The sequence below is a fragment of the Panthera leo genome, chromosome C1 (genome assembly GCF_018350215.1).
Source record: "Panthera leo isolate Ple1 chromosome C1, P.leo_Ple1_pat1.1, whole genome shotgun sequence".
In the NCBI taxonomy this organism is placed as follows: Eukaryota; Metazoa; Chordata; class Mammalia; order Carnivora; family Felidae; genus Panthera; species Panthera leo.
Genome location: NC_056686.1, coordinates 188638148 through 188710236, shown reverse-complemented (window position 1 = coordinate 188710236; position 72089 = coordinate 188638148). Strand labels below are relative to the sequence as shown.

Sequence of the window (72089 nt, the reverse complement as noted above, 5' to 3'; positions counted from 1 at the left end):
TGGGGGAAGCTATTTAATCGCACAGAAAATGAATCCACTTTGCTCTAGAAATTCTGGATCCATCTGTGATATAAACTAAATAACGGTCCCTCAAATCTATCCTAGTCTCCAGAACCTGTGAATATGTTACCTTAACACTACCAAAGGAACTTTGCAGATGTGACTAAAATAAGGATCTTGAACTAGGGAAATTATCTTGGACTATCCAGGTGGCTACTAAATGTAATCACAAGTCCTTCTAAAAGAGAGGCAGGAGAGTACGAGTCGGAGAGGTCCTGTGCTGTTGGAAACAGAGATTAGAGTAAGGCACTTTGAAGATGGAGAAAGGCACCACAAGCCAAGGAATACAAGTAACCACCAGAAATTGGAAAAAGCAAGGAAATGGATTCTCCCCTATAGTCTACAGAAGGAAGTGTGATTTTAGCTGAGTACAACTGGCTTCAGACTTCTGACTGCCATAAACCTGAGAGAATAAATTTATATTAAGCCACTAACTTTGTGGTAGTTTCCTCTTATTACTATAGCAAACAGTCTACCTCTCTGACCATGATACAGTTGAACACCTGTTAATAAAAATAATAGTAGCTGCTAATATTTATTAAGCCCAGTGCTTACTGTGAGTCAGGTTCTGTGCTAGCCACTTATTCTCCATTCTTACCTAATTTTTACAACAACCTTAAAAGGTTAGCTCCTCTACTATCTATTCATCAGGGTCAATACCATCCTACGGTGCTCCAGATCCATCTCTTTCCTTCTCTGCCCTAGGAGGCGGGTCCATACTGACTGCCTCAACTGGCTTCCTTGATCTCTTGCTTCTAGTTAAGTTTGGCCAGTTGGAGGCAAAAGCAGGAGATATGGAGGGTGGGTGGGCAGTGAAGTCTCCAGCTCTCTTTCTCCAAGGTTATTATAGTTAACTGCATCACTCTCCTAAGATCACCGATCAGGTCAGCTAACTTTTACATACAGCTTGCTTGCAGGGTCTTGCTCCTACTACTTCGAGGAATTTTCCCATTACTTGTTACATTTTCTGAATCCTGCCCATACTTCTGTGGATAACCTTTGACTAAACATTCCTTAAATCACTCAGTTCACATGTCCTGATTTCCTTCCAGGACCCTGCCCAATATTCTCCATTTTATGGCTAAAGAAACTGAGGTTCAGAGTGGTAAAGTAGTTTATACATTTCAGCCAAATATAACACAACCAAAACATCAGATGACTAGCAGAGGGTTCATCTGCTTTTGCTGTGGTAGGGAGCATTGCTGATGTCCTCCCAAGCTTCAAATGAAACAAAATCATTGTTAATGATGGGTCTGTGGATCACATGAACATTTAATCTGTCTGCATTTTTATCAGGCTATCTCCTTTAACTATTGTGTTCTCATTTTGTTGGTGCACCATTGGGTATTTTTTAATATATGTAAATTTTGTGAAAATGATTTTCTATCTTGTTTTGATCATCTTGACACCACATTTTCCTGTTACACAAACATTTTAGAGTGTGGTTTGTCCTCAAAGACCATGCCAACTGAGAGGAAATGTTTCTGTGAGTTTCTGTGAGTTATATGTAGCCATTTTTTTGATGAAGTCTGCAATTTTAACAGCTGTGTCCTAAATTAAGAAGAAGATGGGCATTTCTCCAGAGATGAACTAATTCATAAAGAACCCATCTTGCACATAACATAAAACTTTAATAATTCGGCCCTACTGAGGGGCTGGCCAATCTGAAACATGTTGTTTAAAGAAATGCAGTTTGATGGCTTTGAAATACAAACAAGAACTCGAACTAGGTAAATAGAATGTAGCCAAGCACAGTTCTTAGGAAATCTGCTTGAATGAATAGCTAAGAAAGATTTATAATTGGTGTATCAATTATTTCCATGGGAGTGGATGTTTTTATGATGCTTGACGGTACTTAAAAAGTTTGTTCTCATAAGTAATTTAAACATTCCTCTTGAAATACTGTTTGCACTGTTAATTTATTTAGCAAATTAATCACAGAATCATAACATTTTAGAGCTGGAAGAGGCTTCAGAGAAAATCCAGTGCAACTTCCCTTTTGCAAACAGTTTCTTGGATCATTCTTAGCTCCATGCTTATAGTACAAGGGCCAGACCTCTACACCCAGTCCCAGTCCAGCTCTGACTCCTGAGGCATTGGCCTAAAGCCAAGGTCCAGCATAACCAGCTGTTTCTTGCTTGCAAAGGGAGAACAAAACATGTCATAACTAAGGTTACACAAACATAGCCTTTGTTCTACTCTGGTCTTTGCTATCCTTTTTGCAAGTCGCATACCTTCCCAGTCATTTCCACTATGGAAGGCTGAGAGGAGGATCAACTTCTGTGTCTTGCTTTACTAATCTTCCAATCCCTCTCTAGCCCCCTGGAATCCCAACCTCCAAAATGGCTATTGTCAAGGTCATTAATAACAGAGCTCAAGACTCTGTGACTTGACCATTCTTTGGTAGCATTTGGAATGGTCAATGCCTCCTTTCTTGAAACTCTTTCTTCCTTTAGTTTCTATTATAGTTGCTCCCTCCTGATTCACCCCTACCATTCTGAACCTTCCTTCCTAGTACCTCATGTTGGAGTTTATCACCTTCTCTTCTTGTTCTATAGTTCTTCATGGGAAATCCTACCACTTTCTTGACTATCTCTGGGTTATTTACACTCAGATTTACGTCCCTGGCCCAGATATTTGACCCAAGCTCCTAATTTCCTACTGGAAACCTTCTGAATTTCCACAAGTTATCCAAATTCATCATATCCAAAACAGAGCTATTATTCCTCCCAAATGTGTTCCATATTTTGGTTTTCCTCTCTGTGCATAACAGTATTATTCATATAAGTGCCTAAGCCAGAAATATGGAAGTTACTAGATCAGCCCATCAATGTTTCCTGTTCCTAAGATAAAATTCAAACTTCTTAGTGTAACATGTAGGATGGCCGGTGAGATCTGGTCACTACTTGCTGCAACACCTTCATCTTTTATAAATCCCCATCAGTCCCCACATCTGCTCTAGATAGACTGCCCTTCTCATCACCCTCTGACAAATACTTACTCATAGTCCAAGACTCAGTTCAAGCATTATCTCCTCTATAAAGCTTTTTCTCACCAATTTCTCCGTCTCTGGAACACTCAATCATTCCCTGTGCACCCCTCTATGACACTTAGCTATGTGTAGTCCTAAAATAAGTTTCTGACCAAGGCTGTCATTGGGAATGCAAAGAAAGTTCCAAGTCACAGAGAAGAAGCAGTAGTGTTGAGGAGATTAAAATTGTCTCAAATAGGATACACTAAGTAACCAGTTTTAACGTTTATTTATTTTTGAGACAGAGAGAGACAGAGCATGAACGGGGGAGGGTCAGAGAGAGGGAGACACAGAATCTGAAACAGGCTCCAGGCTCTGAGCTGTCAGCACAGAGCCCGACGCGGGGCTTGAACTCACGGACTGCGATATCATGACCTGAGCCGAAGTCGGCCGCTTTTACCAACTGAGCCACCCAGGCGCCCCAAGTAACCAGTTTTAAAACTAGGAGATGTTTCAGAATTTTTCCTTCCCTGATAATTTTTTTTAAGAGAGAGAGAGTGTGGTGGGGGGTGGGAAGAGGAGCAGCGGGAGAGAGAGAGAGAGAGAGAGGGAGAGAATCTTAAACAGGCTCTACATTTAACACAGCCCAATGGGCTCGATCCCATGACCGTGGGATCATGACCTAAGCCAAAATCGAGAGTCAAACTCTCATCAGACTGCGCCACCCAGGCATAACCTCCTTCCTTGATACTTCTTTGTGCAAGATGCTTTCCTGAAAGTGAAATGGCTCTATGGCTCTGTTTACATAATTTTGTGGGTTGTGTTTTTCCTTTGGCTGCTGAATTCTGGAGACCTTTATCGTTGAGTGCTGGTAATCACTACTCTGTTAGTAGGGAAGCGAAAGGGGAAGAACGTAGATAGGTAAACCCGCCCTGAAAGTTTATTTTTCCTCTGTCTGATGTCTTTAATCTTTTAAAGCTAGACACAGAAGAAAAACCAAGCTGGATGACAGGAGAGCCAAGAAATCACAGGTAAAAAAAAATCTGGGGGATTTCACAGAATCCAGAGCCTAGTGAAAGATGAAGGCTGGTGTGGTAAGATGGGGGAAAACATTTGTCTCTGTTCATTTTAGAGATAGGATAGAGCTGTTTGCGACTCTTGTGACCATGCTGTCCAGCCAAATATCCATGAATCAATAAAATCTCCAAAGATTCTGCAAGTTACACCAGTCTTTGCTCGGTCTCTTTCAAATTCCCTCCAAGAGTTTTGGCAACAATAACAAATAAGTGTTCACATGTCAGTCCCCATACCCTACCATGTATATATATTTATTTTATATTCTATAATTGAGTGTTTAAATGTCATATGTTTTTATCTAACTTGTCTGAACTCGCATGTAAAAATTTATGAAAGCAGGTCTCTTGCACTTAAAGGTATTTAATTCATGGTTTCTGAGTTAGAAATGTAAATGTAAAATAATTCTGAAATCTAAACTTGAGAAGCAAAAGTCTTAACTACCATGTTTCCCAGATGAGGTCTTTTGTAGCTTTCTTCCACTAAGTGGCAGAATGAGTAATCTATAATACAATCAACAAAAATTGGTGGCTTTTTTGGGATTTTACTGAGGAAAAAGGAGAAGCCCTGCACATGATTATCTCTGTCTGATTGAGTTGAGAGTTTCTGAATGATTAAGAAACTAGAACTTGACTAAGTCAGAAACCATGTGGTCTATAACAGAACACCTTCTAAAGAAAAACAACATAAATTTCCAGATGAAGCAAACAGATGATTTCTGTAACTTCATAACCAGGACAAGCACTCCATTTGTCTTCTGTTCTGGGTAAAGTCCCCGAATTGCAGCCACACCAGGAAAAGGGGGCAAGTGATTTCTTGGAATCAGAAAAATTCTCTACTGAAACTGAGCCCTCTGATATATTTTAATAATGTCTCCATTTCAGATAGGTGAATGGAGGTGAGGGGAGTGAGTTTTGAATTGCCTGCTTTGCTAGTATAAATGGTTTCCACTTACTATATTTTTCTAAGGAAAAGAACACAATTCTCGCTAGTGGAAAGAGTGCTGGACACTCAATTTTATTGAGTTTGTCATGGGCTAGACACAGAGAGGTTCTTTTATATACCTTCTCACTTTTAGAAATAGTAACGATAATGATAGAATTCTATTGGCATAGCCACCACTGACTGAGAACTTCCCTGTGTCCATGAATGCTAAGTATTTTACACAGCTCACCTCATTTTCAAGGTTTTCAAGTTCACCCATGTTGTAGCTTATGTTAGTACGCTATCCCTTTTTGTATTATCTTAAGATAAAACTACTCAAACTTGTGAAAGGTAACTTTTGCGTCCATTGAACATCCTCTCCTATTGTAGTCTTATTAGCTCCTCTGTAGATAATGATTTCCACACAATCTCAGCAGCCCCCAAGTGAAGGCAACCAATATTGTATTTTTGAAGAGACACATAGAATTGTGCATCCCCCGTTGACTTTTTTTTTTTTTTTTTTTGAGTTCTCAGGCCAGTTGACTTAGGAATATACCACCCATTTATAAATCAAAGACAAAAGGACCCAAAGATCCCAGGCTTATCCCAGCTCATATGGGAATATAGAGCAGATGAGGACAAATTAGATTCTTTAAAGTCTGCTAGCCCTTGTATGTTTATTACCAAGCTAATTATCTGTTTCACTGCTCCAGGATTTGGGCTCTCCATGAATTCCCTCTTCTGATTCTTTTGTGCCTATTATCTGATCTTAATAGTACAAAGATATAGGTTCAGTGACCAGAACGGGATTGGACACACCATTTCTACCTAGCATTTGAATTTTCCCATTCCTCCGTTAGATAATATAATGAGAGAATCACAGTACTGGAAACAACCTTGGTCATCATCTTCTGTATAAGAGGCTTACCAAAATCATACGGCCCGTTGTTGGCAGAGCTGAGGTTAGAGCTCAAGGAGAACAAAATATAACATGGAGGTACTTCAAAAGATCTAGCTGTGAATCTCCACTCTGCCCCCTCTTAGCTGAAGGACCTTACAGAAGTTACTTATCCTCCCCAAGCCATTTCCTCACAGATGTGTAAACACTAAATGAGATAACATGTCAAGTACCAAACTTTGTATGTAGTCTGTTATTAATAAATGTCAATTGCCATCCTTTCCAGGTCAGGGCTCTTTGGTTTTAGGCTTTGAGAGGTCCTTCCCAGGTAGGTAAGCAAAGTTCATAGTTTTCAATGGTCTCTTTCACTTTCAGGGCAAGGAGACTGTTTGGTCATCTGGCTACCTAGGGCAGTGCCCTTTGGTGAGTGTCAGTGAACACAATGCCAGAGCAGAGTAGGGAACTACACCTTTGACAGGTAGAGGGCTTCCTTCAAGTCCAGAAGATGCTTTATTCAAGTCCTGCAGCCATTCATCATCCCCCTCTCTGTTTTGGCTCTCCTACCCTAAGAAGATCTGGTAGATTGCTAGGAAGTATTCTGGATAGAAAGAGAAAATTATTGTTCCAACTTTATAGTTTTCAAGGGTGAGCATGGACCCAGAATGTAGTCTGAACTCCCTGTTAGGCCCTAAAAACATTATACCATCAAATACAAACCATTAGTTATAACTGACTTTTGTTACTTAGTCGTAGTTTTCTCACTACAAAATAGTGTCTTAGTTTTAAGGAGAATCCTCACTCCTCCTCAAAATCTAACTGAAAACTTTCCATGCTACCCAAATGTTCTAACTAAACAAACATATAAGTTCTGTCTTGCAGTAATGCTTGTCCTAAACTTTCTCCTTTATCATGGATTATTGACCCAGTGTATTTTTACATTTTGCTACTTTGCCAGATATGGATCTGATTCTGAAACATATTTTTCTCATCTTGTAACTTTATACTTCTCACTGGCAGGCCTACTATTCTATTTCTAACTCCCCCTAAATCTCTTCAAGCCTTTTCTGGAGCCCACCCCAAAACAATGCACCTTCTCAACACTTGGGAAAAAAACAGGACATATTCCCTGACAATTACTCAACTCTGGGAGAGCCTACTATGTGTAAAAACGAAACATAATTCTGTCACTTTATAAGTGACCTGATGCAAACCACTCAACAATCAAAGCTTTGGTTTCCCCATCTGAAGAAGGGAGACAGTAATAGAATTCATCACACAGGGTGATTTTGGTAATAAGCGATAACGAATATAAAGGGCTTAGTGTAGTGTCGGGCGTATACAAGTAACCAACTAATGTTAGCTAGTGTTGTTATCATTAGACAATAGGGAACATAAAGATACGTAAGACCTATTCCCCACCCTCAAGGAGTTTACAAGCAACTTGGGATAACAAGACATAACGGTGTGACCACAGCATTAGAGATATCCTAATAAAGTATGCAATGCTACTATTTGTTAGATGAGTGAAGGGCAGAGTAGTGTGGGCTAGAATAAAACCTGGAAAGACTTCAGGTTGATGGAGGAATAATGATCTGGACCTTGATGGATGAAGTGCATTTAGGTGGGTAGTGAGGGCGGAATAGCATTCTAAGTAGGAGAAGCCCTACTAAGCAATACTCAAAATTAGGAACGTGCAGATGGTTAGAAGACCATGAACGACAACTTAAGTGGAGAATCATGCCAGTGTAGGTTGGAGCCAGATTAAGTTAAGCACTGAGTATAACCGTACACTATGGGCATTTGAGGTTTAAGGCACAAAGCTGTGGAAGCTTAATACGGTGGTGGTATATAGGGTGAGTTTGGGAAGGACATACAGCAACAGAAAGTGTACACGTTGCTAAAATCACCTAAGTTTGAAGTGCAGAGATGTGGGTGACTGTCTGGAGGTGGGAAGGGAAGCTAGATCTGAAAGACGCTTAGAGGAAAGAGCTGTTTTCTGACTTAATGCGCAAGGGAAGAGTAGAGTGGGGGGTGGGACACATGGAGGACTCTAAGGTTTTAATCGCAGGAGGCAGTAAGACTGGGGCATAGTATCATTAATAAAAGATGAAGGCCATTGACTCAGTCATGTGTGCAAAACTACGTATCCCTCACAGTCTACAGCAGACCCTGGGCCAGGTCATGGGGATCCAAAGATGAACACAGCAGTCCCCTGCCTTCCAGGAAGTCACAGTCTTGTCAGAAACGGAACCTAGCCTGGGGAAGAAAGACGAATATTTACTCGCAAGCTGGTAGATCTGAAAAAACTTAAATGTCATCTAGAGTACTCCTCACCTGAAACAAACTATAAAGAAAACTGAAGTCCAAAGAGAGTAAAACTCACACCTCTAGTTACTGTCAGACCTAGCCCAGAATGTGAGGCCAGAATTCTTTTGGTGGTTTTTTTTTTTTTTTTTTTTTTTTTTTTGAAGGGGAGGTAATTGGTGAAAGGAAGTGGGAAGGTGGAGGAATAATCTAGCAGGTGACCTTCATGCACATGTGATTCTGAAGGACAGCTGGGCTTCAGCTTGGACTTGAGATGGACCTGTGGAAGTGTCAAACTTTGAATGGAATATTTGGGGGTAAAAGGGGTGGAACATGGGATCCTTTTCGCCAGCTCCACTCTCCCAGAAACTTCCTCATAATAAGTCAGGCTCTGGAGAAAGGTGTTTGCAGACTTGTTGTGAGGCTTCCCCAGTGACTTCCTCTAACTTTCTCACCCTGAGCAGCTGTGAGAGCGAGGGGAGGGTTACAGACCATCTGAGGAATAAAGAGCCAGTTTAGATGCACCAGTAAGTAGTTGCAGAGTTTATCTGGAAAAGAGTAATGCAAATAGATGGCTGAGCCCAGAGGAATGAGAGATCTTAGCAGATTTGCCCCTATCACTCAGATGAGCCAGGACTAGGAATCTTTAACCCTCAGCCCAGAGTTAGAAACCTCCCCGCCAGTAAGAACACAGGCCTCTGCAGGCAGCTTTGAGGCTGCTAAAAGTATGCTTCAAAAGTGAAGCCAGGAAATGTAGAGTTTGGCCTTGGCTCTCCCACTCACCAGCAGAATGTGTGGGGACCACTGACTTTATCAGCTGGGCTTCAGCTTACCTTGTATAAAATGGCAACTCCAATGTTGGCCCCTTCCAGTAATTTTTTGAAAGACTTGGGAACCAGAGGGAGGTCTACAAGTCATTTGACTTGATCCTTATAGTTAGTGTGCTGGCATTCAGGCCTACAGAAGCAGGAAGGAATGGTAGGATTTCTTTCCTTTTTCTAGATGAATAATATGCTAGTGTATGTATTTATGTGTATGTGTCATTTATCAGTGGACATTTAAGACGTTTCCACATCTTGGCTATTGAAAATAATGCTGCAACAAACATAGGGGTGCAGAAATCTTTTCAAAATAAAGATATTGTTTCCTCCAGGTAAATACCCAGAAGTGGAATTGCTGGATCATCAGGTAGTTCTAATTTTAATTTTTTGTGGAACCTCCATGCTGTTTTTCATAGTAGCTGCCCCAATTTATATTCCTACCAGTAGTACACAAGGGTTCCCTTTTCTCTACATCCTCTCCAACACTTATTATTTCTTATCTTTTGATAATCACCATTTTAACAAATGTGAGGTGATTTCATTACGGTTTTGATTCTCCTGTTATTTCCCTAATGTTGAGTAGCTTGTCATGCACCTGTTGGCCATCTGTATGTCTTCTTGGAAAAAAATATCTGTTCAGACTCTCTGCCCCTCTGAATCAGATTTTCTTCTTTCTTTCTTTCTTTCTTTCTTTCTTTCTTTCTTTCTTTCTCTCTCTCTCTCTCTCTTTCTTTCTTTCTTTCTTTCTTTCTTTCTTTCTTTCTTTCTGCTACTGAGTTGTAGGAGTTCTTATTTTGGATATTAACCTCTTACCAGATACATGATTTGCAAATATTTTCTCCCATCCCATAGGCTGCCATTTCATTTTATTGATGGTTTTCTTTGTTGTACAGAATGTTTACAGTTTGAAGTGGTCCCACTTGTTTACTTTTGCTTTTTTGTTGGCTTTGTTTTTGGTGTCAAATACTAAAACTCATTGTCAAGACCAATGTCAAGGAGCTTATCCTCTATGCTTCCTTCAAGGAATTTTATGATTTCCAGTCTTACATTGGAGTCTTTAACCCATTTTGAGATGATTTTTGTGTATGGTGTAAGATAGTGGTCCATCCTTTTGTATATGGCTGTCCAATGTTTCCAATACCCTATACTGAAAAGATCTTTCCCCATTCTATGTTCTTGGCTACTTTGTCATAAATGAATTGACCATATACTGTGAGTTTATTTCTGGGCTAGCTATTCTGTTACACTCATCTATGTGGCGGTTTTTATGTCAATACCATACTGTAGTATTATTATTATTATTATCATTAAACTTTTTGTAATAGAGTTTGAAATCAGAAAGAGTGGTCCTCTTTCATTGTTCTTCTTTCTCAAGGTAGCTTTGGTTATCCAAGGTCTTTAGCAGTTCCATATAAATTTTAGGAGTCTTCTATTTTTGTTTTGTTTTGTTTTTTGTTTTTACTTAAATTCCAGTTAACATACAGTGTAGTATTAATTTCAGGTGCACAATTTAGTGATTCAATATTTACATACAACACCTGGTGCTCATCACAAGTGGCCTCCTTAATTGCCAACACCTATTTAACCCATTCCCCCACTCACCTACCCTTTCATAACCATCATCTTGTTCTTTAAAGCTAAGAGTCTGTTCCTTGATTTTTCTTTCTCTCTCTCTTTCTCACCTATGAATATTTTTTTCCTTAAATTCCACACATGAGTGCAATCATGGTATTTGTCTTTGACTGACCTATTTCTATGAAAAAATGTCTTTGAAAGTTTTACAGGCATTAAATTGTAGATTGCTCTGGGTAGGATGGACATTTTAACAATATTAATTCTTCCAGTCCATGAGCATGGAACATCTTTCCATTTATTTGTGTCTTCTTCAGTTTCTTTCATCAGTGTCTTACAGTTTTCAGTGCACAAGTCTTTCATCTCCTTGGTTAAATACATTCCTTAGCATTTTATTCTTTTTGATGCAATTATAAATGGGATTTTTAATGGGATTATTTCTTAATTTCTCTTTGATTATTAGTGTATAGAAATGCATCCCACTTCTATATATTGATGCTGTATCCTCCAACTTTACTGAATTAACTTATTTTACCAGATTTTTGGTGGAGTCTTTAGGGTTTTCTATATATAATATCATGTCATCTGCAAATAAAGACATTTTCTTTTCTTCCTTTCTGATGTGTATGCCTTTTATTTCTTGCTTAATTACTGGCTAGGACTTCTAGTACTGTGTCGAATAAAAGTGGTGAAAGTAGGCATTCTTATCATGTTCCTGATTTATAGGAAAAGTTTTCAGCTTTTAACCATTGATGTTTGCTATGAGCAAATGTGTCACATATGGCCTTGTTATGTTGAGGTATATTCCCCCTGTACTCACAAAAAGAGTTTTTATCATGAATGGATGTTGAATCTTGTCAAATTCTTTTTCTACATCTATTGAGATCATGTGATTTTTATTTTTCATTTTGTTAATGCAGTATATCACATTGATTTACTGGTGGATGTTGAACCATCCTTGCATCCCTGGATTAAATCCCACTTGATCATGATGTATGATCTTTTTCATGTGTTGTTGAATTTGGTTTACTAATATTTTGTTGAGGACTTTTGCTTCTGTGCTCATCAGGGACATTGGCCTATAATTTTCTTGTAGTGTCCTTGTCTGGTTTTGGTATCAGACTAATGCTTGCCTCATAAAATGAGTTCAGTAGTGTTCTCTCCTCTTTTTCTGGAAGAGTTGAGAAAGACTATTATTTATTCTTCTTTATATGTTGAGTAGAATTACCAGTGAAACCATTTGGTCCTGGGCTGTTTTATGTTCTGAAGTTTTCCATTACTAATTTAATCTTACTAGTAATCAGTCTGTTCAGATTTTCTATTTCTTCATGGCTCACTCTTGGAAGATTATGTTTCTACAAATTCATCCATTTTTCTAGGTTGTCCAATTTTTTTTCTTTGGTGTACATTTGTTTGTAGTAGTCTCATGATCCTCTATTTCTATAGAAATATCGGTTGTAACATCATTTCTGATTTTCTTTGAGTCCTTTTTTTTTCTTGGTGAGTCTAGCTAAAGTTTTGTCTATTTTGTTTTTCAAAGTTCAGCTCTTAGCTTCCTTGATCTTTCCTATTGTCTTTTTAGTTTCTATTTCATTTATTTCACTCTGATCTTTGTTATTTCCTTCCTTTCATTAACTTTGAGCTTAGGTTTTTTTCTAGTTTTTTTGAGGTGTATAGTTAGGTTATTTGTTTGAGATCTTTCTTGTTTCCTTCTGTCAGCATCTATCATTATGAAGTTTCCTCTTGAACTACTTTTGCTATATCCTGTAAGTTTGGGTATGTTATTTCCACTTTCATTTGTCTCGATGTATTTATTTCTTTTGATTTCTTCTTTGACCCATTGGTTGTTCAGTGGCATATTGTTCAAACACGTATTTGTGAATTTTCCCAGTTTTTTTTTTTTTTTGTAGTTGATTGTTTTAGTTTCATACCATTGGTGATCAGAAAAGATGTTTGATATTATTTCAATCTTCTTAAGGTGGTTAAAACTTGTTTTGTGGCATAACACATGATCTCTACTGGAGAATGTTTCATATGCATTTGAGAAGAATGTGTATTCTGCTTTTGGGTGGAATGTTCTGCAAATGTCTAAGTCCATCTGGTCTAACACGTCCTTTTAAGTCTAGGGTTTCCTTACTGATTTTCTGTCTGGATGATCTATACGATGATAAAAGTGAAGTATTGAAGTCCCTTACCTACTATTATCGTATTACTATCTATTTCTACATTTAGGTCTGTTAATATTTGCTTTACATATTTCAGTGCTTGCATGTTGGGTGAATAAATATTTGTAAATATTTGTCCTCATATTGGATAGCTCCGATTTCTTTGTCCTATCATGCCACCATTTCCCCACACATCTCCCTCACTGTTGAAACCATATTTTTGACACTCAATCATGCATTGCCTTGAGACCTTGTTCACAGGTTGTCAAACAAGGGAATGGAAGGCTATCACAAACTGCAAACTGTGAGAAAAGGCAAACTACTGCTAACTCACTTCTCATGTGTGGATGCATTCTTGTCCCCAAAAGATTCTAAGTTACTTCAGAGGACCATGTAATCATTGTCTGTGAGAATAAGGACATTATCTGCCATCCATGAAAACCTGCCTCTCCTCTCCCTCACTGGCTATACCCAAACATCCCTGAAGTCTTATCACTCTGTTCCTTCAATATTGCTCAAATTGGTCATTTCATTCATACCGCCCCTGCTATTGCTTTAGTCCAGGCCTTCACGTCAGTTATCTCTTAAGTTTTTGCCTCCCTCATTCCAACCCACCTTTTTTTACTCTGCCACCACAGAGCCAAGCATGTCCCTCTTCTCCTTTGAAACCATTTGTTTCTTCATTGTCTGTAAGATAAGAGCCAATCTCCTCAGTGTAACCAGTTCTTTTTCTTCCAGAAATTCCTTGCCATTTCTTTCCAGGTATTCTATGATCCCACAAAAACAACCACCCACCATTATCTGAACACCTCTTCTGAACACCTCAAGATTTTCATCTCCCCATGCTTTGGCATATACTGTATGCCTCTTCTCCTTCCTGCCACCTGAACTCCATCTTTCAATGCCCACCTCAAAAATCACCTTCCTTGAATACAGACCTCTATGAATTTTATTTATTTATAGCATACACCATGACATAAAATAAGATATAATGTCACATACAAAGAAACACACTATATAGAAAGTTAAAATAGATTCTAAAACTTAGCAAATGATAGAAAAGTAAGATAAAGATGGGAGTGATATTAGGCCATGAAGTGCTTCTCAAACAATTCTATACATTTTCTAGAGCTTCATAGTATTCATGTAAGTCTCTGAGGCTCCCTAAGTGTTTACATGTCTTACTCCTCCTCTAGAAGGAGTTGTTAATAACAAGAAACTCATCTTAATCATTTCTCTGCCACTAGTGTCTCAAATAATGTCTAGCATTTGCTAAAGACTTAATAAACAGTTACTGGATAAATGAGTAAATGAATGTTTCAATGGATATCATCGTCCTCTTTATACCCCTCTCCCAGTACTGAATAACTTACATGTAATGTATGAAGTGATGGACAGAAATTCAGAGAGAAATATCCAAATACTTGGAAATGTATTCATATTCTTTGGGGAAAACAGATTAATCTTTAGGAATACATTAAATATCAAGAAAGAAAACTTGGAAATAAAACAAATGGACAAAGGAGCCAGTGAAAGAGAATAAAGAGAGTGTTGGATGGAAAGGAATAGTGAGGAGGATGTAGGGAAAACAGGGAGAGTAGTGAGTCAATGTTAGGAACATTCAAGAGACACAAGTTCTTCTTGATATGATCTGTTTTCTATTCCCTATGCCCTTCATATAATAAGTGCTAAATAAAAATATTCATGTCAGAAGTTGGGCAGAAAAACTTTAAAGCTCCAAGTCAGGAGCACAGCAGGGTAAAGAACTTTCTTGTCTTCAGATTTAGTTTGGCCTCCAGGCAAACACCTCTTCATACTATTTGATATATTTATGTTTCTGTCGGCTTTAATTCATTTCTGGCCACCTGTTCCTCCAGACTCAAGAGCTCTCAGAAACAACTTTTTTAAAATCTACTTTTACCCACCCTGATTGTTCACTCTTTGGAGAATACACATTCCTTCCAGATCCCATTTGATTTCTGCATCTGCCTAGGCCTTCCTGACTTACTCATATCCCAGGATATCACCTGTGAGTCTGTCTATACAGTCCTAGGTAGCCTCACCTTGCTCTTCTAATGTGCTCTTCTAATTCCCTGGACAGTTAGATGGTTCAGAAATTCTCCCCTCTTTCCCTATTTCCAGCCCTGATCTCTTTGGCTCTGACAGAGTCAGAGATTAAAATGCACTTTGTTTCTTAAACTAAGTTTTAGAATTTTCTCAAAAGGAAGCCTATGTTGCTTTGGTTTTTCTTTTTTCTTTTTTTTTTTTTTCCCAGTGAGGCTTAACTTAAAATCACTAAAAATTCTCAAAAGACTGACAGCTGGTGACAAAAGACAGTGATTACATTGAAATACTCTTTATAAAATCTCTACTATGTTTTGTGAGAAATTTCATCCAAATGTTTCTGATTTTGAAACTGCTCACTTGTAATTGCTATTTAAGTCCAGGAAGCATTTTAACTATCATCTGTAACATTTTAAAAGATTCTTTTTCCTTTGAAATCACTTTTTCAAAGCTGGTATCACATATATTCTTACTCTATAAACCTAAGAATTAGGAGGTTGCTAATTCAAACATATTTCCCATGTAGGTTGGCCACAAATAATATTGCTTATTTAATTTGCAAAGTCCTTCCCTTCTATGTATTCTCTTCGGGATAACCCCCTTCTAGCCATCTAACTTTCAAGGCGGGGAGGGTCCCATAAAAGTCACAATATAAAAATACTAAAAATGGGAAAATGGGAACTTCCGGAATGAAGTAAAATCTGAACAGACTGCCTTTTTCCTAAGCAAGTCAACAAAGGGTAGAAGATGGAAGTAGAAAATATCTTATGATCTGGGTAATTTCCTCAGTGACTTTTTGGGAGCCTTAGGACTTTCCAGAAATTAAAGAAGTAAATTGTAAAAAGCCTGACTGTGCAACTTCAAGAAGTATAAAACCTTATAAAGAATATTTTTTAATTGGAATTCATCTTGCCAATGTAATTTGTGGTTCTTTTGCATACAAAGAGCTCCTTGGGAGGACAATTTTGTGGCCCTGAACTAAAACAACACAGATTGATACCCCCCAAAATGGTCACCAGGAAAGATTTTAAGAAATCCTGAAATTCAGGGTGCCTTGGTGGCTCACTTCGTTAAGCATCCAACTCTTGATTTCAGCTCAAGTCATGATCTCACGGTTCATGACATTGAGTCCCATGTCAGACTCTGCGCTAACAGTGTAGAGCCTGCTTGGGATTCCCTCTCTCTCTCTCTCTCTCTCTCTCTCTCAAATAAACAAATAAATAAAGACATAAACATTGAAATTCAAGTCCTGGGGATGGAGTTGAAGATTTTTAAATGCTAGAATAGTAAAATTGTAGAGATAGAAGAGATTTGAGAAACTATTTGGTAAATGAGGAAAATGAGCCCTCAACTGTATCTGATTTGCTGAGTGTGCACGAGCAAAAGGCAACATGCTTCAAATAATAGGAAAATGATGTGCAAAGGTTAGCACTAAAGGGGATTGTGTGTAATCCTATTTCTATGGGAGGCAATGGTCTCATCCACAAACACCTCAAGCTTCAGTCCAGGCTTCCCCATGGTACACTCCTGGCTTCCTCTCCCTAAGTAGAGAGAAGAAGATGACAGTGAAGGTGGTAATACGAAGAAACTTGAAAATTCACACCTAGTGACAACTTGGGGGAAATGAAGAGATGTAAGGTACAAAAGCCAAAAAGCTCATGATAATTATGAGAATAGAAAATTGACTAATTTTAGAAAAATTATTAGTGAAAATTGTATAACCACTTTATAAACTTTCTTTCAAGTATGTAATTTAAAATGTGTCTTAATCTATTTTTGTCATTTTTAATTCAAGTTTGTCATTTTTAAAGATTCATTTGTTACTTTGATCTACAGCAACACTAAGGAACACTTCTTTAGAAAAGCACATTATACAATGGAAAAGAATACGTAGCAAAAACTTCTGTTTTATTCCTTGTGGGGCGGCAGAGTTTCTAGATTATAGGCACCAGAACCCAGTCTCCTTATCTCTTTGAGTACTCTGTCCTACCTTTGCTATACCTCTATGTCAAAATGGCTACCAAGTGGCCCCATACCCAATTGTGATTCAAGGTGCTTTTCATGAGCACAGCAGGTTTGAGTTTGAGCTAAGCAGAGTGCTTGCACTGGTAATACTTAGTGCCTCTAGGTACCAGAGTTTGCTGTTGATAAAGAAGATAATAAAAGGAGGGGAAAACCCAAATGACTTCAAATAAGCCTAAACTTCAAAAGTTTCAAAACTCAGAGGCTGGTAATTTGAGTTAAGGATCTTTTGTGGGCTGAACTTGACTTAATGCCCCACCCCTGTCTTTATCAGTAATGTATTCAAAAAAAGAGAAATAGAAATGATCTTTTGGATATCAAGTAAAAGAAAAAACTAGGTCCATTTGGCCTAAAGAAGGGAACTGGAGAAGAGTTTTACACACCATCTTCAAGGATATATCATGGTATCACATAACAAGGATATAACAGGTATCCATGGTATCACGAGGGGGGTGGTAGACTTGACCTAGCAGGAATTCCATAATAGTGTGCATTATCTTCATTAGTGGCAGGAAGAAATTGGCTTAAATTTCAAAAAATAAGCACAGTCTCGTGATAGTTACTGAAAAACACCTATATAGGAAGATCCTTCTCTGAATACTTTTAGAGTGGAAGGCAAAAGAATAACGTTTTTCTATGTCATGTCCTATTTGAACACATCAAAGTTAATCTCACATAAAATCACTTTTGTGATATCTCTGGGATTATTTGAAAGAAAAATTATTGTATTTGCCTCTTTCCCAAATTCCTAATATATTGGATAGAAGGAAGAGAGAGAAACTTGTTCTGGCTATAAGCGTCTTTTGCTGAGCCCGCAAGCAGCATAGGATGGTGGAGGTGGGATGAGAAGCCCTTGAGAGATGAAAATGCTCAGAATCAGGGCCATCCCAAACCCAAGGGAAAACATGCCTACCGAGTCAAAGCAGATATCATGGACTCCACTTCCACTAGAGCCCAAATTGATCCATCAGAGGGATAAGAACTTCTAGGAACACCAATTCTAAAAGAAAGATGGTAACTATTGACTCTAACTGTCCTATTCCATGATATCTGAGCCTAAGTTTATAGAACTCCCACCATCTCTCCACCCCAAGAAGATCATTCTTCCTTGCAAAATCCCAAGTCAAGACAGAAAATGTGGGACTTTTTGATTGATTCTTTATTATATTAGGCAAAACATATTTTCCAAACTTTTCCTCTTTCCCTGAAGAAACCAGGCTTTCTAAAACTTGGGAATAATAATGACATCTGATGAAAATTTTCAGCTATCAGTTCTCCAGAAGACCTGGAAAAACCTGTTAATCAAACAAAGCTAAGCTTGTTAAACTTACTGAAATAAGGGAAGATATTACCTTGACTATCTCAAAATAGAAAACTGAAAGAAGTTATCTATGGAGTTTTAGGGCTCAGGCTGGATGACTTTAAGGTAAGGGTCCCAAGGCAGGAAACGGGTTGAGGCTGGGCAGAATTTATGACAAAATAACTTGATTTGATGGGTACAGTAGGGCATAGAAGTTAAAGCAAGTCCTGAAGTAAGCTGTTTGGCTGGCATTATGGGTTGGGTTTTCTGTGAAGCAGACTTTGGGGCATAGTTTAATATTCAGGATGGTTACTAGGGAGTATCCTTAAAATCAACACCTGTGCAGTAAAGGGAGAAGAAGCCAGATTGGCTAGGGGGAGAAGTCAAGTTTGTGATCTCTAGTCTCCATCAATCCCCATAGGAAGCTCTATGTGTTTAAAATGATGCATCAGAAATGTCCCCCATTGGGCCACATCACTGGTCATGGGCTACCTCTGGAAGGAAGTAATGGGCAAGGCAGCTTTCTGCAGCTGAGGCAAACTCTGAAGGGAATGACAGATAAAGGCTTTCTGGCAACAGCATTCCTCGGCAGCCAGAGCAGAGGGATCTGGACAGGGTGGTCCACAGTCTCCTCATCCATGAACACGTATTCCCTAAACAAGCAGCCTCGGTTATTGCTTGGTCTGGGCACTGTTTAGCATAGGAATAGGAAAATGTGTCTGGTCCCATTATTTAACACAGGAACAAGGAATTAGGACACTGTCCATTTTCAAAAACAAGTTCAGCTTCTTTCCTCCTGATAGGAAATGTATCTTAATGTCCGAGAAGGAGATTACTTATGTTTGGGCCAGATATATTTCCTATCAGTTAGGTTCTCTATGCCACTTATCCTCTCCCACCTTTCTCCATATATGTATCCCACGTATTTATTATTCCCTTATCCTATGCATATTCCACTACCTCTCATCACCAATAACGTCTCTACATAAAAACTTCAAGTTTTCCTAGTTTAATTACTCGATTGATTAGTCAATTAATTTTGATTTATTTAGGCTTGTAGATCTCTATATAATAGCCCATCTTCCTTTCATCATCGAATGTCTTCACTTAAAGTTCTTTCTATTCTAACTTTGCTGTTCTATTGAAACTACCCTTGGAAAGTCTCCAGTAATCTCCCTTGATATTTATATGATTTACCTCTATTTGCAACCTTTCTCTTAAAACTCACTCTTCGTGTCTTGTATTCCGGAGGTTTCTATTCTGCCTCCAGAGCAATTATTTATTTGTCATGTCCATTGTCTTTCCTTCGTCTCCATTTCTCTCAAAAATGAAGAGGTTTCCCATTTCTATCTTTTCCACTCTACCTATACTTTCCTAGTTGTCGATGTCACTCATAGAAACAGCACCTTCATATGAATAATACATCCATGTCTTTTTTCAATATCCAATTACCAGCTAGAAATTTAGAAGTGATTTACTTGTCAATACTTCAAGCTCATTGTTTCTATAAGTAGGCTCAACATATACCCCTTCAAGGCTACATCTCTCCTATTTCCTATGTCCCTATGTATATTCCTATGTTATACAGAATGTATTTCTGTATTGATCAGCATGCCATCAGAGTTATATAACCATACCAGTTATTCCAATAGAAAGGATTTAATGCAAGAAATAAGTTAAACAGGCATTGGGAAATTGCAAAGAGAAGGCAAAAGGCAATTCTCAGGTAACACAAAAATAGTAACTGTAGGAAGTATCTACCACTCATAGTGCTGGTGGGACAGAGGGAAGAGGTTAGGGTTGTTAGGACCTAGAATCTTGGATCTGGGGAGAGAGCTCTGCAAGGCCGGTACTGATGCCTTAGGAGCTCAGAAGAGGCACCTCATAATGCCAGACTCAAACTCCTGTGGAGGGGCTGCTGGGAGGCTGGTGCGGAGGCAGCTCTATTATAGTCTGGTTCTAGGAATATGGGAACAAACTGGAAATTAGAACCAACTGCAGCTGCCAAGGTGAAGAACCATTGTGGCGATGACCTGACAGGAAACAGCAAGCCAAACAGGAAGAGCGTATCCCTTCTCCCTGCTGCAGACTTCATAGGGAGCAGCTGGAAAAATAGAAATGTGCTCCGCAGAGTCCCCAGCCCCAGCATCCCAGGGCAGGGAACAGAGGGTGAGTTTAGAGCTCAAAGGTGATAGTTTGACAACCAGCACTGATGTTATATCCTTGTAAATCAGGGATCAGTAAACCAGGGCTTGTGGGCTGGAGGTTTTAGTAATAAAGTTTTATTGGAACATGGCCTTTCTCATTCATTTATGTATCGGCTATGCTTTCATGCAGCAGTGGCAGAGTTGAATGGTTGCCATGGAGACTGTGTGGTTCACAAAGCCTACAACATGTTTCTAGCCCTTTAAAGAAAAAGTTTGCCAACCCCTGCTCTGAACTTCCAAAGCTGAACAACTCCACTATTTTGACAACTGCACTCCCTTCACCCTCAACAGAGAGTTACCTGCCAAGTTACACCTCTATAAAACTACCATTCCTTCTTGTCTGTTTCCTCAGCCATAACCTCTCCTCTTGGTCATCTCCTTTCACCTGTCTTCAGTCTACTTACAAACTGCTACCAAATTAATCTTTGGAAAATACATTGCTGGAATATTTCTGCTCTGCTGGAATACCTTCAATGCTTCCCACATTTGCTTAAAAAAAAAGAAAAAGAAAAAGAAAAAATTAAACCCATTACCCACGTTTGGGCAGATATATTTCCTAACTATTTCCCACTACTGTCATGCAAACTCAGATCACTGACTTGTCTCTAGCAAACCCTACTCTTTACCATCTTTGCGATTTTGCACTGATGCTTCTAGTTTGAGAGAACCCAAAAAAATAACACCTCTACTCCCCACCTGCCTTGAAAACCAGTTGAGAAATAGACTCTCAGTTGCAGTCAGAAAAACTGGAGATCAAAATGTTAAACATTATTATGAAAGCTGGAGTGGAGTGTGTGGTTAATTTACATAATAGAAAAGTTGTACTGATACTCTCTACTACACTACCTCCAAATCATACCCCAGTTAGACCTTAAGAAAGCTCACCCAAGGGAAAAACTTGGATCTGCTAAAGAAAACACTGTCTAGGATCTCTGCCTCATACTGAGCCAGGTTGGGGAGAAAATAATATAACTTAGCAACCAGTTTTTGGAATTTTGTAATAAATCAGTTCTGTCAAATGGAGCAACATGGACTAACAGATGTCTCTTGCCATCAGAAGGGGTGGAATAAGAAATAAGATGGGTAAAAGACATGGATGTTAGTTAAAGACCCTCATATAAAAAAAAAAAAGATTGAGGAAGGAGGAGTTCCCCGCATCATTTTCTTTATTTTTTTTCTCTTAGTCTTTGAGATTCACCATGAATTATAACAACCAAGGGAGTGACAATCCTCTGAAAGAGAGGAGATCATCCATTCATCAAGGCAATCTTGTTTCCACCTTCATGGAAAAGGTGCTTCCTTAATACCACCTACTGTTCCTATGTTATCCTCCTGTGACTATTAGTGAGAAGCATAAAAATGCTCCCAACAGACAGTGCATTCATTAGATTAACTCCAAATCTACACTGAATCCAAGGCTGAGAATTTGCTCCCTCTTCTATTTCCCATCCCAAATTATACCCAACTACACTGCCCAATATAGCTCACCAGAGGTTAGACAATATGATTAAAATGGCAACACTAACATATTCCACTAATAAATTTACAGCAACCTAAAGGTGCCTGAAATTTGCATATAAACTCTCTCCCATTGTGAAATTCCCAGAAGAAATTGAAGTCCAAAGATTAAATTCTCTTGAAAATTAGAGTCCAAATAATTTAACTTGTGAAAAGATTAACATCCTTAATTCTTTCTCCTCAAGTCCTTATTTTACTTAGGCTCAGCAAAAGGACTTAGGCTCAGATATCTGGTAGAGTCTGGGTTATTTGAACCACTGCTGCCTCAGTTTTTAATCACTAAAATTAGCATACTTCTTGTGTTCCCTAACATTTAAAGAGCCAAAGACACACATAGATTATCACAGCAGCAGCACTACACTCATGAAATTTAAAATAAGACAAAACCCGGCCCCTAGAAAGCTCATCTCCGGTGAAACTGTCTTCTGAATACAACTTTAGTCTAGATCCACATTAATGTGTCCAAAGATCATGGCAGCAAATCAGTGGTACTGGAGAAATTCTCAGTTTTAGATTTTCCACGATGCCAGTCAGCTGACGTCAGTTATCTAAAATTCATAACTATAAATTTAAACCCAATTGGGAGATATTTCTCATAAGAGGTTAATTTCTCCCAAGAGGTTAATCTCCTATCTGAGGGGAAAATCTAAGAGCATCCAAGAGCTTTTCTCAGAGAGAGGTGTTGAAGACATCGTAGCCTTCTTAGAAAGTGTAGAAATTTACAGTGGTTACTGTACCTGTCACAAGATCTTACTTCCTTTTCCCCTTCAAGTCTTTTGTTTCTGGGGCTGTGGTGCCATACCTAGCATGGTATCTATTTAGACCATCATTTCCACACCCATTTCCGAGCAAGAATGTTCAGTCCTATGATATAATGGCTGCTACCCCTATCTCTTGAAGTAGAATTGCTTGAGCCTATGAAACCCATTTCCTAGAAAAGATATTACCCTACTCTCCACATTTTGTTTTGACTACCAGAGTCTTAGCCTCAGTAGACCTCTAAACTAAAGCTCCTATGAATGTTTCAGAATATTTTCTTCCTATGAATCTAATGAAAGCTTATTTCTCTGCCTTATGTCCTCAAAGACTACTGTCTTCGTTCAGCTTTTGGATGTTCCAGGCTTTGAGTAGAATTTCATTCTCCACTTTTTTTTTAAATTCAATCCTGGGGTGTGTCTAGAGGAGTTCATTTTTCTTTTCTGTAAATTCTTTCTGCAAGTCTCAGTTGAGATCCTAACAATTAAATCTAATGCCTAAATGGATTATTTCCTTATTTATCACAAGTGTAAAGGTACCATGATTTTTGGACCGGAATACCACCAGTTAATAGATATTTTGGTTGTTTTCAACTTTCACCTATTATGAATAAATGCTGCTATGAACACTTTCATACCGTTTTTTGTGAAGGCATGTATTTTCATTTCTTTGGGGAAGATTCCTACTACTGGAAGGTGGATCATACAGTAAGGGTATGCTTAACTTTATACAAAATTGACAAACTTTTTTAAAGTGGTTTTACCAGTTTGCACTCCCACTAGCCATGAATAAGAGTTCCAGTTGTTCCATATCTATCTCCATACTTTAATTTTAGCCATATCAAGCTGTGGGTAGTACTATCATATTTTTAATTTGCATTAGCCTGGTAAATGTGGTGCTGAACATCTTTTCAATCATTCTTATTATATGTATTCCATATATCCAAACCAGTGGCCGGCCCAGAGCCTGAAGGTTAGTAGTTAGGTAAGTGGATTACACAGGTGGGAGTTGGGGTACCAGAGTAAACTATAGATTCTGGTAAGGTTAGGGCTCCGAAAGTTTAATGACTGACAGGAACCACTTCCCTTACTCAGAATGCTCAGAGACCAAGGTTAGTGCTGGCAAGTTACTTCTTGCTGAAGTGAAGATGAAGTAATTGCATAACTCTCAAGTTTTAGCAAAGATGGTGAGCAGCAGAGATGCCAATAAACTGAAAGGATTTACCGGGGGATGAAAGGGATAGGGTCTGAGTCCCAGAAATTGGGGATCTAGCCCTCATCTTCACTGATCCTTTCATTCAAAACCAATTTTTGGCCGGAGCTTCTCGTGTGTGGTTAGAACTTGGATGAGGAAGGAGGTTACACCAGTGTCTCTTGTGTCAGGGACACAGTGGGGTGTTGGGAGAACACTGGCCCCGCAGGGCAGACGGGGCTTGGAGATGGCGACTAGTCTTGAAGAGGAAGAGGACTGAAAAGGAAACTGGAATTGACCCATCTTTCTTCACAGAGGCTTTCCTCCGTTTGCTGCCCACCCATCTTCCTTCTTTAACCTCTTCAGTCTTGTCTTGGTGGGTGACCGCAAACAGGAGCTAAGAGGGGAGAATGAATGTTTAGGGAAAGGAAAATGGGTATGGAAAGTTGAGTTAGGTGAGATAAAGCAAGTGGAAAATGAGATAAGCAATGTGTCAGAAATAAAATGTACAGTTTCTAGTCTGCTTCTGATACCCACTGAGAATGTGACCATGAGAAATCATTTTACTTCTTTGGACCATCTATGAAGTTGGACTGTGGATCCTTGGAAATTCTATCATTAGACTGCCTATGGAGATTCTGTGGTTGTTCCGCTGAGCTTTATAAATGCTTTTCCTTTGTGATCAGATTTGAAATCTGAGACCTTGCTTTCGCTCATATAAAACTGGTTTTTCTAGACATTTGGAAATGTAGGCAGTTGGATTTCTGTAACATTTGCATGAAATCCAGAATTTAACATACAGTAATTGTTTCTTTAAGGTAAGAGAGTGGGATTAGGCAGGGAAGAGAGGGATAGAGAAGCACTTTGATTATTTTAAGTCACTCCTTGGGCCCTCACATACCGATAGGATTTATTCTCAAAGCACTGTTTGAGAAATGTTAGACTGGATCCAAGCTTCAACTGGAAGTCTGACAATGGTTCCCAAATTTCTCATGTTCACTCACTTGGGCTTCTTTATATTACAAGAGGAGTGTTTCCCAGAAATAGCCATCTTTCTTGACTGTTGCTAGGAAATATATTCAAACCCCACAGCATTTAGTAGATACTATGGAATGGAGGCAAATAGAGGATCCCAATCCTGGTTTCCATTAGAGGGGAAACTCTGACCCAAAATAATTTCATTAAGTCTAGCCCATTTCCCACAATAATAAAGTGGACAGCCATTAAAAGCTAATTTCAATTTCTTTTAGGACTCTGGAAGGCCCTGCCCAATAAAGCAAAAAAAAAAATTTTTATTTTACAGTGATTTGGACCCAATGACATAAAGGATAAGGTGGGCTCTTGCTCACGTGGGACAATTGAGTCCTTTCTTAACATGGATTCAGACTGTAGTTTGTTCTTCAGGGATGTGCTTACTATAATGGACCAACTAGCAAAAAAAAAAACCAAAACAAACAAACAAACAAAAAAAACAATGGTTCTCAGCTCCTTTTGGTGGGTGTAATGGAAAGGAAACTAGAATTGACAAAGTTGAGCTTACCATTGGCTAAAGGACTAAAGTCCATACTGGCCAGTCCCCTCTCCATCCCAGTACTTACTCTCTTAAGAGTAGTGAGCATCAGCCATCCATTGGGTTGAAGTCTAAAACTAGTTACAACCACAGGACTCAGAGTTGGAACATGGCCCGCTGTATAAAGAGAGTCTAAAGGAAGTGATCTCTGGTGCTTTGACAAGGAAGGGTATGGAATTTCCAAAAGAGAATGTAGAGGAAGAATGGGGAGTCCTAAGTATAGAGACCCGCGTTGGGAGTGGAAAGAAAGGTTCATGGGGGATTCCCACCCCAAAAAACCCTGGTGGTTAGGGGACTTGAGTCAGCTAAATAAGTCTATGAAAGATATCCTAGTCCTAATCCCTGGAACCAGTGAATTACCTGATATGGCAAAAAGGACTTTGTAGATGGGATTAGTTAAGGATCTTGAGATGGAGAATTATCCCATATTATCTACGTGGGACCTAAATGCAATCACAAGTGTTCTTATAAGAGAGAGGCAGAGGGAGATACACAACAGAAATGGCAAGGTCGGTGTGACTACAGAAGCAGAGATTGGAGTGATGACAAGCCAAAAAATGCTGGCAGCCACAAGAAGCTTTGGAAAAGAAAAGGAAAAAAAAAAAAATTATCCCCTTGAGTCTCCAAAAGAACTAGTCCTGCCAACAGGTTGACTTTAGGCTGGTGAAACTGATTTTAGACGTCTGGCCTTCAGAACCATAAGAGAATAAATTTGTGTTGTTTTAAGCCGCTGAGTTTGTGGTACTTGGTTACAGCAGCCCTAGGAAACCTATACAAGGACAACGTGAATTAGAGCTATTTTATCAGGTGCTTTGAAAGGGACCATGTGGGGAGGGGATGGAAGAGTTGTATTGGTGGCTGGTGGAAGACTTCATTCAGGAGAAGAAAAGGAGGGAGGAGCTGCTTTAGGAGCTGCCTGCAGGCATGTAAGGGGCACTGAGAATGGGGAAAAGCGTTTTTGTTAATGAAGTTTTGCTGTGCTTTGAGAAGGACACTCTCAAATTTGAGAGAATTTTGGTATATTCTCAAAAGACTGAGAAGAGCTATGTTTTCAGTTAAAATTTATTTGTGGTGAAGTGTCCTTTCTTTCAGAGTAACCCTGAGTTGGCCCAGAGGTATCTTGCTTTTATACCAGGGGTTTCAGGGGAGCTTGCCTGATGTTTTAGATACAAGAAAAGGAGTATTTGGTGGCATTTTGAATTCAAGTTGAATTCAGCTTGAATTCAAGGAGAACATTTCATCATGACTTCCAAATTATTGGAATACTGATGGAAGAGTGCCATGTCCACGAGACAAGCTGCAGGCATTTTGAACTATCACCAGTAAGCCAGAAGAAAAGAGTAGAGAGAGACCATACCAAGGAGAAGTCACATGTAGAATTCAGTATTTTTGTCAAAGAACCATACTGAGATGCCATTATACTGTTCATTAACATGAAGACTAAAAACTCTGTGAAACCAGAGATTCATTTTTAATCCCACCTCAATGGGCGCCCTTTCTTTTTTTTCTCTTTTTTTAATTTTTTTATTTTGTAATTTACATCCAAGTTAGCACTAATGAAATAATGATTTCAGGAGTAGATTCCAGTGATTCATCCCCTATGTACAAAACCCTATGTACAAAAATCCTATGTACTCAGGGGTGCCTGGGTGGCTCAGTTGGGTAAGCGTCCAACTTTGTTCACGTCACGATCTCACAATTCGTGGGTTCAAGCCACACGTCCGGCTCTGTGCTGACAGCTCACAGCCTGGAGCCTGCTTCAGATTCTGTGTGTGTGCGCGCGCGCGTGCGTGCGTGTCTGCCCCTCCCCAGCTTGCTCTCTCAAAAAATAAATTAAAAACAAATTTAAAAAAAAACCCAGTACACACCCCAACAAGTGTCTTCCTTAATGCCTCTTATCCATTCAGCCTGTCCCCCCCCACAACCCCTCCAGCAACCCTCAGTTTGTTCTCTATATTTAAGAGGCTCTTAGGTTTTGATCCCCTCCCTGTTTTTATATTACTTTTGCTTCCCTTCCCTTATGTTCATTTGTTTTATATCTTAAATTCCATACATGAGTGAAGTCACATGATACTTGTCTTTCTCTGACTGACTTATTTTGCTTAGCGTTATACCTTCTAGTTCCAGTCATGTTGTTGCAAATGGCAAGATTTCATTCTTTTTGATTGCTGAGCAATACTCCATTGTATATATTCAGTGGATGCCTTTTCTTAAGGAGAGGGGTCAGTGGTGGATGCCCATAGTTTAGTTGGAGGCTTTTGTCTGACTCTACCTGCAGAGATCAGATTCCTGGTGAACCTGCCTAACCATCTCTATTAGCTTCTTGAAAATGGAAAAATTCATAAGCACTATGCTATGAAAACTAAGGGAGAAGTTATGATTTTTTTAGTGATGGTCAGAGCATGTCACTGAAATGACACAAGAATGGGTAGACTTGGAAGACCAAGAAAATAAGAATTTACAAGGGTTGGTATTAGGGATTAATTCTATATTTGAAGACAGGCTGTCTCGCTGCCTTAGATGGGTTATATGGCAAGGTGGAGAATAGCCAAGATTCATCTTTTGAATTCATAAACACTAATCAACAAGATAGAAAATAAAGTGGTATAGAGTGAAAGACATCCAAGGGGTAGCTTGCCTTCATGTAGGAGGGAGTTGGTGAATTCACCATCTTCATTTTACTGGAACACAGACCCTGGAGGAGGTTAAATGTTGAGACTGATGCATTCACTCTCCTGGAAACTTTCAAATTCCCCAGCTCCTCACTGCCATAAAACCAAGTCGACTAACAACTAGCCTGAGCACAACCTATCCCCCATGGCACCATAGGAAATCTTGCTCACCCAGTACAGAAGAAAAGCAAAATGGAATGTGTTGAAAGTAGGAAGAGGACTTGGATCACACCCAGAAAAAGTGGTCCCCTCTTGTGAATTTAATGAAGAAAAACATGTGACAAGGTGGAGAATTTTGTTCCTCAGAATTCAAACTGATATTCCTAAACAAGGAGGCCAGATCCTAGGAAAACTGTGTGTCCTTGGGCACTGGCCACAGACAGGGGATACAGCAGGAGGTGCAAGCCCTATTTGGGTGTGGTTCAGTCAGTCTCCACAGAACAGGTGATAACTTAAAGGTTAAAGGAAGAGAGCAATGAGTGGATTGTTTCCAAAAGGTTAGATGGAATCAATGAACAAATAAGGAAGGATGAAGCACCTGGGACTAGTGTCAGTGGAAAACCACTGTTTCCCCTAGGCGTGGAGGGGCAAAGAAGTGTCTGAGTTAGAATTCTCCCAGAAGCAGAGGCTGAGATAAGAATTCCAGAGGAAGCAGTTTATGTGAGAAGTAAAGGAAACACAAATAGGGATGTAAGGATGTAAGACAGGGAAGGAATTGATGCCGATAAAGATCAACCAGCAATCACTGCGGGTAATTGGAACTTAACATGATGGGTAAATTCTGCCAGCCAGGGTAAAACACAGGCCATTAGGGGAGTCACCCCAGTGCAAGGGAGCCACCATGGCCCCAGGCTGAGGTTGGAGGAATGACCCACTTTGGAATGGTAGAACCCAAAAAGGTAAGAAGGGCATCCATGAAGTGGGAAAACCCAGTTCAAGGAGTCAGAACCCAAGCTGGCTGATTCTAGGCTTGTGCAACCTGGAATGAGGAGTCAGAGTCCAGGCAGAGGGAGGAAGCTACTATGTTGGGCAGGGGGCACAGCCGAAATGGGAGATTAGTTTCATGCTGTGAGACTGAACAAATAAGTAAAATACTAAAAGATGATGAGAGTCAGGTTTCTCAGTGTACTAAGAGGGCCAAAAAATAGAAAAGAATAAATCTGGAATAAATGCTATACTGTTATATTGGAATTAAAGGCACGGGTATGAACCCATGTGTTTCAACATATATAGATTGTTAAAGAAATAAATATAGATATAAATGAGTATATGTATGTACAGATGTATATATACATACACTTCTTTCTATATATTATATGTATTGTATGTACAGTTACATCTATGTTTAAAATATATATTATAAAATACAGAGAACAACTGATGGCCGCCAGAGGGGAGTGGGGGGAGGGGGGAGGCAAAATGGGTGAAGGAGAATAGGAAATATAGGCTTCCAGCTATGGAATGAATAAGTCATGGGAATAAAAGGCACAGCATAAGGAGTACAGTCAATGATCTTGTAACTGCGATGTTTGGATACAGATTGTAGCTACACTTGTAGTGAGCATAGCATAATGTATAAACTTGTTGAATCACTATGTTGTACACCTGAGACTAACGTAACATTGTGTGTCAACTATACTCAAATAATAAATGTAAATATATACGCATACACATCTACATTTATATTTGCGTCTGTATCATGGTTCTGTCCACTGAAGGGCCTGGGAGCAGTGAAATCCCAATAGTCATGAGCATTTACTAATGCCTAGATCTTGGCTTCGAATAACCATTGCCTACTCAAAGAAACAAGGGCTCTTTGGAGAAACAGCTGATGCTAGCCCTGGGATGGGAAAACACTAGCTGGGCCTGGAGTATCTTGTCCTGCCCCAAAGCACAAAAGTGCTAAGAATGACGAGGATGTGGTAGAAAGACACAAGAGGCGTTTAAATAGGCTTTTTCTGGCCAAGAATGGGACGGTTTAAGCATCAAAATAAAATGATGGTAACAAATGTTTACCCATTGAATACAACAAGAAACCATACAGATAAAAAAAAAAAAATGAATGAATAAATAGAAAATTTGACAAGAAAAGGAAGATTTATAAGCTTTCAAAGCACCTCCCCATGAACTACTTATTAACTTATAAAGAGGAAAAGAGTATCTTACAGTCGAGACGCTTGACAGGCATCACCTTAATTAAGGGATCAAAATGAACATTATCAGTAATGTAACAAATCGATTGTAAGCCACCTGACCAGATGCAGTTAAAAGAAACACAGTAACTCTTTGGGGTTATTTTTTGCCAAAGGTCGATAATCCGATTTTAATTATCAAGAAACATGGGGGGCACCTGGGTGGCTCAGTCAGTTGGGTATCTAACTTTGGCTCAGGTCATGATCTCACAACTCGTGGGTTTGAGCCCCGCATAGGACTCTATGCTGACAGCACAGAGCCTGGAGCCTGCTTTGGATTCTGTGTCTCCCTTTTTCTCTCTGCCCCTCCCCCGTCATGCGCCCGCCCTCCCTCTCTCTCCCTCCCTCTCTATCTCTCAAAACTAAATAAACATTAAAAAATTTTTTTAATTAAAAAAAAAAAAGAAAGAAACATCAGACTGACCCAAAGCAAGGGGCATTCTATAAAATAACTGCTTGTGATATTCAAAAGAGCCAGGGCCATGAAAGTCTAGACTGAGAAACTGCCTAGACTGAAAGACACTGCAAAGACATGACAACCAAATACAAAAAGAGATTGTGAACATAATCTTTTGCTATAAAATACATTAGGAGGACCCCTGGACAAACCCGAATACAGCTTGAGGGTGAGATGGCCGCCATGTATCAGTGTTAATTTTCCGATGTTGATGGTTGCATTGTGGTTATGGATAAAAGAGTGTTCTTGTTTGTAGAAAATACTTATGTCCAGAGGTGATAGGGCATCAGGCTAGAAACTTAATGAGGAAAAGAAGAGTTCTTCTGCTGTACTTCCAACTTTTTTATGTAAGTTTGTGGTTGTTCCAATATTTAAAAAAAAAAAAAAAATGATGAGCGACTGTTCCAAGCCGTGTAACCACCTTCAAGGATAAAGTCAAATTTGCAAGTGCTAGCTACACCTAAGGGAACCGTTTCCTTCCCCCAAGAAAACACTCTGAGTATTTTCAGTTGCTGAATATCAAATGTTTATTCCTTAATTTCCTACTACTGCTAAAATCTATTTCATGAGTAGCTCCTCTTAAAACAAGTCTTTATTTCATAGAAATTGTATCATTTAATAATCCACTTCGAAATGTCCAGTGCTGAGGATGAGGATGCTTTAGAGCACAGTATGGAAACCAGGCCAGGTGGACCCCAATGAAGGCTGTACTCCCCACGCCAACCCCCCACCCCCAAAGCTGCAAACAACTCAGGGAACAGCTCTGCAGAGCCAACCAGGTTGTCCAAGGCAGCTGGAAAAACACCACCAAACTTGATTCAAATTACAAATGCAGTACTGTACTGTACGTATCCATCATTACGCACGCTTACAAGAATATAAGAATGCCTAATGACATATCTGGTCTCACTTTTAAAGTAAACTAGACACAGGCACCTACAAATTTTAAAACTACTGAATAGCCCAACTTTACCTAAGGTTAAAAATGTTGTTGCACATACATTGGCTGCTCCAGAAGCATTGGGCATGCAAACAGGAAGCAGAGAAAATATTCCAGCTAAGACCAATCACCTATTATATGTATTTAAGAATCTTTCCAGCCAAATTGCATTCAAAGGAAGACTATCTTGAAGGGCCAGGGCCAGTTTCTAGGAGAAGGAATCCTGCTGATGTTCCCTGGCACATCTGTGCCTCCTCCAAGACCGTGGAGGTACAAATGCAGGCAGATTCACCATGGTCCCCAGGGTGACGTCAGCTCCTGGGGGCAAGAGCAGCTGGTTGTCCTTGGCTCACAGGAGTCTCTCAAGCCTTGCAATTTCACCCAGGTCTGGATGGCTGCTCCAGGCCGATGGGGCCATTTCAGCCTGTCAAGCCAGGAGGTCATCTGGGTTATAGTCTGTCAGTGACCTCCAGGAACTACAGCTTTCCACTAAATGGATCATTGGCTCTACCCTCCGGGACAATGTTGGGCAGTGAAAGACGGTTTTGTGGGTTTGTTTGTTTGTTTGTTTGTTTGCTTGCAATTTTAAGATGACCTATAGAAACAGCCTCGCTTGGAATTAATAGCACCATGAAAACATAGACAATGATAGAAAACAGACTCATACAATAAAGTCACTTCTGATTCTAGGCAATGTTTTCTACCACTAATGTGGTAGAAACAAGTCAACAAAGTAAATCATTTTAACTGAATTTGGGAAAATAAGAGGTCTTTCTGGAAGAAAAATATTCTTGTAGGGAAAATATAGGCAAGTTATATTCATTGGGCTACAATTAAATATATATACTACGTGTTTTATTGAGCAGCAGAGGGGGAAAATGTAGATAAAGCTCCCTGCTCAAGAATGTCTGTCGGAGCACCTGGGTGGCTCAGTCAGTTAAGCGCCGACTTCGGCTCAGGTCATGATCTCACGGTCTGTGAGTTTCAGCCCTGTGTAGGGCTCTGTGCTGACAGCACAGAGCTTAGAGCCTGCTTCAGATTCTGTGTCTCCCTCTCTCTCTGCCCCTCCACGCTCATGCTCTTTCTCTCTCAAGAGTGAATAAACATTAAAAATAATTGTTTTTTAACAGAATGCCTGTCAAGTAGTCATGTAGAGTATTTTAAAAAGGCAAACTGAAGGCAGAAGAAGGCATCTAAACTCTTGGGAATACAGGACTGGGGTTCAGATGTTGGAAAAGAGTACTGTGTACTAACCTATTATAATAGTACAATTACATGTTGATACCTCAGAAATAAAATAGCTATAATTTTGAAGCACCTTCCCCTACTGTGTGGCTAAAAAGGAATGCTCAGCCCTAGAGGAAGAAGAGGTAGTCTATAGGTGAAGTGCAGAGAGATACTGGCTGTTGGCAGCCCATTTGCTTTGCAGATTCGGTACCCATGGCATCTTTTAAAAATATCTGGAGATGTGTTTGTTCTCCTGGCTGGTGCATTGCTAGAAGCAGATATGAAGATAGGAATTCCATCCCAGTGAGGTCTATTTGTTGAGCACACATGAGCTGGGCTTTCTGTAAAACTAGTTGCAAGAGGGTGTTTTTGATAACCCAACAGTACCGAAGCAGCCTTTTAAAACCCCTGTTGACCGATAGTCACTAGTCCAGATTGAACAGAACACCAGCAGAAGATGCATGTACTCAAATCAAGTCTGACTCTCTGTGGTCCAGGGGACGTGGGAATCTTGCGCTTCAAGTCAGAGGGGACCTGGCCCACGTGGTTCATGCCTGGGTGCCACAAAGTTCCAAATTATGAGTCACACCTATAACAAAATGTAGCACAACATTTTTAAAGGCACTCTGTTCCAATTCCCTTCAACAAGTTTGTCCCTTTCATCTGACTCTTGTACACACACACACACACACACACACACACACACACACACCCCATCCAAACTCGATGCTTCAAGACTCAGCACCAGCTCCATATTTGCCGTCAAGTTTTACCCAGCCTCCTCTTAACTCCTGTAATAAACATGACCTGAACTCTCGACTTCACAATTGAGGACTTTTGACACTATTGTATGAGTCTACCCTCTATGTAAACACATCAGCTCTCCCAATGACATTACAGACTGAAGACCAGGACTTGCTTGAGTCTCCCCTCTCTCTACCCAACACAGATCACGTGGCCTGGTACTACTTACATAATCATGCGATAAATACTTGACAGAGGTGCTGAGACATGCTCTGCTTGAACTTGTGTATGCATATTGCTTTCAGAATACAGAGGAGAGACCCACCTACCTTCAAGAAGCTTACACTATGGCCGTTTTCAGTGATTACAGTTCGTAGGTGGGATGTGAAATAGCCTGACTCTGATCCCAGCCACAGCTGGGGTAGACACTTCTGTACATGCTGTCCATTCTAGCACAAGAGTCCCACCATGCATTACTCTGCTCTCTGTCTCAGGGATTTCTCTGTAGACTTGGGAGCCAAGCATAGAGCATGGCTCCAGGATGGATGAGGGAAAGTTCGTGGACCCTACAGGCAACTCCAACCCAGTGGGGATGGGATCCACTGGATCAATACCCCACTTGCCATCCTTCAGAAGAACAATTCTTGGAGACACCTGTACACTTCTCAGAGGTTCTGTGGCCTCCAGCTGAGACCTCAGTAATGCAATCTCCATTTGCTTTTCCTTCTTGCCTGTCTTACTCTCCCTGCTCCCTCACCCGTTTTCCCTGGGGTCACCTTCTAAATAAACTACTTCTACCCAAGTCTCTGTCTCGGGGTCTGCTTTTTCAGGGATCCAAACTAAAACAGACACATTATAACAAGCACAGGGATTAAAAGAAAAGATTTTTTTAATAGGCAAGTAATGAAATGCATGCTCTTTGTTAGTGACAAAGCTATGGTGGGAAATCTCTAGGGAACCAAAAGAGTCACTGAACATCCTGGGCATCAACTTCTCTCATCCAAAAAATGAGGAGCTAGACTGAAGGAGCATTTAGATCCCTTCCCATGCTTTAATTCCATGATTACAGGTGCTGTTTGCATCCTTTTTATACAAGTCCTTTACCACTGAATGGTGGCAGAACTTCGGGGCCTTCTGTCTCATCACATATGTCCTCTCGTCGCAACCTCAAAGGCATAAGACTTACAAATTTTCCACAAGGGATGCTTCAAACTTTCTAGATGCTCCTCAGCTTGATGAACCTCAAACTGACAGTGTTCGCTCTGAATGGGAAAAGTCAAAGGTCGCACCTAACTGGCCTTGTGCAGCCATCCGGGCCCTCTCGCCCTCCACCTTCTTTTCACCGGAATAGCAAGAGCCTCACCGGCTCCTCCTCCTTCCCCTGGTAGCACCAGCCCAGATCTCTCTTCCAAATCTCTGTCCAAAACCCTTCATATACCTCTGCATCTCCCACAGCTCCTTACTCAGCCATTTGTACCTCACTGATCTCCAATAACTGCTTATCAGGTGAATTAGAGAACTTTTTACCAAGGAAGACTTAGAATCATGCTAGCTTTTGAAATACCAATTAGAAAACTGCGGTGATACAATAGTGGTTTTATGGATCCTTTGCTCGTTTATTTTTTAATAGTGGTTTACAAATACATTGTTTGCAGTGTACTGCAGAAAAGGATAAACCTGAAGTGAAAAATTCAAATTTTCACAGAAAAGACTAAAATGAGGCCAGAGAGACATTTGGCCTTCCTTTAAAATAAGAAATTAAGGGCACATGGGTGGCTCAGTCAGTTGAGCATCTGACTCTTGGATTTCAGCTCAGGTCATGATCTCATAGTTCTATGGGATGGAGCCCCGTGTCAGGCTCTGAGCCGACAGTGCAGAGCCTGCTTGGGATTCTCTCTGCCCCTCCCCTATTTGTGCTCATACACATGCTCACTTGCGCTCTCTCTCTGTCTCTGTCAAAATAAATAAACTTTAAAAATAAATAAAATAAAAAATTAAAATTCCAAGCATAATGTGAAGAACACTCTGCTCTACCCAAACCCCCAGATGGAACCATACCTGTGAGTCCAGGTTTCTTGGCTGTGTTCACTGCTGCCATAAACATGTATTCACTGTTAGGGTCATGCCCACTGGATCGATACTTCTGAAAGAGAAGTCAGAAACATGGTTTGTCGGCTGCTCTTCCTCATCTCCATCCCTGGTCTTTTTTCACTGTTTTCTATTCTTGGTTGAAGTGATATGTGACAAAAGCATTAGCATGTGGTGTAGGCTCCTGACTTCCAGCTAAGTAGGAGACCAATATGAAAAGGGCTTTAAATAAAAAGACCCTTCTGCTGAATTTCCTCCCTCATTTTTGTTTTTATTGTTCCCTTCTTTTGTAGATTTAGATAGCGAGCCCTATCTCACTCTATTCTTTATCTCTTTTTTATTCCATTCTGGCACAGATACACCCATGGTCTGCCAACTGATACCTGTGTAAAATGCAGAATGCTGTAAGTTCTCTCATTGAGAACCTATATTATGAAAGACTGGAAATAATACCCCCCAGCACAGAGAGATTGTTTTGTCATTGTTGAATTCTCTTCCCAGTTTTTCTATGGTCTTCTTCAAAAACAGTCCTAACAACTTAGCCATGGAAAGAAGTTGGCCATTTACTTCTCAGCTAAGACTGACACCTTGTAAGACTTTCTCACTGATTGTTTAACTGACAAGTTGAGTGAAACGAAACTGTTTCATCTTTGTCCTGACTCTGGAAACTTAGAATCAAATTTGCAGCCCATATTTAATGATTCTCAGAAGTCAGAAGCATCTATTTTTATGTTTCAATCTTCGTCCTGACTTTTTATGTTTTCTTGGCCCCAATTCCCTTATCTTTTTTGAATAATAATAATAACAGCTCTTTCCATAAGCCCTCAAACCCTTTTTTAGAATGAAGCAGCTATAGAATAAGCTTCTGTTCCAAGTTAGTAGTTAGTAGACCTATCTTATGGAAAAGAAAATGTCTGTTAATCAAATCACTCTGGCAAGAGCAGCAGGTGCTTTGAGTAAATAACTACTGATATTCTTCAGGAAAGCAGAGGCGAGAAAAATAGAGACATTGCTCACCTTTTTTGTAAGCCAACAAAGAAATACGCATCCAAAAATGTAGACTACAACAAAAGCTGAACACCCTATGGGTAACCAGAACTTCAGCTGGCAGCAAATCTGTGATTCTGGATTGGAAAGGAGACATGTTAAGGAAAAACTGTGAGAAACAAATCTCCTTTTTGGGTGCCGAATCACAAGTTCTTTTACCAAATTCAATAAAGTGATTTAATCAAATGCAGTTTGCCTTCATTACAATCATGGAATCCAATGCACAGTATATAACACCATCTCAGTATTATAGCAAGCGTTCAAAAACTAAAACCTGAAAGATTCTATGCACATAAATGATTACAAATGTGGTTACTAGGAAGGACTTTTTCTGTCTATATTTTTGTAGAAGAGTAAGTAGGAAAAGTAAGGGTATAAAACGATGGCTTTCAATCCCCTCACTTGATTCCACAAAACCGACACTAACCAAAACCTTAAGTTTTACATGACTAGAGCCAATGGCCATTAGGCCACAGATTTGGGTAATTGTCTTAAATTTTTTCCTGATTTTTAATGGCCTATGCGTTTTAAAGACAACATGACCTATTTTTTTTCTTTTCTTTTTTGTTTTTTTGGAGAGGGAGAAAGAGAGTGGGAGGAGGAGGGGCAGAAGAGGGAGAGAGAGAATCTCTAGAAGGTGGACTATGAGATCATGACCTGAGCTGAAATCAAGAGTCAAACACTTAACCAACTGAGCCATCCAGGCGCCCCAACGTAACCTATTTCTAACTCAATAATCTACGTGATCAAATTGCATATTACTGATTAATACTAATTATTAATAATAATAAATTATCCCTTGCATATTTTTATGATAAATTATTGCCATCAATTGCACCAAAATGAACTCCACAAATGGTACTTATTTGCTTAGGGGCACCTGAGTGGCTCAGTGGGTTAAACATCCAACTCTTGGTTTTGGCTCACTCAGGTCATGATCTCACAGTTCGTGAGTTCGAGCCCCATGTCAGGCTCTGCACTGACAGTGTGGAGCCTCCTTAGGATTCTCTCTTTCTCTCTCTCTCAAAATAAAATAAACAAATAAACTTTAAAAAATAGTCATTTGCTTAGTTGTTTTCATTAGTGAGAAAAGCTGTTAAATGGGAACGTACTCTTAAGTCTGAAAGATGAAAACAGTGTCTTACCATAAATATTCAAATATTCTCTGCTAATATTCTTCTTCTGAAAAGGAGGAGGATCAAAAATTGACAGTTCGCAGGTGTAATAGCTGGCATGAGAATTGTCCAAATTATACAGGAAAAAGGAGACACTGTCATTGAATAACTGAGTTTGACAGAATTTCAGATTCTTAATGGACACCGTGTTACCACTTTCTTTTGTCTTAGTGAGATCACAGAGTACTTCCGTCCCTTTTAGCAACTTCATTTTAAATTGCAAGGCTATCTCACTGAATTTGCATGAAATTTGTATGCCTCCATCGTGAAAGGTAAACATCTCGGACTTGGCAGAATCATTGATTTCTCCTGGATAAAAAGGAAGAAAACAAAGCAAAAGTGACATTTTATGAAGATACTACTCTATTAGTTGTATTTGAGCACAAAATTTATCTCTTCTCTTCATAAAGTCACCTCTATTGCACCAAAATGAAAGAATTTAACAACCAAAAGAAGAACAGGACAACAAATAAAACTCTGCCCTCGAAAATAACCTGACCAGAAATTTGCTTGTTACATATGAATATATAATATGTAATATATTAAATAATATATTTACACAGGGCAGGCACCATATTATCTGATTATGCTTTTATATTGGAGACAGATGATAAACAAATATGTAGTAAAACATCTGAATTAATGCTAGGAATGGAGTACTGTTCAAATAAAGGTGGGGGGTTGGGTTCTAATTTTGTTTATAGAATCAAATAATGCCCTTTTGATTTTTAAAATTGAGATTGAAGGAGGATTAGCACTTTGTCAAACAAAGGAAGATTTGGGATGAAATTTGGGGAAAGATGTAACTTACAAAAAAAATTTAAAAAGTGAAAAATAGCTTAAACTAAAAAATGAACAATTATATATAAATATATATTTACACTATACCCTCCAGTCAGAGAGTAAAACAACAGATGAATCATTTTCAAATGATAGAAATGTGTCTTCTCTGAACCTGATCCATTGAGAATTGAATCAAGGTCTGATGACAATGGTAAGGCACCAGATTTTTGTCAATTTCTTTTTTTTTTTCCCAATACATTTTAAGCTTTTTAGGAAGCCAAGGGTATTTTTGAAAGCTACACAGGGGTCACACAAGGAAGGAGCCAAAATGGTTTTAGTCTGGTTGCAGATTCTGAGTTACTGGGTTATAAGTAACTGTTCTCTTCTGTTTCTTTTTCCTTTTTTTTTTTTTATATATATGAAAGTTTCTCACTGAAATTGGGAAAATTATTAGCACGAAAGTTTTTTGCTTAAGTTTTGAAATCTGTCTTTATTCTTAAAGAGAATATAGCAAGTAAAAAAAGAATGTTGAAGGAAAAAAAGTTGTCCAGCCCTATTGTGAAATAGACATACTATCTGTGTATATTTCCCCTCTATCTTCCAGATATACACTTGTTTTGTAGACATATTTCTTTGTGTTCTGCTATTGTCACTTAATGATATATCATAAAAGTTCCATTTCTTACATAGTTGTCACAGTCGTCCTTTTTAATGACTGTATGTATATTAGGACATAATGTTAATATATAATTTGTTAAAGCATTCCAATGTTGAATATTAGGGTGATTTTTAGCACTTTGCTTTTATGACCTAGTCAAACTGTTTAAACATGTTATGGCACTACGTATTGCCATGTTGCTTTCTGAAAGAACTTTAATTTATGATATGACTAAACATGATGCGGGTAGATTCACCTGCCACAACTCTGCTTGCACTAATTGCCCTAATTTTATTTAAGATTTAGCACAGTTACTTATTTTTCTTAATATCTACAGGCTTTAATTTAGATCTCTTTAATTTAGATTCCATATTACAAGGGGATAGATTTTCAACTTGGAGATTTGACTGTGAAAATATGCATAAGTGTTGTAGTTTTTTGGTTATGACCGCCCAGCTTCCAACAAATTCCCACACCCAAACAACCAAAACTGCTGAACAAAAGGTCTAAAAAATATTATTAAAAGGCTTAACAAGGTTTAGCAAAGAGAAGAAATTGGTGGGTTAAATCTGAAGAACCAGAACTCAGAGAGATGAGCAGAGTTTAGAAGTTGCTTTTACTCTGAGAGTGTTTGCTGTTTACCCAGGTTCAAATTTTTGTTTTCATGCCTCAACTCCCAGAGTCTTCAAAGTAAGAAATCTAGAAGGCCATCCTCTTTCAGTAAGTTGGGATCTCAAACGGTTCCCTTCTTGGACTACAGTTAAAGCAGAAGGAAACCAGCTCACATCACTTCAATGGTCCAGAAAACCTAAATCCTTGAATTTTGTTCAGGGTCACTTTGGATCATTATTACCCTTAGGCTATTGAGAGTAAAAATGCAACTATTCTAGGAAAAAGATTTACATGGTAGGCCTCAAATCCTATCCACAAATAATATTTAAAAACAATGACAAGCACACCAAAAAAGTTAATCAGACATGCAAGGAAACAAAACAAACAATGGACTACAGAAACAAAGCCCCCTTAAAGTTCTATATTTGAATTGTCAGATCCCAAAACAAACAACGGGGCTTACTGCATTTAAGGCAGTAAAAGACAAACTTCTAATAACCTCTGCAAAGCAAAGGAAACTAAAAGAAACAAACAAAAAACCTAATTTGAAAAAGAATCAAATAAAACTGGCAAAATCCATACTATGATTAAAAATTCCATGGATATTTTCAAAGCATATTAGAGCTAAAGAGAGAATTGATGAACTAGAAACTTAGGTTAGAAAAATTATTTGAAGTGCAGTCATCATCCAGATTCAAGAATCCCAACAAATCACTAGCAGATTTTTTTTTTTTAATGTGCACGTCTAGATACATCATAATGGAAATCCTAAAAGCAGCCATAGAAAAGAGACGCTTTACCTTCAGAGAAGGAACTATTAGACTGGCAGGTGATGTCTCAACATCAACAATAAAAAACAAAGTGAAACAGTAAAGGTATGTATAATGAGAAACTTTGGTAAGTGAAGTATGCATGTTGTGATTTCTTGCCTAATGACTAAGAAAATAGAAACGGGGGGGCCAGGGTGGCTCAGTCAGTTAAGTGTCCAACTTCTGTTCAGGTCATAATCTTCTGGTTCGTGAGTTCGAGCCCCGTGTAGGGCTCTGTGCTGACAACTCAGAGCCTGGAGCCTGCTTCAGATTCTATGTCTCCCTCTCTCTCTGCCCCTCCCCTGCTCATGCTCTGTTTCCGTCTCTGTCTCTCTCTCTCAAAAATAAATAAACACTAAGAAAATTTTAAATACAAAATATAACCTAAATGGATGTCACAAAGTTCAGTCTAATGGTTTTACATAAAGGGAAGGAAATGTTGGATCAGGAAGCAAAACCCAGGGGGTAGAAAGGCTTCTGTGTGCTGACAGTGTTTTATTTCTTGAGATGTGGTGATTATGCAGGCAAGGTAGTATGCTTTATAATTATTTATTGTGCACTGATGTTCAGTCTTCTGTATATATGTCTTGTTCTAGAACAAAAATTTGTAACTATACAGAAGGAAAATAATGCTTGTCTTCATTTTAAAAATAGAGGAAACAATGTAAGCAAAAGGCAAAAGGAAATAACTGATAGCATGGATATATACGCAGTCTACATTAGATTAAAATGAAAGATATTTTCTTGGGGACTTATTTATGTGAAAATAAATTATGCTGCATGACTATTGTTCTGATGTTTAGGACTCTGTATTCTCCTGCAGAGAATAAAATCAGTGGGCTCGTTCTCAGTTTCTTTAGAAATGTCCAGGGCACCGGCGGGGGAAGGGGGAGGGGATGGCTCAGTTATTTAAGCATCCAACTTTGGCTCAGATCATGATCTCATGGTTTGCAAGTTTGAGCCCCATGTCGGGCTCTGTGCTGACAGCTCGGAGCCTGGAACCTACTTTGGATTCTGTGTCTCCCTCTCTCTGTCCCTCGCCTGCTCATTCATATTCTCTCTCTCTCTCTCTCTCTCCCTCCCTCCCTCCCTCCCTCCTTCCCACCCCTCTCCCTTCTCCCTTCTCCCCTCTCCCCTCTCCCCTCTCCCCTCTCCCCTCTCCCCTCTCCCTCTCTCTCTCAAAACTAAATATTTAAAAAATTTTTTAAAAATGTCCAGAGCAAATTTTCCCAGGACTTTAGAATGGCAGCAAGTAAATTACAGAGATCTTAGGGCCAAAGTGTCTGTGGCCACCATGTAAACACATAGACATAGGTGCCCTATCTTGTATTTCTGAAGATGTTTTGTCAGCAGCTTCTCTTCTCTGCCCCATGCCCACACTATGACCCACAACCCAACACAAGATGAAAGGTAATGATCAGCAGTGCAGAGTAGTGGAAGATGCAATGCAGTGATTCCCAAGGAAATGAGAGGAAAATTCTGGCCTTCCCATAGCAAGTCTGTGACTCTGGTACCCCTCTGACTTTGGTCTCTTCATCTGTGAAATAAGGAAGTACCAAAACATCTTCAAGTTCTTTCCAACACTTACTCACTAGGGATCCAGGATCAAAACCTATCCAAAGAAGACTGCAAGATAAGCTATTACTTTGTTGTTGTTCCAATAGTCTTCTCTGTTCCAGAATCTTACTGGGATATTCCAGGGGGGTCAGGAGAAATAAATTGAATGAGACTATCTTCCTTGCCTGTGAAAGTGTTTAGGTAGGGCTAAGAAGACTACCTAAGTTTTTCTTGAGTGATAATGCCAAGGATGTGTGCCATTGACATCAGAGGAGTAGCTGGGGATTCCAAAGTGTCATTTCTGCTGGGCACTCTGACTTGTTCACTTTATCATATTTAATCTAGGTGGGCTTTTTATTATTAAAGATAGTGATAAGAAGCCTGACTTCTGTTTCTACGTAACCAATGCTTAAGCTTTTCATCTGGAAAACCATTTGACAACTCTAAGTCTGCAATTTGAATGTTTTCAATTAAAAGAAGCAGGTATGACATTTAATCAAGTGCTTCATAATTACTTTGGCACTTGTAGAACAGATATGCTCCAGTACATGATTAAAAATGCTCCTTAGCCTTTGGAGACATGTGAAAAAACACTATCAAAAGGAGATCATTCCTATAACCATGGCTAAAGCATTTAGCGGGTAGGCAGATAATTTAAGGAAAATCAGAATGTATTGGTTTCTTATAACTGTAGAAACAACTAGAATCTTTTCTTCACCTTTCCTGGATATTCTCATCTCCAGATCTAATATTCAACTGGGAGTGCTGGTGTCATAACACCAATTTTTATAGCCAGTGTTCGTTTTGGTTGAGTGTCAGATCTGTTTGACCAGTTCCTCTGCTGTACCAGAAGTTAAAAATTGTGAGAGTTCCCCTCACCAATCTTTCTTCTGTTCTTTCTTCCTTTATCTCAGCTTACTTTTTTTTTTACATACCACTTCTTATAAAATCATCTTCCAAAATCTCCCTTCCCACAGTCTTTGATAAGTTCCTCACCTTCCTCCCTAACATATCTCCATCTAAGTTCTCATAGACACTGTCTGTCTGTGTTTCAGACTCCCCAAAACACCTTCTCCTTCACATTTGTGTTTCTTGTAACATGGTTCAACCCCCACTCAGCATCATAAACAATTAGACCTGGTAAACTTAGAAATTATACAAGTCCAATTCTTTCTGAAGACCCGGACAGGTTAGATTATTTGTCCACAGGGAATACAACTTCTTGGGTGCAGAAAAGATTCTGGGTTTAATCTACGGTTGAAGTACCACTAGCAACAACCAAGGGACAGGCAATGGAAGCAGGCAACCACATGAAGCAAGACAGTGATCACTACAGACTGAGCTTACAGGATCATGTTAAAGTCTGTCTACGGGAAGAAGGCCTAACTTCCTGTACTTCTGTTTTATGTCTGGTTGAGTCTATCCACTGCTCCTGCATCTAAACTTCAACTGGGCCAAACCATATCATCTCTCTTTAGGACTGCAAGAGTCTCCTAACTTGCTGCTCTCACTTCTGCCCTTTTACCATCTATTCTCTTCAGGGAAGCCAGAATGATCTTCTAACATTCACAGATTGTGTCATTGCCCTGCTTATGAAACATAAATCTCATTTAGAATTAAATTCAACTCCTCAGCCTAGTTTCCATGACCTGCATGACCTATGTAGCTCTCCAACACCATTTTATACCAGACACTCACTACGCTGCAGTCATACTGCTCTTCTTTCTATTCCTCAAATATAAGAAGCTGGTCCCCTGGGCTTCAAATTTGTTGCTTTTTCATCTAGAATGTTCTCTGCAGTCTTCACAAAACTACTACTTCTTTAGCGACCACTGACCACTCAATCCAAAGTACACCCCCAAGTCATTTTCTGTCCTATTACCTGAGAGAAAATATTTATCATTGCCTGAAATAATCTGGTTTATTTATTTACTTATTTATTGTCTGGCTACCCCACTGTTACATCAGGTTTACCCCACTGTTTAAAATCAGGTACCTTGTTGATCTCCTTCACCAATCCATCCCAACTATCTACAATAGCATCTGTAGTATGTAGTAAGTCATAATAAATATTTATTAGACACAGAGATGAACTAATGAATATGTAGATTTCGGTGATGTTATAAATCTGGGGCGATGAATAGAATATACAATGTAAGAACCAAAAGGGCTCTCAGAAATGATCCAGTTAAGCCTTTCATTTTATATTTACATTTATCAAGCTAGACTTGGGGCAGAAAAGTGAGTATCTTGCCCAGGATTCCATAGCTCATTGCTGGAACATGATCTCATGATTAGCTATGCCATGTTGTCTTTCTTCTAGAAGCAAGCACATGCAAATGTATAATCAAGCATGAAGGGTATCTCCTGAAATGGAATGTCAGATTCTAAAGAAAACTCTCTCTGAGCTCTAAAGAAACAGATTCTTTCTCTTTAAATACCTACTAGGTTCATAAAGACTTGTTTAGATGATTGATGATTCTCTTTCTCTACAGAGGACAAGTTTAAACCTGGTTGATTATTTAGATCCTCCAGAGTGCACAGTCTTTAAAATTGCCCAATGTACGGCCAAGACGGGCCCCTGGACCAATGATTCTTCTAATACACTCAGATGTTTCATAACTACAGCATGTTAGTGACTTAGGATAAAACATCATGCTATATCTTTCAGCACTTAATACATTATTTAAAACACAATAGAAATATGTCCTCTTGACTCCGAGTAATGGGTCTTAAAATCTAAATATTAAGTATTAGTTTTTGTTTTGCTACCATATCTGTTTACTTGTTAGTACTCCTGGATTATAAGTACTCTGGAGAACAGGTATTGTGTCTTCTTAATCACATAGACTACCATGTCTAAAGGGTACAACCTTCCCAGTAGAGGTTCAAACCTGTTAACTGCTGCTAACTATGATTGTTATAACTTTACTCTTGACATCAGTGGACTAATGTTTCCAAGAGTAAAATCACGGTCTTTATATTAGGTGATTTCTTTAGGTTTTCAAATTATTTAAGGGATAAGAACATTGGTATCCCCTGAGCGTGTGAACTGTGGAGGTTGTTTAAAAAAAAAAAAATCAGAAGAAAAGATCATTCTCCTGAGAATTGTACTGTGGCTCAGAAGAGTTTATTTGTACGTTGTTTTTTTTTTTTTTTTTTAATATCTAAACCATTCCATTTCTATAGTATAAGATGGCCTTACTGGAACCCATCCTGCCAGGACTCCTTGTAAGCAGTTGTATTATCCCCTGTTGAAATCTTTTGGCAAAAACACTTTAGAAAACCCACACAACTGCAGGGGGTGTGAGACAAAACAGTAATTTTATTTCATTCTCCTTAACTCAGACTTCTAACCACAAACCTCCACAAAGGTCTCAGAGCGATAGAAAGATAAGATCTCCTGAGTATGCAATTATTGATAGTGCTTATTAAACATGTTTTCTGTAATCAAACAATAAACTTTAGCTTAGCAGGCACATGAGTGTGACATAAGAGGTGAAGTCCTAAAAACTGCAACGTTTATTTAGGGTTTGTTACATTTTATCTTTTACTAAGAAATGTTGGCATTTAAAAAAATGTGCATTTACCACTTTTTTTCACCTTTAATTAAAGTATTGTCATTTTTTATGAGTCTACTGGCTAAAACTTTTAGAATCCTGATTACATATTTTTACACACGCATCATTTCTATACTTACATTACTATTCAAAGGCATCCATACTCCAAAGAAGTGATTGAAGTGAGTAGGGAGGATAAACAAAATAAACCCAATCTGATCTAACTTCCTAACAAAGACAAAAGATGTGAAGAAGTGAGGAGAAAATCAAAAAGCCAAAAGAGCGTGTGCGTGTGTGTGTGTATGTGCGCGCGCGCGCACACACACACACACACACACACACACACACACACAAATATGTGTATTGTTTTTACTCTCCAAGGAAATTTGTTGGGGGGGTAAAACAACCCTCGGTCCTCTAAAGTGTGTATCCTATTACAGAATAAGAAAAATATGGAAAAATGATTTTCTTCTAGTAAAAACTTTCTTCATAAAAACAGAAGAATATCAAATATGCTATAAAGCTTTGTAGCAATATTCATGAAGTAACAGTTAAGTTGCAAACAAGTTACTTTCCTAGTTAATTCATTGTCAGTGATTTAAAATTGCCCCACCAGGGAAATTACATGAGATTAAATGAGCCCAAGTCTCTTACACAGAAGGGGAGGGAGAAAGAATTTTATTGGCACCCAAGAATATCCACATTACTTCCCATCCCTCCTTTGGGCGCATAGACAAGGCATTGGCTGGGTGAGCTTGTTACACTGAAGGCCCCAGCTCTCCTCTCTACTCTAGTAACACTCACCTTTATCTCAGCCACCCCTTCCCTTGGCTCCAGTCCTTTATCACCAGTTTCCTTTCAACATCTCTATCTGGTTTCCTCTGATAGATCAAGAATAACATTTCCAACCTGAACTCAATATTCACTCCCAAACCCAAACCTTGTCATTTAAGGGAGTCACTAGTCTGACCCCCTTCCTCATACCTCCCTCTCTCTGGTTCTCCTGATCCAATTGGCCACTAAGTCCCGTTGACTTTAGCTCAAGGATATCTCTTGAATTCAGTTGCTTTTCTCTATTTCTGTTGCCAATCCAAGGCATTTTTGTGTCTTCCCTCCTCTGTGGAAGCTTCTTGACTGGCCTCAGCAGCAGTCTCTCCGTTTCCAAATCCATCCTCCATGCTGCTTCCAAAATTGTGTTCCTAAAAAGCATTTAACTCCCCAGCCTAAAGTCTCTATTATATTGTTACTTATGAGGTAAAAAATCAATTTTCTTAGCATGACACCAGCTCTTTTCACAATCTGTGGACCATATATGGTCCACCTATACTAAATTTTTGGCCATTCTTCTCACATCCTTAAACTATTCCCATAAACTAGAATATCCCGGTACTTCTTTGTCTTCTTAGAAACCCCCATGCATTCTTTAAGAACCATTTTAAATTGGTCCCTGAGACCCCAGACAAAGACACCTATCTCTATGCTCTCAATAATACTTTGTTTACACCAACATATTTATAATGCATATCATCTTTGATCATAATTATTTTGTCTGTCTTCCTCATTTAACCATGAGCTTCACAAGGATGAGAACTGTAGTATGGTCACCTAAACCATCCAAGGAGCTAGAACATTTTATAAGCTCAATAAAATAAATGAATGCATAGAAAAACATGGAGGCTGAGCATGTTTGGCAAATGTCCTGCAATGGACTGAGGAGAAGAAGGAGAAAAGCAGAGCAAGAGATTCTGTTTACTGGAGAATACTTGTTTCCCAGTCCAAAGACAAAGACTCAAACTGAATGCTACCTGGCCAATTCTCTGAAGCCTAATAGGTCTGGAAGTTAAATAAATATTTCAGCTTTCAAAAGTTTCCAAATAATAATACAACAGCAATTTATAAGCATTGAGAGTTTCTCCTATGTTGAATACTGTTAAATGCATTACATGCAATACATAATTTGATGTTCATAACAGTCTTTTATGTTGGATTTTCTATTTTAAGGAAACTTTCGTATTTTGAGGAAACAGAGGCTTGAATCACAGGCCCAAAGTTATTGAGCCAGTATGTGGTGGAACCATAATATGAACCTAGACAATCTGAGACCAGAGACTGCATTCTTAAGGAGCCTCTTAGTCCAGTAATCTAGTCCAACCCGCTAATGCTACAGAACCTGAAGCCCAGAAGCTAAAGAGACTTGCTGAAAAAAAAAAAAAAAAAAGAAACAAAAAAAGAAGCTTTTAATATTAAACTTGATTGGGAAGTTATGTTTGGATATTTCTTTTCCTTCCAGACGTATTGGGTATATTATCCCAAGTACTTTAAGTACTATTTACATTGATGCCACATATGTATTCTGTGATTTAAAAAGTTATCATATACCAAAAATACATAAAATAATTTCTTAGATATAAAATTACTTTGTGCTGAACACATTTCTTTAGATATGCTCATTCAACAACCATGTGTTAAGCTATGAGCTACCCTGTGTATTTGAATCTGCAACAAAGTCTAGCTCTTTGCTCTGACAAAATTCTTTTATTCTGTAACTTCTCTGCCTGTAGACATGTAAAAACATGGATTCACATATACAAACTTTCATTATCATTCAACAGGTACAAACAGGAAATAATGGGAGATTTTTGTTTTAGACATAGTACAACATAAACACAACTTTTCTTGTGAACTGGAGGATTTGTTTGTTTGTTGCTGTTTTCCATGAATGGACATTTTGGTGATGAGTCCTAGGAAAATATAAACGTTGGCTGTAAAAAGTCTGATTTCTCAAATTCAAAACAGCTATATTAAAATGATCTCTAATTGCTTGTTGAAAGTGCCATGCCTATGTCAACACAGCTCCGACAAACAAAAGCTACTATCAGAACTAGTGGTTGACAGAACCAAAATTCGTGAGTCTGTCACTGTCCCTAGAGTCAACTCGATTTTTCTTAGCGTTGCCTCACGCAAAGTAGAAACAGGCATCAATACGTTATACGTGACCCAGAGGAGGACCATATCCCCAACATCTGACTGTCTTTAAACTTGGAAATCTTGGTCTGTTCTGATCAACCTTACAGGCTAAAGCAATGAAAAAAATCATGTTTTGACTAACAGTTTTCATTTGTGTTGTATACTTTCTAAATACTTAAGTTCTACTTTCCAAAATACAGTTTTGAATTTTTTTAAATTTTTTAATGTTCAGATTTTGAGAGAGAGAACAGGGGAGGGGCAGAGAGAGAGGGAGACAAAGAAGCAGGCTCCAGGCTCAGAGGGCTCTGAACTGGCAACACAGAACCCAATGTGGGGCTTGAACTCACGAACTGCAAGATCATGACCTGAGCCAAAGTCAGATGTTAACTGCCTGAGCCACCCAGGTGCCCCTAGTTTTGAATTTTCATAAGAAGTCTTCAAATACCAAAGGTCCTATTTTACTTAGGATGACCAAAAAGTGCCATTTGAAGGACTCAATTTATTAGAATAGCAATAGTACAGACGAGCCTTTAATGAGTAAATGTGGCCCTTTCCTTGGGTATTAAAAGGCTAGAGATGATTTTTATTTACAAAGTTTAATAAATCCTTTTGCATAGAAATTTCCTATCCTTAAGCTAGGAAGGTAGCATAAGTTGTGGGTTTTGCTCAGTTTACAACTGCAAATATTGAGGCCATTTTTTTTAAGTCAAACAAGTCTATACACCTTACAGTGAGCAAAACAAAAATGAGAATCAGGCCCTGTCTACACACCTACATTCTGTTTCTACCAAGAAATGGGAATATGCTGTTAGCAATTTAAAAACTATGCTATTCCACTTCATCTGAGTGGATTGCCAATAACAATGAGAAATTAGGAAAGCCACTGTGTTCACTATGGATGAAAAAACACGGCACTCACGATCATACATGAGAATAATAGATATTCCTAGAAAGAAGAGAAAAAGACAAAGAAAAAGATATGATTAAACTATGGGGAGAAAAATAGCCCTGAAAATTAAAACCAAAAAAACAAAACAAAACCCTCAAGTCTACAGATTGAAAAGGCTCACTCAGTCCCAAGCAATATTAATGAAAATACTCAGAGCTAGGCATGCCCTGGCAAAATTCCTGAATTCCAATATTGAAATAAATAGCATACAAGATCCTAGAGATTTTTTTAAAGTTACTTACAAATGAGCGAGAATCAGAGTAGCATGGAACTGTTCACCTGTAACCCTAGAAGCCAGCGGACAGTGGATGGGAATCCACAGAGAATTCAGAGAAAAGACTTCAGTCCAGGAATCCTATTCCCAGAAAAGATATTGGTCACCCATCAGAGTTAAAGACTTCTTTACCCGTGCTGGAATTCACAGAGTTTGAGGTATCTGCAGAAAATGATAGAAGTCTTCTAATCACTGTATCAAAACAGAGATCACAAGACAGGAGCAGATGGCAAGAGGGGTGCTGGCACTGAAAATAGGTGAAGGAAGTGTGAAGGAGAGATCCTTAAAACAGACAAGAAATACTGTAAGAGGAAACCTGGCAATGATCTGCAATTATTATTTCAAAGCCCAAGATTGGGGCGGGGTTGTGCTAACTGGACAGCGTAAGAGTGGGACGGGAAGAACCTTCAGGAGTTCTCAGATCAATGGGGAGTGTGGAGTCAGCACATCAGGCAAGGCCATTGTCATTATTTTAATCCAATAATAGGCACTCAAGATGCTCTAAACATAATGACTACTCAGTTAAGAACTGTAGCGAACCTTCTAAATTACAGAAGCAAAGAAGGAAGTTAAAAGAAACTTAGTTAAAAGGATACAACAGCAAAGGAAAAGAAATAGAAATAAACACGACAATGAAGGGATAAAATCAAGTGTATCAGATTTTCAGGCTCATCACACTGACTGGGAATGGCCTGAATTCATCAATGGGGGAAAAAAGTCAACAATCTGGGTTTTTAAAACTCCAACATGACTACTTGAGGGGATTGTGGGAGGGGCTGAAGGTCAGCTCGGATCAGCAGGCTTCTCTCTAATCTCAGGGGGGAGCCCGTCTGCAGGCAGTAACGGGCTGTTTTTCCTGAGGTGATGGAATTCAGGGGTCACAGATTGGATGCCTTGGAATCAACAGCAAGGCTCAACTTGCACCTGAGGGTTATCCTCCCAGGCACTTCCCAGAACACATCGTGAGACATGCACATTTATTAGGCACCGTCTCACGTCCATCATTCCCACTCAGGTACAGCATCCACGCTGCTTTCAGAGTGGTCTTTCTGAAATCAGAATTCATAAGGTCACCCACATGGTTCTCACTGCCCATAAGGTGTAGAAAGAGGGTCTTCCAAACCCAGGTAGAGGTTCACATTTTTTCCAGACCCTTTTACAACGAGGAGCTTCCTATTACTCCAGAGTCACAAGATGATGACTTTGTTAAATTTTACACTGAGATCAATGGTTAAGACTAGAAATCACTGGGGCACCTGGGTGGTTCCATCGGTGGAGCGTCCAACTTTGGCCCAGGTCATGATCTTGCGGTTCATGGGTTCGAGCCCCACGTCAGGCTCTGTGCTGACAGCTTGGAGCCTGGAGTCTGTTTGGAATTCTGTGTCTTCTCTTTCTGCCCCTCCCCGGCTCGTACTCTGTCTCTCTCTCTCTGTCTCTTTCTCTCTCTCTCAAAAATAAATATTAAAAAAAAATTTTTTTAAAGACTAGAAATCACCAAGGTTTCCAACCTATTAACTCATCAACCAAATGCAAACCTGAGAATTTCTCTCCTTTTACAATTTGTTATAGCTCTTGCTACTTCAAGACAATGAGGAAAGAATGTGAAATCTGGAGTCAGGTATATTTTGTGTTGTAATCTTGGTTCTGCCACTAATTACTATGTAACAAATCACTCAGCCTTTCCTGGTCTGAGATTCTTCAAACATCACCTGAAGATAAGAATACTCCCCTTTTTGTGGGTTGAGAGAGCCTACTTAGTTGGGAGGATTAAAAATATGCCAAAAGAAAAGACCTGCAAGGGCTTGGCATACTTCTTCTAGGCTCTTAAGAACCGTTGGGTGCTAGATATATGCATTGTGATGGTATTTTGAACATGGAGACTGTTAGCAACTTAGAATCTCCATTTAGTCATTCATGCCTGTTTTGCCGCCTGTCAAACCAAGAAATGGCTTGTCACATGGCATAGTGTTCTGTGTGGTAAGAGTGAATTCTGGTATTATTCCACTAGAGCTTAAGATGAACATCGTTCTAGAAGCACAATTTCTTTACCAGCTTAGTCTAACAACTCGAAATAACTCTACCTAGGTTGGATTCATCCTTCCATAGAAATAACACGATTATTAATTCAAGTATCAGACTGATAATAAGCACATTATCGACAACTCTAAGTGCCCAAGTGGGTTTAACATACTGGGGTTCATTTTGGCAGTACAAACCTTTCAATGACTTGAGCCAATGTTCTTGGAAAAAATCCAAAGTTCTTTAAATGGCCCATATAGTCTCAATGGTCTGCTCTCTGCTCTCCTTTCCAGCATCATCTTATACCTTCCCAAACCCCTCTCCTTCAGGCACATCTACCTTATTCCAGTTTCCTGACCTTAATTCATTTCCTCTTGCTACAGCTCCTTTGCACTTCTTCTTTTCCTGGTATGGAATCTTCTTCCTCACTCTCGTACGATCCTCCCCATTTATTCTTACTTATCCTTCCAATCTTAATTCAAGTGCCACGTCCACAGAAAAGACTTGAATATCGCTTCCAAACCCCACCTCCATATCTATTCCGTCTAGAGAGGATTCTTTGTGACATCCTCTGAATTCTGGCTATAGTGATCACTAATTCATGGGATTACTGGATTAATGTCTCAGTCATTCAGTTAGCCTCATGACAGCAGGGCTGATAAGGGTTTGCTCATCATTGTTCACACAGCAGCTTGCACAGTACCTCCTGCCTGGCAAGTGCTTGATGCTGCCTGAATGAATAGATAAGTGAATGAATGAATGGATAAATATCCATTCCAAAGCTATTCATTTGTTGTTCAATAAAAGATTTCACTGGGTTGTGGAAAAGGCCTTAAAAACAAGCAAGTAGTCCCAAGCTGGCTTTGGAACTTGTAAGTAGACTCTGTTCACTCCTCAGTCCTCGTTACTTAAGAGCATTTGGGCCACCTTGAACTACCACAGGATGAAACATTTGACCAATCCGCTTTTGCTTTAGTTTTTTGGAGAGAAAAGTAAAATCTATTTCTTTGTACAACTGCAAAATTTATGTCTAGCTAAATAAGATTATACCTACTAAATTTCTGCTTTCACTTTCAGTGTTAATAGAACTTTCCAACTTAATGTAATTTCACTTTGCTTTTGCCAACCTCAAGAACATGGATCAGAGTGAAGGATAAAAGTATTACAAAAATGTACCAAGTTAAAAGCAGCAGAAATCTGTTTATTAATTTAGTTGTAGGTAGCATTATTTAAATCGTTCAGTCTGACATATGCCATCTAAGAGAGAGAATTGAGGACTTTAGAATGGTTGCTTGTTTTTCCTTATTGTCTCCAGAGGCTAGGGAGTCTTTTTACATCATCCACTACTCCTTGGCCTTTTTGAGGGACCCTGACACTTAGCGTCAAATAAAACCTCTGTGGCAGCCTGTGGCATATCTGACACAAGATCACCCAGATAAGATGAAAATCAAAATCCTTTTTTTTTTTTTTCAAAGCCCTTCCATTTTATTTTCTCCTTCAAAAAGAATTCCCAGTCCAAATGCCAAGACTATTTTATTTTCATTCAGTTGACACAAGTCATTTTGCCTTTCATCTTTCTCTGAGAACAGTAAGCCACTCTTCGACTTGATCCACTCACAGGTAACTCCAAACAGGTAATTTAAAATTTTAATGGTCGGATGAAACCTTTTTCTTCATCTTAAAACACAATATCAAAGGAAGCGGTACAAACTCCACGCTCTCAGCAGCTGCACCGCCACAGACACCCTGAGCCCAAGTGCTTGGGGCTCTTCTGTAATTGTTGCTGCTTTCAAAACAAAAACAACACAACACAAAAATACAAAAAACAAACAGAAACCCCTTCTATTTGGCGCCTGACTTTTCCTACCTTTGGTTTCTTTTCATGTTCATTTGAATTATAACTTAGTGAGAAATATTAAATGGGCCACTTACCTGTTAGGACTTCAACTTGAAAGCAGAAGAGAAGGAAATAGCAGAGGTCTAACTTCATGTTTGCCAGAAACAGATACAATCCTCCCCAGTGTTCAAAGCTGACAGTGAATTCATGTTCTCAACTGTTTTCTATTTGCTGGAAAGGAAGTGGGTTTTGTGAGGGTTTATGTAGTGTCACACTTACCATCAAGGCAAGGAGGTGTCTCTCTCGATTGATGTCAATGGCTATTTGAGAGGCATTACTGCTTATGGGGTTCAGCTTAATCCATGGATTGCTGATAATTTTGAGAACAGACTTTACCCTCATCCTGGCTCCAATAAAACCAGAGACAGAGACCATGCTTATTCTCAGAACCACCCTACTCCACTGATCAATAGTTATTAGGCGGGGCGCCTGGGTGGCTCGGTTGGTTACGCGTCCGACTTCGGCTCAGGTCATGATCTCGCGGTCCGTGAGTTCGAGCCCCGTGTCGGGCTCTGTGCTGACTGCTAAGAGCCTGGAGCCTGTTTCAGATTCTGTGTCTCCCTCTCTCTCTGTCCCTCCCCTGTTCATGCTCTGTTTCTCTCTGTCTCAAAAATAAATAAACGTTAAAAAAATTTTTAAAAATAAAAAAAATAGTTATTAGGGATAACAGGATGTGAAAACAGCCACATGATAAATAGCCTATTTTTTGACAACTTTCTGTCTTGTGTTATTTGCTCCAGAGATAGAAAGCCTTTGAAACACGACAAACAATAAAGGAAATTATTACAGAAACTGAAATAGAAGATGTATCTGGAAGAGGAGCGACAGAAGGGTCTGACAAATACTTATATCACATTCACTGTAGATTGTAATTCCCCAAATGATGGATCACATGTTAATCCAACTTAAACCCTGCTCTGCATATTACAGCCGTCTGTAGAAACCAGAAATTCTGTATCGATAGCCCCAAATGAAAGCAAGAAAGTTGAAAAGCCCACCCGTAGTCTCTCCATCCCTGTGGGGGGATAGAACAGATAATAACAACAACAATAATTATTATTATATAAATAAGGAGAGTTTTATGTATGTAAGTGTTTATATGGAATTTATATGGAATACTCCTCTTAACACAAAACATGTACAAAACTAAATGTAAAATGATACAGATGTAATATGTATAAAACATAGAATATAGCTAACATTACATTAATCTGGATTATTTATGTATGTGTGTTTATATTATGTGTTTTTAATGTTTATTTATTTTGAGAGAGAGAGAAAGCACAAGCAGGGGGAAGGGGCAGAGGGAGAAAGAGAGTATCCCAACAGTGCAGAGCCTGATGCAGGGCTTGATTTCACGAACCATGAGATCAAGACCTGAGCTGAAATCAAGAGTTAGGTGCTTAACCTACTGAGCCACCCAGGCGCCCCTATATTATGTTTTATGCGTGTATTAGTTCATTTAATCCTCCTAATCATTCTGTGAGATGGGGACTACTAATCTGCCATTTTACAGATGAGAAAAACTGAGGCACAGAGTTATAAAGTATTGGCACAAGTCATATAGGAAGTGGCAGTGCTAGGATTCAGAGAGTCTGGCTCCAGACTCCTCACTCTTAACCAGTGCAAGTAGAGCCATCCAGGCCACAGCCTGCTGAACCATCCAGAAGTCTGAACCAGCTTCCAAGATGCTGGATCCAGGCTGGGTTTCTGGGGAGTAATGGGGCAGGATCTACTCTCAGCCTGCAGAGCTGACAGCCAGGTGAGAGGCTGAAGTCAGTAGGTCAGGGCAACCAAGATTTCAGTCCAATGTCCAGGCTTTGAAGCAGAACCCAGATTTGGTGCTACAGAGGAGCAACTAGGGATATCCGGTCAGACCCAAGGGATTCCAAGGGTAAGGTACAAGGCTGATCCTGCAATGACACACCTAAGTCTCTGATTTCCCGAGAGACTTTTTTCTAGGGCTCCTCAGCTTCAGTAGTGGGTGTGAAAGAAGCTATTTGAGGTGTTGAGCCAGCCTGAGCAGGAAACACTGGGCAACTGGGAACCTGTTACCCTGATTTCCTTCCTTTCCCTTCCACGTGCTCCCTGACGCATCAAGTGGAAATGCCTCCAGACCCGCCGTCATTGTACTGGAGTCCTTTTCCAGCAAAGAGGAGGCAGTGGAGAATAATTGACTTTTTCTAACCTTGTTGTGGCCTAGCTCTGGAACTGAGTTTGGAAAGCTCTTGCTTCATCTGATGAAAGCTATCACAAATTCTAGCACTCAGCTGCAGTTACGCAGAGGGAAACAGGGCAGAAATCTAATAATGAACCTTAACTGAGTACCTATCCATGTGCCAGACATTGCACTTCACATGAATGATCTCATTCAGTGCTCACAGCCTCTTTGTGACGTAGATCTCATTATTATTCCCATTTCTCAGATGAGGAAACTGAGGGTTAGAGAGTAAGTAATTAGTGCAGGCTCACACAGCCAGTAAGTAATGGAGTCCAATCAAACCCAGCCAACGAAACTGAATCCCACACTCTTAATTACCACACCCTAATCACATGCCAGTCTTCATTTATCTGCCCATAAATCACTGATAACATGATTTGGGGGTCTCATATTTTGGCGGGAGTAGGGTGCTTAGGTCCTAGATGATGTTCGAAAATATTTGAACGCAAAAGAGATTTCCTAAAAAAAAATCAGGTGCAATGTTTCTATAGCTCAAGGGGAGAAAAGTTAATACACATCATGGTGTGGCTCAGCTCATTTCAACTGGATATGCACACTTTTATTCTAAATCTGCTTTTTCCCAACCAACACAATCTCTGTTTGTAAGACACTTGGAGGTAACTGACGTTAAAGGTGAGCAGGCCTTGCCTCGATGTAAATGTCCCTTATGTCAGAGACCGCTGTGAGAGATCCTGTCCGTGCTGCCTCTTCTCAAAAATCTCAGTTAAGAATACAATTACTTGTGGTTTTAAATATACAGAACTACTTTTCATGTGCCTGGAAATAAACTGGGCAAAAATTTCCCTTCACCCCACAGGAAGCACTTTTTGTTTGCTTTTTTTTTTTTTTTTTTCATTTTTTATTCCATGACTTAAGACGGTTTTGATTTGTGTGTGCAGATGCCAGCAGTGAGGGTGGGGAGTGGAAAGTCTGTTGCATTAAAAGTGGAATGTTTATTATTACTCGACTTGTGGGCACCAAGGTTGGTAATGCTGTCTGTGTGCTTACTTTTTTGAAGTTCCACAGGTGAATGTCTTTCTTATGGTTTGCTTGAAACTTACTGAAGGCAATATTTGCATGTGCACAGGAGCCCACACACCAGAACCTTTGAGTTCAAACAACGGGGTTAAAAAGCACCTGCAAGGTTATCTGTGCTACACCTAAACTGGGCGTGCCAATCTAAAGTAGAAAAGCAGTGAAAGAGAAGTGTTGTCCCTAATCAAGATGGTTTCTCCTCCGAGTGGCACCACCATCCTGGCACTTAATTAGCCAGAAGCCTGTGTGTCAGCCCCCTCTGCTCCTCGTGAATTCACCAATGAGCCCCACGTTCTACTTCCTGGCTGTCTGCCGTTTTGTTTTTCTTCTTTTCTTGCCAGGGTCACTGCCTTAGGTCAGGCCTCCAGCATCTCTCTCTGCACCTTCCTGTCCCCACACTTGCCCCATATCAATCTGTCTCCACATTACAAGCACTAAATAATCTTTGTAAAATGTAAATCTAATTCATCTTGCTCCCCTGCTTGGCACTCTCCACTGGCTTCCTGTTAGTCTGAGATCTGGCCCAAACTCCTTACAAGACCCGTTGCAATAGGGCACCAGTTCAGCCTCCTCTCGTGCCATATTTGCTCTTTCTTCCTTCTGCATTGAACACTTCAGCCTTATTGAATAACATGGTGTTTCTCAAATTTCTCAAGCTACTCTTCCTTCAACTACCAGGAGCTCTTTTCACATCTCTACTTCCCCTCCCCACCACCCCAACCTCCCTTCTCCTGAAGAAATCATCCTACCATTCTTCAGGCCTTTGCTTACACACTCATCAGTTCATCAAAGAAGCCTTTCCTGATCCATTCGCTACCAACCACTTCCATAACTAGATTCCAAAGAAGATGCCTTCTTTGCATCCATATCTGCAATGTTGAACAGATTGCCTGGGGCATAGTAGAAGCTCCATTACTATTTGTTGAATGAATGAGTGAATAGTTCTGGACTTTTGAAGGGATAATATGACCTCAGAAAGAATCACCAATTAACACTTTGCTCTTTGAGTCATAATTTGAGGGCAGAAAAATATCAAGATGTTTGTATTTCACACTGAAATTGATTCAATACATATAATAATTATCCTGATATATCTCTCATCCAATCATTTGTCCATCTCTAACTAGCAAACAAAAGAACATTCCATTTTAACAGCCAAATAATTTCTCATTTAAGAGTTACTAATTCATGAAGCCCAGCAAACTAATTGCACATTTCCAGGAAGGGTGAAAACAGTCAGTGTGAGATGTGACTAGAAAGTGTCATTATTGATATTTTTAACAAAAATACCCTAACTTAGTCACCTTGGCAAACAAGGCCTTCATTCTAATTGCTCAAAACATCATAAAGCACCTCCCTGCATCTCCTTCCTTTCAGTCTTTCCAGGGTTCCAGTCCCCAGTCCCATCCTTTGCCCCTGGACCACCTTCCTATGGCTCCTATGGTTTATAAACATGCTAGGATCTCTTCATTCATGAATACAAACACATTTCCTCAGACCCTGTAACCTCTGCCATCTGTTACTCTCTTGCTTAGGAAGGAGATGTCCACACTCAGTCTCTACCCTTCACTACTTCCCAGATCTTCTTGAATCTACTGTAGATTGATTTCTGTCTTTATCATTCCATTGAAACTGTTTTTCCCACCTATGAGCTCCACAATGCCAACTCCAACCAACATGCTCTATCCTTCCCTTCTGTGACCTCTCTGAATCATTTGGTGCTACAGTATTTTATGTTGATATTATACATACGTTATCTTGAAACAGTACCACCCATTCCTGATTAAGTTATCGGAACCAAGGGCCATTATGTTCTTTTAGGCTACAACTTTGTATACCTTTACTCTGATCTATTCTGTCTTGAATAAAGTCTAACTCTCAGAAGGAAACATTTAGCCTCCTAATTCAAACATTTCATCAAGGCCCCTCTACGGTCCCCATATATGGTCAGAAACATTGCTATCTTCTTCTTAACACCCATCTCTCAGACCCCTTCCAGCTTGGGCTTCTTTGCCAGTTCTTCTCATGTCTCTCTCCTCCTGAATGTTGATGTGGATACTCCCCAGAATTGAAGCTTCAGTCTCCTGCTTCCCTCATTCTATACACTCTACTACCCAAATGATAAAGCAGATAATGCCCAGTCAATTAAAATATTATGTGGGTTGAAATACCCACCCCAATTTCTCTTATGTGACTCTTAACCTGATTGTGAAAGCTATCAAAACAAATGTTCGAAGCATAATAGCACTGCTGTAATGAGTACATAATCTTTCCCAAAAGACTGAAACTCAAAAGACTCTCAAGCTCATATGCATACAGGGGCCCGGCAGATGGAACAAATGAATGAAGCGGACCTGGTATAAGGCAATAGGGAGTCGTGGAAACTGGGACAAACTGGAGAGCACACAGGAGAAGCAGCTGACTAGATCCAGCTGTACAGTGCTACAATGGAATAGGAGTCCAATTGAACAATATCTTCTGAATTTCTCCAGATAGATTTAAAGCTCCATCTGGATGAAAAATATTCCAATTTTTAAATTTTTCAACTTATTTTAAAAACTTAAGTGTTTTCATCCTGTACTATAGGAGGCAGACAAAACACTTAAAGATCTAGTTTGGCCCAGGGGCTATCAATTTTTAACCTCTGCTTTAAAGGACAACTTTCACTTGGCAATAAATACATATAAATATCCATATAAAGTCAGAAGACTCTTGTTCTAGACCTCACTTCATTGTTTACCAGCTGTGTGGCCCTAAGCAAGATGTCTACCTTCTCTGAACAGAAGTTTACTTATAACCTCAGAGGATTTGTGTGAGGACCCAAATCTAATGGATACGAAAGCTCTTAAAAATCATTACATGTTGCCAAAAATTCTAGTAATTATGATGTTTAAATTTCATAACATTTTCCATAAATTTCTGATATTTTAAAAATAGTTCATTATATTTGACACATCTCAAATTTTACACACAGGATCAAGATCGGTGACCCTCTTTGAGAAAACATGACAATATCATTGACCGTTTTTGGGCAGCTACTCAGAGTAAGGTTTTAATCCCATCTCCCAGTAATTGATATATTTTTTAGGATGTAAAATAACTTCAAGCTTATGAAATTTATTCTATTTTAAAACTGTTCTTTCTTTCCTTCTTTCCTTTTCTGCAAGCACCCTAAGGGCAAAGGTAGCGTCTTCTCCAGTTTCTATTTAGAACCTAATGCCTTTCATGCAAAAGGCTCAGATAAACTAAAACACAACACTGGAATTTGCTAGAAATTATGGAGGTTAAGTCAGATTATATTAGGTTTCTTGGGTTGTGCTTTGTGTGAACGGATGACACCTACTGGCATAAAACAAAAATCTGCGTTTTGTTTTTAAGAAGAAAAATAAATGTTCATCTTTTAAGCCCCCCCCCCAAAAAAAAAAAAAAAAACACTTCTAGTAGAGCCTAGCGCTATCAAAGTGCAATTGCTAGAGGTACAAGTCAAAGATTCTATGGAATCATGAGAAAATGTTTAGGATATAATTAGTGCAAAAAGCAAGTTATATGTATTACACGCATATAAGATTAATGTTTAAATATTTATATAAAAATGTATAAGGGGCACCTGGGTGACTCAGTCAGTTAAGCACCCGACTTCAGGTCAGGTCATGATATCACGGTTGGTGGGTTTGAGCCCCTCATCGGGCTATGTGCTGACAGCTCAGAGCCTGGAGCCCACTTTGGATTCTCTCTCTCTCTCTCTCTCTCTCTCTCTCTCAAAAATAAATAAGCATAAAAAAATTTTTAATGTGTAAATAAAAAATATATAGAAACTTTGGGGCCACTGGGTGGCTCAGTTAAGTGCCCAACTCTTGATCTCCGCTCAGGTCATGATCTCACAGCTTGTGGGTTCAAGCCCTGCACTGGGCTCTGCGCTGACAAGTGCGGAGCCTGCTTGGGATTCTCTCTCCCCTATCTCTCTGTTCCTACCCCGATCACCCTCTCCCTCTCTTGAAATAAATAAATAAATAAATAAATAAATAAATAAATAAATAAAATATATATATTATATATACACTATATATATACACTATATATATAATATATATATATATATATAACTATATCTAAAAAATTAAAAGGATGCATTGTTTTTCCTTTGTCTTTTTCTGCACTTTTGAAGTCTCTTCCTATGACCATGTATCACTTTCCTCACTGGAATAACTAAATACTGTGTGTGTGTGTGTGTGTGTGTGTGTGTGTGTGTGTGTGTGTGCGCGCGTGTAAAATACATTTTTTCTTTAGCAAAGGTTTTATGAAATTATCTTATGCATGACGAAGCAAAATACCTAAAGCACGAAGGACAAAAGTGATTAAATAGTTTAATAATAAACTTGAAATTTTGGCCAGGCAAGGCTTCTGATTTGTTTTTCTTTTTAAAAAATATCCATTGGTACCTAATTGTTTTTCCAAATGAACCTGAGAATCATTGTCAAATTTTCACAAGTTCTTTCTGTTCAACATCCCCATGCCTCAAATTCCACTGGGATTTGGAGTCAATACAGTATTGAGTGCCCAGACCTCTGTTACTACTTCTAATCCCAGGAGCATTTGACAGCCTAGTAATTCATAGCTTTCATTAACCATTTTATTTTAAAAGTCCAGTGAAAGTTTAAGACATATAAAATTAATCTCATATTTTTTAATCAATGTCCATTTTTATTTCTTAATCACTATGTTGTATCCTGAGAAGACTTTAATGGCTATAGAAAATTTACATATAACAAGAGTTTTCCCCAGTCTTGAGTGCTGAACCACTTAAGAAAAGAAGGGCAATGATCTTGCAAAGGTTAGTGGTGTTCACCAGGAAATTAAATGAGTGATGATAACTAAGGCAAATGAGTGACTGTTTTAGATTCATGATAGGTCAAGAAAAATCAGAGATGGCTGAAAAGTTAGATGAAGAAGACAGAGCAGAAGGTCTTGATAACTAAGATAGGTAAAAGACAGAAAATGTGTTAATTCACATTTGTACGGCATGGTACAGGTTAGACGATGCCTATACCTACATGGTAGGTTGAAAACCAATGATTTGCCCAGAAGAGTTATCATTCCCATATTTTAGGGATGGAAACCTAAGTAAGTCCCAGAGAAGTGGAGTATTTTGTCCAAAGTAGCTATGCCAGAGTCAAAATCAGAACTCATATATGCTTCTAGGTTAGTGCTCTTATAAGTGTCTAGAAAGAAACAAACGAACAAAGGCTTGTAGAAAATTATCTTGGAGGCTTTGTTTTATGTCATTCTCTGAGAGTTTACATTTTCCTATGCCTAAAGATTGCAATTACAAAGAATCTTAGACCCAGCCTCTCCTCACATAATCTTTGATCATTTTCCGGATTATAGATGTGTTGAAGTGTCGAGACTTTTTTTTTTTTTTAAGGTTATTTATTTTGAGAGAGAGAGAGAACCAGCGGGAGAGGGGCAGAAAGAGAGGGGTGAACAGAGGATCCTAAGCAGGCTATTCGCTGACAGCACACAGCCCAATGTGAGGCTCGAACTCACAGAACTGCGAGAGCATGACCTGAACTGAAGTTGGACACTTAACCAACTGAGCCACCCAGGTGCCCCCATAACTCTTTGATGTTAGCTTTTCATAAGTTATTTGATATAAAAATATAAACAAAGTTTTGTTGGGTGCAGTTATAAAGTAATGAAAATTAATGCCCCCCAAAAAATTAAATTCCACTTTATTATCAAAATCTTCACCTTAAATCTTAGAATTATTTTGTAACCATTATAGTAGAGTTATCAAGAAACTGTGAGCCCAGCCCGGAACCTCAGACCAGAAGATGAGCAGTTTCTTCAAACGGCTTGTTGAATCAATATCCCCAAGGAACAGGGCTGAGGACTATGAGGAAATTGTCAGTGATACAAAAATTCATCCAGAAGAATAAATATTTTTTATACTAGGCCTGCCATATATTAAAACATAAGGTTAAAATAATTAAATCATTTTATACCAGTCCAAAGATAAAAAATTCAGTGGAAAGGAATATGTATCTAGAATGAGGCCCTGGGATATATAAAAATTTAATGTTTGATAAAATCAATATACTAGGTAGGGTTCAGCTGCAGATAACAGAAACCATTCTCTCTAGTTTGACCAGAAAATGATTTGTCACCAGATATTACAAAATCTTTAGAAGGGTTGGAGAAGCAGATTTTGACTTCTACAAACAATTCCCCGACCCTACCTTACACAGTTCCAATCATGATCATAAAAGCTTCCATGGACACTGTTGGAGGCTATCAGCTCAGGAATCTACTCACTTAAGACTATCCTGCCTCTGCCATAATTTGTGCTAGCAAAACAGATGTCTTTCTATTGATGCAATTCCACAAGTCCTGTGATGGCACATCTGAACCTTAGCTGCAAGAAAGCCCAGAAAGCCCAAGAAAGCCCAGATTTCCCACTTCTGCATTATAGGAAAGCACACTTGGAGGCTGGACTGGAATTTGAGCAAGCCAATCCTTAGTATTCACCAAAAACAGCATTTCATATCAGCTCAAAGGAAACAGTTATTTAATAAATGATGCCACCAAAATATTTAGATACCTAGTTGGAAAAAATCTGTTTAGATCTATAGCTTAGCATACATCAAAATAAACTGCATATAAATTGCAAAGTTATAAAATTTACATAAAAAACAAAAACTATGGAGAAGTATATTCTACGTATAAAAGCAACAAAAGAAATCGCATAAACACTAATAGATTGGATTCAAAAAGAGTTTTCCACATAGAAATTAAGGATTATAATTCAAACAGATTAGAAACAATATTTATAAGAAAGAGGCAAAGAATTAATATTTTTCATATGTAAAATGCTCATGCAAATTGGCAGGAAAACATTAAGCCGCCACAGATAGGTTAGGCAAAGCACTTGAATATAAAATTGACAAATGACGGAAAATGTAAAAAGATGTGTCTAAGTATGATAAACAGTAACAAATAAAAAATGGAGTCAAAATATCATCAAAGAAAAACTCAGGACAAAGAAGTTGTTTTATATTTATTAAAAAGTAAAATCACAATAAAGCTTTAGTACTCTTATACAAATATAAAGACTTATCATTGAAATATAGAAATGCCAGAAATATTTGGAAAATTAATAGAAACAGAATAGCTAAGAGATTATTCTTAGTCTTTGAGAGTTCAAGAGCAAAAAGTTTAAAGATAAAAGTTGAGTAACAAATTATAAAGGTTGTTTTATTATATATTAAACTTTTAATCTATTAGAGAATATATCTGCTTTTCCAACACATCTGGAATATTTACAAAAAATTATTGTTATTGATTCACTCAAAGAAACCCTCAATATAATTCAAAGGCAGAAGATGTACACTTTCTTTGATCACTATGAAATTAAAAATTAGTAAGAAAAGTTTAAGTGTTAAAACTATGTCTGCTTAAAAATTTCAAAAATCACTCTCTACAATAACTCTTTGGTCAAAGAGTAAATAGTAAAATGCAATTGTAGACAACCTAGGAAACATGACAAAACACAACTTACCAAAACATATTAGATATGACCAAAGCTATACCTGGCAAAAATATAATCATATAACTTTAGTATTTTATTAAGAGTGAAATAATACTAATGAGTTAATCATTTAGATCAAGAGATACAAAAGAAAAACTAAGGCTTTAAAAAGTAGAGACATAGAATTAATATGTATTTACAAACAAAAAATACTGAATTAGGAAACAAATTATACATAATAAAAGATACGTTTTTATTTTTAAAATCATTAACTGGAGCAAGACTATCTTTGAGGGAAAGATAATATATAAGCAAAATGTTCGAAGAAAACACAGATCCTGATGAGATTTTTTTAAGTTTCTTTATTTATTTTGGGAGAAAGAGAATGTGACCACGCATGAGCACAGCAAGGGGCAGAGAGAGGGAGAGACAATATCCCAAGCAGGCCCCACGCTGCCAGCACAGAGCCTGACATGGGGTTCATACTGACAAACCATGAGATCATGACCTGAGCCAAGATCAAGAGTCAGACACTTAACAGACTGAGCCACCCAAACACCAAGATTTTTTTTTTTAATTTTAAAGAAAATAGAACATCCAGTACCATTTACCGTTTTCACAATATGGTTGAAATTGCTAATTTTCTGGGATCTAGAAAATTGAAACAAATAGGAAACTGAACAGACTAATAACCTTGGAAGAAAATAAAAATGGAACCAAGAAACTAGCCCATACAAAAGGGCTAAAGCCAAAATATTCTACAAGTGAGTGCTTCAATCTGGACCACTAGAAGTAAAGACTGAAAATATGTTAGCTTATTTTGCAAAACTGAGAATGCTAAAAAATAACAAAGTTAACCCAAAGAAGATCCACAGACCAGTCTCATTTATGAATATATTAATTAAACTAAAAAGTCTAATTTGTGGATGCCTGGGTGGCTTAGTAGGTTAAGCGTCTGACTTTGGCTCAGGTCATGATCTCCCTGCTCATGTGCTGACAGTTGATAGCCTGGAGCCTGTTTCAGATTCTGTATCTCTCTCTCCTTCTGCTCCTCCCCATTCTTTATCTCTCTCTCTCTCCCTCTCCCTCCCTCCCTCCCTCACTCCCTCTTCCTCACTCCCTCTCCTTCTCCCTCTCCCTCTTTCTCTCTCCCTTTCTCTCTCTCCCTCTCTCTCTCCCTCCCTCCTTCAAAAATAAATAAAACATTTTTTAGATCCAATTCAATGGCTTATTAAGGGAATAATGTACCAAATAGGATTTACTCCCAAAAATGCAAGAATTGCATAATATTAAGAAATCTATATCTCACAAACTTAAAGGGGAAAAATATACAATCATCTCAATGGATGCTGAAAAGACCTTCAATAAATGCAGCATCCGTGCATGATTTTAAAAACTCTGCTATTAGTAGAGTATCATAACTGGAAGGATACTTCTTAACCTGATAAAGTTTCTACTTCATATCACTAGACAGAATCATGCTTAATTACGAGGGATCCTCTAAGGGTTGGAGGAAGGTATTACCCCCACTGTTTTTCATTATTCAGAAAGATATTTAAAAGAAGCAAGTGCTATACATTTTTTTAAAAGAGGAGAGAAACAGTTATCAGATATTTGTTTTTATGTAGTTGATTACCAAGAAAATCCAAGAGAATGAACCGAAAAGGTCTTATGATTAATAAGTTTAGTCAGGTAGCTACGAACAAAATAAATCCAAGAAGAGCCAGTAACTTTCTCTATGTCAGGGAAAAAATGAGTAGTTAGAAAACTATAAGGGGAAAATAACAAGTGTACATGTCTATATCAAAGCTATGAAACTTACCAAGGGACATAACAAAAGGTGTGAACACATGGAGAGGCACACAATGTTTCTGATTGGAAAGACTCCATCTGATTAAAGTATCCGTTTCTCTAAATAAATTTATAATGTTTTTCCAACAAAAAACCCACTGGATTTTTCAAGTTTCAAATTTTTTACCAAATGATTTTAGAATTCTTTTTTGGGTGGGGGGGGGGGAGTTGAAAATAACCAAAACAATTAACGGACTATAATGTGAAGTGTCAAAGTGGTTGAGCCCCAAGAACGGGTATAAGAATTAGCTAAACTGAATATAAAATCCAGAAGCAAATCCATACAACACAGGAATTTAAAAAATGATAGACACATAAATTTCAAGGCAGTGGAGGAAATATGTATTTTTGTTACATAGGAATAGTTAGCCAACTATTTTTAAAAATTAGAGTAGGGCTCTAACCTCATATAAAATGGCAAAATTCCTGAATCAAAATTAAACTTTAAAAAATCATAAAAAGAATTTGGAGAAAATTTGGATGAGAAAAGTATATTTTAACTGCTTAGATAGAAGGATAAATTCCTTCATGGTTATTTCTTGGATATTGTCCTCATGTGTATTATCTTTTATATCTTTTTTTTTAAATCAACAACCGTGTTAGAAAAAACAAAGATATTTTTGGAAACATATATACATGACTATGTGCTTAATCTCAGGGTGAAGAAAGTATTTTAAGCCTAAAAACAAGGGGAAAATGACATAAAGGAAAAACCTTGATAAATACAATTTATAAAAACTCACAAATTTTCATACATCAAAAATCTAAAGATAAAGGTCAAATGGTGAAAGCAGAAAAGATATTTGTAACTCTGACAGCAAAAGGCCAATATGATCAATACATAAAACTTCTTACATGTCGTTATAAGAACACTCTAAATTTAAAAAGTAGATAAAGGGCCTGAGTAGGCAATTCACAAAAGAAGAAAGTTCAAACCCACATTAAGAAAAAAAAGTTGAAGGGGTGCCTGGGTGGCTCAATTGATTAAGTGTCCAACTTTGGCTCAGGTCATGACCTGACAGTTCGTGAGTTTCAGCCCTGCACTGGGCTCTGTGCTGACAGCTCAGAGTCTGGAGCCTGCTTCAGATTCTTTGTCTCCCTCTCTCTCTCTGCCCCTCTCCTGCTCATGCGCTCGCGCTCTCTCTCTCTCTCTCTCTCTCTCTCTCTCTCTCTCTCTCAAAAATAAACTTTAAAAAATTTTTTTAAAAAGAAAGAAAAAGTTCAAGCTCGCTAGTAAGCAGACAGAAATGAAACGGAAAGCATGACATACATTTTTGTCCTACCAAGTTGGCAAAGATATTTAAGTGATATTTAAAGGATATTAAATGGGGGCGCCTGGGTGGCTCAGTCAGTTAAGCGTCCGACTTCAGCTCAGGTCATGATCTCGTGGTCCATGAGTTCAAGCCCTGCATCGGGCTCTGTGCTGACCGCTCAGAGCCTGGAGCCTGTTTTGGATTCTGTGTCTCCCTCTCTCTCTGCCCCTCCCCCATTCATGCTCTGTCTCTGTCTCAAAAATAAATAAACGTTCAATAATTAAAAATAAATAAAAATAAAGGATATTAAATGATATCTACAAGATTTTAAACAAAACCTAATATTCAGCTTTAGTGCAGGAAATAAGTAACAGGCACTGTTATCCACAGCTGGTAGGAGTGAATACTGATACAGCCTTCTAAGGGCAATTTGATAATAAATACCAGAACTCTTACAGCACATCACACAGTCTCCCAATCAAGTGGTATCTTCCCAGGAAGCCTGCTCCTGCTCCACTTTTATCAGATATTTCCAAACAGACCAGGGCCCCTGTTGAAGCTCCAGTAGACCCCAAACCCATACGCAGATGTGCATCCACCATTACAAGTGAAGCTATGTCTACACAAAGTCCAACCATCTAGATGTTGTTTTATCTTCTTTATAGCCATTAGAATCATACGAAAGATTGGATTATATTAATTGTTTAGTGTTGAACAGATAAAGCCTAAACAGTAATGTGAGGAGTACGAACAGAGTACATACCTATTCCAGCTTTGAAAACTTGCCCCGGAGGGATGCCTGTGTGGCTCAGGTGGTTGAGCATCCAACTCTTGATTTTGTCTCAGGTCATGATCCAGGGTCTTAAGATCAAGCCCTGCATCCGGCTCCGTGCTGAGTGTGGAATCTGCTTGAGATTCTGTCTCTCTCTCCCTCTGCCCATCTACCCCACTTGTACTCTCTCTCTAAAAAAAAGAAAGAAAGAACAGAAAAAGAAAACTTGCTCTGGAAATAGCTGAAACATATGTATGGTCAGAAAGAAAATAATATCAAACAAATAGAAAGCATAATAGGAACTATTCTGCTCCTTCCCAGACTGAGGGAAGGAGGCTTTGGAATAAGGTTAATGTAACTTGAAGATCAATAAGAAATAAGCAACTTCTAAATGTGCTATATGTTCATTGCTTCAGTAGGCTGGTTGCTATCATATTAAAAAAAAACTAAAAATTGGGGTGCCTGAGTGGCTCAGTCGGTTAAGCATCTGACTTGAACTCAGGTCATGATCTCACAGTTCGTGAGTTCGAGCCCCACGTCGGGCTCTGTGCTGATACCTGAGACCCTGGAGCCTGCTTCAGATTCTGTGTCTCCCTCTCTCTCTGCCCCTCCTCTGCTCATGCTCTGTCTCTCTCTGTCTCTCTGTCTCTCTCTCTCTCTCTCTCCCAAAAATAAATAAAAACATTAAAAAAATTTTTTTAAAAACTAAAAATTAATGTTACATATTCCTGTGGATGGCCCATGTCTTCATTTTGCAGAATTTCATCAAACAAGTGATATTCTTCACAATGGGTAGGTGGCTCTATTCCCACAAAACATGCCAGCTGACAGCTTGCACAGCATTTTACTTTTCTGCTGCTGGAAGTACTTTCAACAGTGCTTATCCACTATCCCTGTAATATAACAGTGAAGCACAGGACTAAACCCAGACCATTGGATGATAAACAATATGTATAGAAACCAATATAAAGCAATATTGATTTTTAAGATCACAGAGAAGGTATTAGTCAGGAATTTCTATTACAAGTGACAGAAACCCAAATTGGCCTAAGGAAAGAAAAGGAATAATGGTTCATGAAATTAAAAGTAAGTTTAAGAGAACTTCGGGTACAGCTAGATCCAGGGCTCTATCTTCATTTGTATCTCCTTTCTGCTCTTTTCTGTATTGGCTTCATCCTGACCTTAAAGAACTCTGGGCTTACCTCCTGCCAGCTTTACAAAAGTGACAGCTTGTAAAGAGTAGATAGCACTAACAGAAGTCATGAGTTTGATGCACTGACAGAGCACATGCCTTTTAAAAATAATAATAATAATCCCCGTGACAAAGGACATGCAGGGCTGTGATTGGCTGGGCCTGCTCGTGTGCTTAGCCCTGGAGTCCAGAAGCCAGGTCAGCCCTACGCCAACCACATTAACTAAGAGTCTGAGGAAAATGGCCCCTAAAGGAAAACCAAGGTGCTGTTACCAGAAAGGAGGAAAAGGAATATTGAACAGACAAAAACAGCAGAAGTCTGCAAAGAGAGGAAAATACTTCCTTCATCTTATACTGCTGATAAACTAAGTGTTCAAGGCACAGTGTGAAAACTCATTGCAGAAGGATGTATAACAAGACTTTTAGACTAAATAAGTGACAGTGATAAACGGAAGCCTTTTTTAAATCATTTCATCATTAAAAACAGAGGAGGAGAAAACAGGAGCCCGAAGTTAGTTCTCACTGTTGGACCGTTCCCAAGAGGTGAATCACAAGGACTGTGCCCACCCTGCCCTGTGCTTTGGGAGGCTGCCCTCACAGACCACATCCACTTCCTCAACCTCTGGTTTCCATTTGCTTTCAGCTGGCGAAGCTCTGGCAAGAGATGGTAGGGCGGGAGGAAAGTGAGGTTCACTATTCCCTAAGCTACCTCCTTTTAAAACCATAACTTCTGTCCTGGAGCCTTCTCATAGCAACAGCTCAGCTAGTAGCTACTGCTATAGCTCTGTCTCCGTTCTGATAAACATTCCCTCTCCTTGACGTTCAGATCTAGAGGTAGTAATGGCTTGTTGTTGCTTGCCCTGGGATATCTATCCATCCCTTACTGGCTTTCCTTAACTCTGCTCACACCTTTACAAATAGTCTCTTTATTCATCTTTTCTCAGTTACTCCTACCTGTGTTTACTGCCTATTTCCCTTTTTTTTTGGGGGGGGGGGGGGGACAGTGGATTGATCCCAAGGATCAATTTTGTAAAGAGATGAATTTCGTGTCTGGTTACATCTTGTTATTTCAAGGGTGGGGCAAGGAAAAGTCCTTCATCTCACTTGCCCCCTCACCTATTGATCTACAAACTATTGGGTGAATTTCCTTTAAATGGAGACAAAGCCTTTCATTACACTATTATGGGGAAGACATAGCCTGTAAATTGCCCTAAGTTAAAATTGCTCCTCTATATACATGACTGATATCAGATTCTCTCTTGAGAGAGCATTTATGGTAGAGGAAGATAGAACAGTGAGGCACAGAGTCTGTAAAGGATAAAGAAGATGGTGACATCAGCATGAAGACAATATCCTGGCGGGGGGAAAGACTGTGTGTACCAAAGATAGACTTTTTCAACTTGTAATTTTGAAGTCTAGCTCTAGAGCTAAACCTCTCTATCAGCCTAAAACAAATGAGGTTACCCATAGTTAGGAGCTGAACTGTGTCTTCCCCAAAATGTATATGTTGAAGTCCTACGTCCAATGCCTCAGAAAGTGACTGTATTTGGAGATACAACTTTTAAAGAAGTAATTAAGGTAAAATGAGGTCAGGTGGGTGAGCCCTAATCCAAAATGACTGGTGTCCTTAAAAGAAGAGGAGATTAGGACAGATGGGAAGAAAGGAAAGACTGTGAAAACGTAGAACAAAACAACCATCTATCAGCCAAGGAGAGAAGCCTGGAACACATCCTTCCCTCATGACCTTTAAATGAAACCAATCCTGCCAACATGTAGATCTTGTACTTCTAGTCTCCAAAATTGTGAGAAATTTCTGTTGTTTAAGCCACACAGACCACAGCAATTTGTTATGACAGCCCTAGAAAACTAATATACCCAAGGTTCCTAAAGTAAAGACTTATCTTCTGGGGGGTATTAAAAAAAAGCCCTATCCACAAGACCAAAAAAATAAACAAAAAACAAAAAACCCCAAAAAACAAAAAGTCAATCCATTGTTTTAGCATTATGAAGCTGCAACTTCTAGATATAAACCCTAGGGCAAGCCATTTTGTTACCCATCTATTCGTCAATGTATGCCATCAGATCCATCATTTGGGGCAATAAAATTGTCAGTGTATTTATTTGCCAGCCATTTGAGGGAATTAACCCCATGGTTGGGCTCTTAACCATCCTACAAATTATTGGGACAAAGATCCA

General features: G+C 38.9%; 1 protein-coding gene across 2 annotated transcripts; it reads right to left on the bottom strand.

Annotated features, from left to right (window-relative positions):
• Positions 1-32732: 32732 nt before the first annotated feature.
• ICOS (inducible T cell costimulator) lies at positions 32733-54203 on the bottom strand. Of its 2 annotated transcripts, none has more exons than XM_042949837.1 (5): positions 54080-54203; positions 37930-38268; positions 36755-36861; positions 35708-35792; positions 32733-33494 (listed from the first exon to the last, which is right to left on the bottom strand). In XM_042949837.1, exons 1-5 carry the CDS (start codon positions 54135-54137, stop codon positions 33454-33456), a joined length of 630 nt encoding a protein of 209 aa, XP_042805771.1. In that variant the 5' UTR covers positions 54138-54203; the 3' UTR covers positions 32733-33453. The 2 variants fall into 2 exon arrangements, with proteins under 2 accessions (XP_042805771.1, XP_042805772.1); XM_042949838.1 differs by lacking the exon at positions 32733-33494 and adding an exon at positions 33523-34911.
• Between the last annotated feature and the right edge of the window lie 17886 nt (positions 54204-72089).

Excerpts from the sequence above, each read along its gene's own strand:
- ICOS (XM_042949837.1), bottom strand. The coding sequence starts at position 54,137 with ATGAAGTTAGACCTCTGCTATTTCCTTCTCTTCTGCTTTCAAGTTGAA. Across the intron at positions 35,793-36,754 it reads TTTGTTGGCTTACAAAAAAG|AAGTATCGATCCAGTGGGCA; the intron begins GTGAGCAATGTC and ends CTTCTCTTTCAG. Across the intron at positions 33,495-35,707 it reads CAAGAAACCTGGACTCACAG|GTGTGACTCATAATTTGGAA; the intron begins GTATGGTTCCAT and ends ATTTTGTTATAG.